Source organism: Nomascus leucogenys, chromosome 5 (assembly GCF_006542625.1).
Source record: "Nomascus leucogenys isolate Asia chromosome 5, Asia_NLE_v1, whole genome shotgun sequence".
Taxonomy (NCBI): Eukaryota; Metazoa; Chordata; class Mammalia; order Primates; family Hylobatidae; genus Nomascus; species Nomascus leucogenys.
In genome coordinates, this window is record NC_044385.1 from 1182197 (window position 1) to 1244486 (window position 62290).

At 41.2% G+C, this 62290-nt stretch overlaps 1 protein-coding gene across 1 annotated transcript; it reads left to right on the top strand.

Annotated features, from left to right (window-relative positions):
* Nucleotides 1-7782: 7782 nt before the first annotated feature.
* ZNF670 (zinc finger protein 670) lies at nt 7783-53513 on the top strand. The gene is made up of 4 exons (XM_030812558.1): nt 7783-8001; nt 50643-50769; nt 51304-51364; nt 51747-53513. Exons 1-4 carry the CDS (start codon nt 7999-8001, stop codon nt 52723-52725), a joined length of 1170 nt encoding a protein of 389 aa, XP_030668418.1. The 5' UTR covers nt 7783-7998; the 3' UTR covers nt 52726-53513.
* Nucleotides 53514-62290: the final 8777 nt, after the last annotated feature.

Here is a 62290-nt window from a genome sequence, read left to right on the forward strand (position 1 = left end):
AATGCAGGAACAGAAAACCAAACACTGCATGATCTCACTTATAAATTGGGGCTGAATGATGAAAACACATGGATATAGGGAGGGGAACAGCACACACTGGGGGCTGTCAGGAGGCAAGATTCAGGGAAGGAGAGCATTAGGGAAAAGAGCTAATGCATGCTGGGCTTAATACCTAGGTGAAGAGCTGATAGGTGCAGCAAACCACCAAGGCACACATTGACCCATGTAACAAACCTACACATCCTGCACGTGTATCCTGGAACTTAAAAATTTTTAAAGTGTCTGTTCATGTCCTTTGCCAACTTTTTAATGGGGTTGTTTGTTTTTTTCTTGTAAATTTGCTTAAATTCTTTATTTAAATTTGCTAAAATTCTTTATTCCTTAGATCTTTGTCAGATGCATAGCTTGCAAAAATTTTCTCCCATTCCGTAGGTTGTCTGTTAATAGTTTCTTTCATTGTGCAGAAGCTCTTTAGTTTAATTAGATACCATTTGTCAATTTTTGCTTCTGTTGCAATTGCTTTTGGCATCTTTATCATGAAATCTTAGCCCGTGCCTATGTCCTGAATGGTATTGCCTAGGTTGTCTTCTAGGATTTTTATAGTTTTGGTTTTTACATTTAAGTCTTTAAACTACCTTGAGTTAATTTTTGTATATGGTGTAAGGAAGGGGTCCAGTTTCAATTTTCTGTGTATGGCTAGACAGTTATTCCAGGTGTTTGTTTGTTTGTTTTGAGATGAAGTCTAGCTCTGTTGCCCACGCTGGAGTGCAGTGGCACAATCTCAGCTCACCGCAACCTCTGCCTCCCAGGTTCAAGTGATTCTCCTGCCTCAGCCTCCTGAATAGCTGGGATTACATGTGCCTGCCACCATACCTGGCTAATTTTTGTATTTTTCGTAGAGATGGGGGTTCCACCATGTTGGCCAGGCTGGTCTTGAGCTCCTTACCTCAAGTGATCTGCCCACCTCGGCCTCCCAAAGTGCTGGGATTACAGGCGTGAGCCACCGCACCCAGCCCATTGCTGATTTTTGTCAGGTTTGTGGAAGATCGGATAGTTGTAGGCATGCGATCTTATTTCTGGGCCTTCTATTTGTTCCATTTGTCTATGTGTCTGTTCTTGTACTAGTACCATGCTGTTTTGGTTACTGTAGCCCTGTAGTATAGTTTGAAGTCAGGTTCCACAAGGCCTCTAGCTTTGTTCTTTTTGCTTAGGATTGTCTTGGCTATTTGGGCTCTTTTTTTTTGGTTCCATATAAATTTTAATACCAAGTCCTGGCAGAGATACAACAAAAAAAGAAAATTTGAGGCCAATATCCTTGATGAACATCCATGCAAAAATCTTCAACAAAATACTGGCAAACTGAATCTAGCAGCACATCAAAAATTTTATTCACCGCGATCAAGTAGGCTTCATCCCTAGCATGCAAGGTTGTTTCAATGTACACGAGTCAATAAATGTGATTCATTGCATAAACAGAACTAAAGAGAAAAAAACACATGATCATCTCAATAGATGCAGAAAAGGCTTTTGATAAAATTCAACATCCCTTCATGTTAAGAACTCTCAATAAATTAGGTATTGAAGGAACATACCTCAAAATAATAAGAGCCATATATGACAAACCCACAGAAAACATCATAGTGAATGAACAAAAGTTGGAAGCATTCCTCTTTAAAATTGGCAGAAGACAAGGATGCTCTCTCTCATCACTCCTATTTAACATAGTTATTGGAAGTTCTGGTCAGGACAATCAGGCAAATGAGAGAAATAAAGGTTATTCAAATAGGAAGAGAAGTCATACTATCCCTGTTTGCAGATAACATGATTCTGTATCTAGAAAACCCCATGGTCTCAGCCCAAAAGCTTCTTAAGCTGATAAGCAACTTCAGCAACATCTCAGGATACAAAATCAATGGCAAAAATGTTTAGCATTTCTATACACCAACAACAAACCGAGAGCAAAATCATAAATGAACTCCCATTCACAATTGCCACAAAAAGAATAAAACACCTAGGAATACAGCTTACTAGGGAGGTGAAAGATCTGTACAAGGAGAACTACAAACCACTGCTAAAGAAACCAGAGATGACACAAACAAATGGAAAAACATTCCACGCTCATGAATAAGAAGAATCAGTATCATTAAAATGGCCACACTGCCCAAAGCAATTTTTGGATTCAATGCTATTCCCATTAAACATTCTTCACAGAACTGTCTCTGTCCTGATTTTTTATTTTTCTTACCATAGGTTTACTTTGCCTGAAATCACGCAAAAGATATTATGTCCAGCTGTCTCACTCAGCACATTCATGAGGCTCATCTAGGGCATGCTCTTCAGTTGTTTTTGTTCCTTTGTATCGCTGAGTAGTGTTCTGTTGTAATGTTAGACTTGGAACCAACCCAAATGCCCATCAATGATAGAGTGGATAAAGAAAATGTGGTACATATACACCATGGAATACCATGCAGCCATAAAAAAGGATGAGTTCATGTTCTTTGCAGAGACATGGATGAAGCTGGAAACCATCATTCTTAGCAAACTAACATAAGAACAGAAAACCAAAGACCGCATGTTCTCGCTCATAAGTGGGAGTTGAACAGTGAGAACACATGGATGCAGGGAGGGGAACATTACACACTGGGGCCTGTTGGGGGATGGGGAGCTAGGGGAGGGATAGCATTGGAAAAATAAATACCTAATGTAGATGATGGGTTGATGGGTGCAGCAAACCACCATGGCACGTGTTTACCTATGTAACAAAACTGCATGTTCTGCACATGTACCCCAGAACTTAAAGTATAATTAAAAATGCAAAAAAAAGAAGCAAGTGTTTCTTTTATATATTGGTGATCACACATATACCACATCCATGTGGATTGCCCATTGCCATAAAGCAAATGGAAAAACACATAACCTGACTGCAGACATTTCAAAAGTGATTGTGCCCATAAGGGAGATCCAAATTACAACTTATGTTACAGCTATAGAACTTACATTTAAAATGATTTTCAATACAATGAGGGAAATAGAAAAAATATAATAATGTGCAAAGAACAGGAAACTCTCAGCTTGACAAGCCATATTTGTAAAAGAACTAAATACGAAGTAAATAATTGAAAATGTAATTAATATGCTTAATATACAACATATGGGTTAAATGTTAAGTTATTCTGAGCTGATGAGAACATTACTTAACTGGTATATTGAACAAAATAAATATAGTAGAAGGAGAAAAAATATAAAATACCAATATAATTAAACATAGAAGTGAAATGAGAGGGAATAAAACAAATCTACTTGTTTTTCTAGACTATATTAAAATAATTCAAGTAAGTACTCAAAGAGTTGGTGATTTATAAGTTTTTAAAATTGAACATCAGACATAAATCCTTGAATTCAGAAATGCAATGTGTCAAAAAAAAGAAAAATAAAAAATTACTTAAAAGAAATAATAGTCAAGGTGCATAACACCAAAGAGAAGGAAAACACTAAAAATCAGAGGAAAAAAAAGAGATAATTTACGAAGATGAGAGCAAAATTTCCACAGCTTGAGTAGAGCCAAAAATAATGAAATAAATATTAATGGACCTGGCAGAAATTGTCATGTAAGCAAAAAGTGAATACTTACCTATCTAACATGCCTTTAACAAAAAAGGGTGAATTAATATTGTTTCAAATAAGAAAACACTGAATAATTTGGTTACCAACAGGAACTTCTTAAGAGTACTTCAAGAAGAAAGGTGTGTGTGTGTGTGTGTGTGTGTGTATAAGCTGAAAAATGAAAGAGTAAGAGGCATGATTTGGGAGTATCAAATCTTGGTGGGCATTGAACTCAAGAAACTATGTAGGGCAGGTGCAGTGGCTCACACCTGTAATCCCAGCACTTTGGGAGGCCAAGGCAGACAGATCACTTGAGTCCAGGAGTTTGAGACCAGCCTGGGCAAAATGGCGAAACCTTGTCTCTACAAAAAGTACAAAAATTAGCCATACGTGGTGACATGTGCCTGTTGTCTCAGCCACTTGGAAGGCTGAGATGGGAAGATCAGCTGATCCCAGGGAGGTCGAAGCTACAGTGAGCTGTGATCATACCACTGCCCAACAGCCTGGGTGACAAAGTGAGACCCTGTCTCAAAAATAAAAATAAATAAAAGATAAAGAAGGTGACATGAATAAACTAAGAAAAATGAAGAAGACTGCATCAGTGGATGTAGAAGATTGAATATGCGATCATAAATTTATATTAAAATCATTAAAGGATAATTAGTACAACTTAATGCACATTGATTTGGAAAGCAAAATGATATGGAAATTTTCTGGAGAAAAACATATATGGTTCTTCCCAATATAGACCTCTGTTTAGAAGTCTAAACAGAATAACATCCACAGGAGTAGAGAAGTTTATAAAAGAAGTGCTCACAAATGAAGTTCCGGGATCAAGTAGTTTAACAGGGAGATTCTACAGTCTTTTCAAATAACACATAAATCAATGCTTCTAACTCAATTTAAGAATATTACAATGGAAGTACTAGCTCCAAATAGGTTATGAAGATCAAATGGAACATTGGTACCAAAAATTTCCAGATGTTGTACAAAATAGAATATTACAGAAAAATCTCATTTCTGCCTTCACATAGAAATATGTAAGCTAAAATAGTAGCAAATTCTAATTTATTACTAAAAACAACATATAATGACAAAATGCAATCTATACCTGGAATTCTAGAGTGATTAAATATTTGGAAGTCAACTGATAAAATTCATCATTTTTATAGAGATAAACAGAAGAGTCCCTTGATCACGTCTGCATATGCAAAAATGTCTAGCAGAATTTAACATGTGTTACTGTTAATTTAAAACCTTCTACAATAGTAATTGATAGATTTTTTTTCAAAGACAGCAAAGTCTTTTTCATACTCATGGAAAACATACTAGAGGCTATTTATTTTTAAGCTAACTTCAACATTGTATTGGATTCTATCATTTTTTAAAGCTAGGAACAATTTTGCAAAGTGTATATGAAAGAGCAAACATATAAGAGTAGCCAAAACCCCCCAAAAGAAACACATTGAAGGTTTCTGGTTCTGCAAAACATTAAAACACATTATGATCTTAATTATAGCAGTGTGATGTTGATGCAAAAATAGATGAACAGACCAGGACAGTAGAAAAATCAGAAATACACCAAAATGCATAAGAGATGTTATGCAATAAAAACCACAGAGCCTTTATTAATATTTTGTGTTTGGGAATTGAACATGCCCATAAAAAAGATGAAAATGAATTCATTCTTCACAAGCTATAGTAAGATAAAGGATAAATGAAGGAGAAATCTAAATGGTGAAAAAAATGGGCCAGGTGTGGTGGCTCACACCTGTTATCCCAGCACTTTGGGAGGCAGAGGGGGGCGTATCACGAGGTCAGGAGATCGAGACCATCCTGGGTAACACGGTGAAACCCCGTCTCCACTAAAAATACCAAAAATTAGCCGGGTGTGGTGGCGGGTGCCTGTAGTCCCAGCTACTCGGTAGGCTGGGGCAGGAGAATGGCGTGAACCCAGGAGGCGGAGCTTGCAGTGAGCCGAGACCCGGCCACTGCACTCCAGCGTGGGCCACAGAGCGAGACTCTGTCTCAAAAAAAAAAAAAAAAAAGAAAACATAAAAATAGAAGAAAACATTGATAAATACTTCTACAAGCTGTGAGGATAAACCGGGCCTATGACTAAAACCAAGAAATACTAAATTAAAAAATTGATAAAGATACAATATAAAACCAGAATATTGTGCATGTTAGGAAACGCCATAAGCCAAGTAAAAAGGAAAATGCCAGATGGGCATCTTTTTGCAACTTATATAACAGAAAAAGGGAAGCACACAATTTCTGTCTGCTCCAGAAAATAAGAAAGCTGTCAAAACATATGGTACAAGGACAAAGGAGGCAATGTATAGAGTCCCTCACTTAGGATGGGACAATTTGGCCCGGCGCGGTGGCTCACGCCTGTAATCCCAGCACTTTCGGAGGCCGAGGTGGGTGGATCACCTGAGGTCAGGAGTTCAAGACCAGCCCGGCCAACATGGTGAAACCCTGTCTATACTAAAAATACAAAAATTAGCCAGGCGTCGTGGTGGGTGCCTGTAATCCCAGCTACTCAGGAGGCTGAGGCATGACAATCGCTTGAATCCGGGGGGCAGAGGTTGCAGTGAGCTGAGATCATGCCACTGCACTCCAGCCTGGGCAACAGAGTGAGACTTGGTCTCAAAAAAAAAAAAAAAAAAAGGATAATTTAAGCTCAAAAAATAGATATAGACTGCAGTGTGTGGAATCTCAGTAAATACACAAAAAATAAGGTTAGAAAAAATATCACTCACATTTTTTTGTTTGCTGAGGCCACGCCATCATTATTATGACATTGATAAAAGGGAGAATCAAGCTTTTATTCTTCCTTTCCTAATAGGCTAGTTTTTAATGTAATGGAGAGAGTTCATGAGAAAACGCAATTTTTAATAGAAGAATGAGAACTAATACCTGTAGAGAAAATAATTAGAAAACCACTATTTGGCAACTCTCACTGAGATAAGTGAAATTAAGAAATAATAATCAATAAATAATGAACAGTTACATGAAAGGAACAGGCAGACATTCCCGGACCCATCGAAAAACCTTAAAGTGGTAAAACCAGACACGTGTATCCAAATGTGCAGTCTGAATTGAAACATGCTGGAAGCTTAATATATAGACTGATTTTGAAGGATTTAGCACCCACCCAAATACTTCATTAATAATATTATATCGATTGTAAGGTCCTCTGAGCAGGCCGCGCCATGGTCAAGCCATTGTGACCCCTGTGACCCACACGTATACATCCAGAAGCTCTCCTGGAGCCAGAAAGTCTGGGACAACAGGAAAACCACGAAGGAAGAGAAACGGCTAGTTTCTGTCTTGACTGATTAGCCAACTTTGCAGCGTTCTACCATTGTGACGTGCACTACCCTAACTAATCAATCAGCCTAGTGACACTGTGACCCCTCCCTCTTGTGACAGTGTACCTTGCGACATTCTTCCTCTGCCGGTAATAAACGGTCCCTGACTGTAACTGTCCACTGCTTACCCCTCACCTCTAAAACTAACTCCAATCCCACGGCCCTCCGCTGACCCTCTTTTCGGACCCAGCCCGCTCGCACCCGAGTGAATAAACTAGCCTTGTTGCTCACACTTAACCTTTTTGGGTAGTCTCTTCAATTAGGCGCGAGCTTAACATCGATCGTATATTGAAACACTATTTTTGCATATATTTGGTTAAATAAATCATTGTAATCAATTTCACGTGTTTTTTTCTTTTCTAATGCTACTAGAACGCACGTGGCTCACATTTTATTTCTATTGGGCATTGCTACCTGAGAGGACATTCCCTTTTCAAAATTCAGGCTGCCTCTAATCCCATTAGAAGCAAGAAAAAAAAAATTCAGGCTGCCTCCCCAAAAGACCAGAGGCCAGGAAGGTTGAGAAATCTGAAATTTTAGAATAATTGTCCTCATAGTGTTTCCAATTGTAAATGTCACAAATATTACTCACAAATGGACATAATCTTGTGTATAAGGTTGAATGGGAAAGTCCCCCAGGGGGCGCCAGGTCTCAGCACAGGGCAGAATCCATGCCTTAGAAAAGGACTGCAGGGAAAGAACCTGGCCTCACTCAGCGCCGTGTCTGACTGCATCTCCCGTCACTCAGGACAGAAGGGGCGGGGCCTAAAGCCCTGTCCAATCGGGCGCTGGGAAGGGGACTGTACTCTCAAGCGCGCCGCGAAAGGAGGGAGCAGCTTCCGGGACCTGGCGGGGCTTTTGTGTTGGGCAGCGCGAATCTGGCGAGCTCGGTGCGTCTCCGCTGCTCCTTCCCCTTATCCCTGGGAGGTCCAAGTGGTCCCGCGGCAGCTTCTGTTGCTCTGGGACCTGAGGTCCCGGAAGGTCCTTAGGGAGGACCCCAGACACCGGAGGCTGGGAAATGGTGAGTGTGCCGGCCAGGTGTCTCGTGAAGGGGAAGCGGGAACCGGCAGGACGCGGTTGTGGCGAACCCGGACCTCCCCGCGGGGCCGACCCGAGTTTCCGCTGGCGCCTCGCGGCCTTGGTGGCACAGGATGGGGGGCTGGATCCGCAGCCAGACCCCGGGCCGCCTGGCTTGTCCCTGCCCCGCCGCTTCGGCCAGGCCCGGAACCCTTTCTGGGCAGCTCTGCCCCTGCAGACCCGCATCTCCCTCGGATTGTGCGGGGCCGACGGGAGGGTCCTCAGGGGAGAGTCTCGACTTGGGGTTCGGGGTTCCTGCGTGAGAGGAGCTGTGGTCCGTGAAGTCTCCAAAACCTCCTTTCTCCTGTTAGAAAACTGAGGCGCCGTTAAAATATTCAGGAGTGTATTTGAGCAGAGAGTCGTGAGTTAGGAAGCCACCAGCGTGGTTTGTGGTTTGGGGAAGGAAAGGCTTTTCTAAGGAACCGGAGGAAGCAAACCCAATTAAATGATTGATTGTGTTATGTAGTCACCCCATATAGACTGTGCAGCCAGGTATCTCCTGGTTATGTAACCGAGGTTAATTGGTGGGTTCGTGGTTGTTTAAGGCTGTTTTGTTTCCCTTTAAGTTATTAATTTGCAAGACAAGCGTGAGTTACGTTTTGGTTGGTTGTTTATTCATTCGTGTGTGTGTGCATGTGTATGATGGAGTCTCGGACTCGGGCTCAAGCGATCCTCCCACCTCAGTCTCCCTAGGACCTGTGTTTAATTATTTTAACCCTCCACATTTCTAAGTGTATGGCAACAGGATCTCACATCGACGACCCTGTTCCCACAGCCTAACTCTTCTGGAGCTTGTAGTAAAATCCTAAATTTCCAATTCTTTTCCTACATTCAAATGCAACATTATCAAGTATTTGTCTTTTATTGTACATTTCGTACACATGCAGTGTGGTTTTTTTTTTCAGAGTAGTGAGTCGTTCTGAAAATATTTGTTTTCACTCTTAAAATATTTCTGAACGTTACACATGAGTGGAAAGCAGAAAATAATCACCTGACAGTTAATTGTAAAAAAAAGAAAAAAAAGTCTTTGTGCATCTCCTAATTTTATCTTTTTTGAGTGTGCACATCCTACCAGAGTATCTTTGGGGTGAAGTTCCCCTTTGGAAACTTTAGAGGGTGATGTGTCCTCAGCCACCCTCATATCTTTTCTTGGTCCTCTGTTTAGCAGCCAGATCTCTTGGAGTGTCTAATGAATACCTTCTCCTGGGTCATCTCCTCCCAGAGGACAGTTGAAAATATGGGAGTAGAGCCTCTCCAGGCAGCATATGGGTGCCCTGGAGTTGAGAGACGTCTCCTAGTATACTCCGTTTAAAAAACAAATCCCTGGTGCGTTAGGATTTTCTTCCTCCGACCCCAGTATTCATCATTACTTGGAGACACGTTGGTGGCAGCCAATCAGATGCTGGTATTAAGGGAAAAAGCTAGAAATGATTCCTGAGCTCTGGATTTTCTCAGACTTGGGGAAGGAGAAAAACTATCTCAAAGAACAAGGAATACCCACCCCAGTGAGGTGGTACAAGAACCAGAAAAGTACCATCATCAGAATTATGTAAGAAGAGAGTTGGCTGGGCGTGGTGGCCCACGCCTGTAATCTCAGCATTTTGGGAGGCCAAGGGGGGCAGATCACTTGAGGTCAGGAGTTTGAGACCAACCTTGCCAGTATGGCAAAACACTGTCTCTACTAAAAATACAAAAATTAGCCCAGTCTGGTGATGCATGCCTGTAATCCCAGCTACTCGGGAGGCTGAGGCAGGAGAATCGCTTGAGGCCAGGAGGTGGAGGTTGCAGTGAGCTGAGATGGTGCCACTGCACTCCAGCCTGGGTGACAGAGGGAGACTCAGTCTCAAAAAAAAAAAAAAAAAAAAAAAAGAGAGTTTATTCTAAAGTATTGCAATGGGGAAAAACACCAGGTATAAGAGCTGCAAGCATGTTAAAGTTTAGGCAGAAAAGGGCTTCGAAATTCAGGCACACAGGCCAGGTGCGATGGCTCACACCTGTAATCCCAGCACTTTGGGAGGCCGAGGCAGGCAGATCACGAGGTCAGGAGATCTAGATCATCCTGGCTAACGCAGTGAAACCCCATCTCTACTAAAAATACAAAAAATTAGCCGGGCGTGGTGGCGGGCCCCTGTAGTCCCAGCTACTCAGGAGGCTGAGGCAGGAGAATGGCGTGAACCCAGGAGGCAGAGCTTGCAGTGAGCTGAGATCACGCCACTGCACTCCAGCCTGGGCGACAGAGTGAGACTCCGTCTCAAAAAAAAAAAAAGCAAAAGAAAAAAAAAAGAATAAAACTGTGAAAGGAAATACAAATATTTAGGAATAGGTATTTTACTCAGTTTATAAATGAGTTCTTACATTTTAAGGAAAATTCAAAAGATAACTCAAATTTAAAAAATAACAGAGTATAAATAACAGAGTATAAAAGATTTCATATTACTTTAAGGCATGTGATTTATTACCTTCATATTCAGACCTTCATCATTCACCAGTTTCTTTTTTTTCTTATTCAACTTTTATTTTAGGTTTAGAGTCTACATGTGTGGGATTGTTACATGGGTCAAATATCACTGGTGGGGTTTGGTGTACAAATGATTTTATCACCCAAATGGTGAACATAGTAACTAATAGGTAGTTTTTTGACCCTCACCCTATTTTCACCATTCATCTTCAAGTATGACCAGTGTTTATTTAACTCTGTGTCTATGTGTACTCATCATTTGGCTCCCACTTACAAGTGAGAACATGCAGTATTTGGTTTTCTGCCACTGTGTTAATTTGATTAGGATAATGGCCTCCAACTACATCCATGTTGCTGCAGAGGGCGTGATTTTGCTCTTTTCTATGGCTGCGTAATATTCCCTGGGTGTATGTGTACCACATATTCTTTATCCATTTTACTGTTGCTGGGCATTTAGGTTATTTCTATGACTTTGCTATTGCGAATAGTGCTGCAGTGAATATACACATGCATGTGTCTTTTTGGTAGAATGATTTATATTCCCTTGGATATATACCCAGTAATAGGATTGCTGGGTTGAATGGTAGTTCTGTTTTAAGGTCTTTGAGAAATCTCCAAAATGCTTTCCACAGTGGCTGAACTAATTTACATCCCCTCCAGCAGTGTGTAAGCATTCCCTTTTCTCTGCAACCTCACAAACATCTGTTATTTTCTGACTTTTTTGTAATAGTTATTCTGACTGGATGGTTTTGATTTGCATTTCTCTAATGATTAGAGATGTTGAGCATAATTTTTCACACACTTCTTGACCATGTGTATGTCTTCTTTGGAGAAGTGTCTGTTCATATTCTTTCCCCTTTTTTATGGAGTTGTTTGCCATTTTTCCTTGTTGATTTGTTCAAGTTTCTTGTAGATTCTGGATATTAAACCTTTGTCAGATACATAGATAGCAAATATTTTCTCGTATCCTGTAGATCGTCTGTTTACTCTGTTGACAGTTTATCTTACTGTGTAGAGGCTCTTTAGTTTGATTAGGTCCCACTTATTTATTTTTGTTTTTGTTGCGATTGCTTTTGGAGACTTTGTCATGAAATATTTACCAAGGATTATGTCCATAATGGTATGTCCTAGGTTTTCCTCTAGAGTTTTTATAGTTACAGGTTTTACATTTAAGTCTTTTTGTTTGTTTGTTTTGAGACAGAGTCTCGCTCTGTCACCCAGGCTGGAGTGCAGTGGTGCAATCTTGGCTCACTGCAAGCTCCGCCTCCTGGGTTCGTGCCATTCTCCTGCCTCAGTCTCCCAAGTAGCTGGGACTACAGGTGCCCACCACCATGCCTGGCTAGTTTTTTGTTTTTTTAGTAGAGACGAGGTTTCACCGTGTTAGCCAGGATGGTCTTGATCTCCTGACCTCGTGATCTGCCCGCCTCGGCCTCCCAAAGTGCTGGGACTACAGGCGTGAGCTACCGTGCCCAGCCACATTTAAGTCTTTAATCAATGTTTTTTTTCTTAATTTTTTTATTTTTAATTTTTGTGGGTACATACCAGGTATGTATATTTACGGGGTGCAGAAGATATTTTGATACAGGGATGCAATTTGTAATAATTACATCATGGAGAATGGGGTGTCCATCCCCTGAGGCATTTACCCTTTGTATTACAAATGATCCAGTTATACTTAGTTATTTTAAAGTGTACAATTAAATTATTACTGACTGTAATCGTCCTGTTGTGCTGTCACATGCTAGGTCTTACTTATTTTTTCTGTTTTTTAAATATGCATTAACCATCCCCACCTCTTCCCCAATCCCCCTGACTACACTTCCCAACCTCTGGTAACCATCCTTTGACTCATATCCATTAGTTCAGTTGTTTTGATTTTTAGATTCCACAAATAAGTAAGAACGTGCTGTTTGTCTTTTTGTGCCTGGCTTATTTCACTCAGCTTAATGACTTCTAGTTCCACCCATGTTATTGCAGATGACAGGCTCTCATGCTTTTTTATGGCTGAATAGTACTCTGCTGTGTATATGTACACCGTCTTTATGCATTCATCTGTTGATGGACACTTAGGTTGTTTCCAAATTTTGGCTTTTGTAAACAGTGCTACAACAAACATGAGAGTGCGGATATCTCTTTGACATACTGGTTTCCTTTCTTTTGGCTATATACCTAGCAGGGGGATTGCTGGATCATATGGCAGGTCTCTTTTTAGTTTTTTTTGAAAGACCTTCAAACTGTTCTCCATAGTAGTTGTACTAGTTCACATTCCCACCAGCTGTGTACAAGGATTCTCTTTTTTTCCATATCCTTGCCAGCATTTGTTATTACCTTTTTTTGTCTCTTAACTTTCTTGGGCACATAAAAGGTGTATATATCTATGGATTACATGAGATGTTTTGATACAGGCATGCAGTGTGAAATAAGCACCTCATGGAGAATGGGGTATCAGGCATTTATCCTTTGAGTTACAATCAAATTACACTCTTTAAGTTATCTTAAAACATACAGTTAAGTTATCGTTAACTATAGACACCTTTTTGTGCTATCAAATAGTATGTCTTATTTATTCTTTCTAAGTATTTTTTTTGTTAGCCATTAACTATCTCCACCTCTCCTCCAGCTCTCCACTACTTTTCCCCACCTCTGGTAACCATCCTTCGACTCTCTATGCCCATGAGTTCAGTTGTTTTGATTTTTATATCCCACAAATAAGTGAGAACATGCGGTATTTGTTCTTCTGTGCCTGGCTTATTTTACTTAACATCATGATCTCCAGTTCCATCTGTGTTGTTGCTGCAAACGACTGGATCTCATTCTTTTTTTTTTTTTTTTTTTGGCAAAATAGTACCGCACTGTGTATGTATTACCACATTTTCTTTATGCATTCATTTGCTGATGGACACTTAGGTTGCTTCCACATCTTAGTTATTGTAAGCAGCACTGCAACAAACATGGGAGTGCAGATATCTCTTTGATATACCGGTTTCCTTTCTTTCGGGTACATACCCAGCAGTGAGATTGCAGGATCATATGGCGGCTCAATTTTTAGTTCTTTGAGGAATCTCTGAAGTTTTCTCTATAGTAGTTGCACTAATTTACATTCCCACCAACAGTGTACAAGGGTTCCTTTTTCTCCATATTCTTGCCAGAATTTGCTATTGCCTGTCTTTTGGATTTAAGCCATTTTAACTGGGGTGAGATGATATCCTATGGTAGTTTTGATTTGCATTTCTCTGATGATCAGTGATGTTAAGCATCTTTTCATATGCCTGTTTTCCATTTGTATGTCTTCTTTCTTTTGAGAACTGTCTATTCATATCTTTTGCCCATCTTTTTTTTTTTTTTTTTTTGGAGATGGAATCTTACTCTCACCCAGGCTGGAGTGCAGTGGTGTGATCTTGGCTCACTGCAACCTCTGCCTCTTGGGTTCAAGCGATTCTCCTACCTCAGCCACCTGAGTAGCTGGGATTACAGGTGTACACCACCACACCTGGCCAATTTTTGTATCTTTAGTAGAGATGGGGTTTCACCATGTTGGCCAGGCTGGTCTCAAACTCCTGAGCTCAAGTGATCTACTGCCTTGGCCTGTCAAAGTGCTGGGATTACAGGCGTGAGCCACTGCGCCCAGCCTTGCCCATCTTTTGATCAGATTATTAGATTTTTTTCCTATAGAGTTGTTTGAGCTTCTTATATATTGTGGTTATTAATCCTAGTTCAGATGCGTAGTTTGAAAATATTTTCTCCCACTTAAGTGGGTTGTCTCTTCACTTTGTTGATTGTATCCTTTGCTGTGCTGGAGCTTTTTAACTTGATGTGATCCCATTTGTCCATTTCTGCTTTGGTTGCCTGTGCTTGTGGGGAACTACTTGTGAACTCAATGTATCTGAGACATGTCTTTTTTTTTTTTTTTTTTTTTGAGACGGGGTCTTGCTCTCACACCCAGGCTGGAGTGCAATGGCACGATCTTGGTTTACTGGAACCTCTGCCTCCCAGGTTCAAGCCATTCTCCTGTGTCAGCCTCTTGAGTAGGTGGGATTACAGGCACCCGCCACCATGCCCGGCTGATTTTTGTATTTTTAGTAGAGGCGGGGTTTCACCATGTTGGCCAGGCTGGTCTTGAACTCCTGACCTCAGGTGACCGACCTACCCACCTCGGCCTCCCAACTTGCTAGGATTACAGGCATGAGCCACCGCGCCTGGCTGAGACAAGTCTTAATCAATTTAGGAAGTTTATTTTGCCAAGGTTACAGGATGTAACCATGACATAGCCTCAGGAGGTCCTTGATGACATGTACCTGTGGTAGTTGGGGGTACAGCCTGCTTTTATACATTTTAGGGAGACATAATAATGTCTATCAATACATGTAAGATTTACATTGGTTTGATTTGGATGGTGGGACAACTCAGAGTGGGGGCTTCCAGGTCATAGGTAGATTTAAAAATTTTCTGATTGGCCATTGGTTGAAAGAGTTATCAATAGAAACGAATGTCTGGGTAACAAGAAGAAGTTGTGGAAACTAAGGTTTTATCATGTAGATGAAATCCCCAGATAGCAGGCTTCAGAGAGAATAGATTGTAAATGTTTATTATCAGAACTTAAGGTCTGTGTTGATGTTAATGCTGGCTGGCTTTTCCCGAATTCCAAAAGTGAGGAGGGTATAAAGGAGCTTGTCCGACTCCCTCTTCCCATCATGGCGTGAAGTAGTTTTCCAGGTTAACTTTGGAATACCCTTATCTGAAATGAGGGGTCCATTCCGATGGCTGAGGGGCCTTAGAATGTTATTTGTGGTTTATATTCTCAAGAAACTTTTGCCTTGGAGGACTATGGCAAGCTTTGGGGAATGGGCATCCATGACCATGCTCCACTGCAGCCCATACTGCACCAAACCTCTGGGCTCTGTGCAGCTAAGAATTCTGTCTTTGTCAACTTTCTGAGCAGTTCTCTTTTCCAGCTCAGGTGTCCATGGGGGCTGTAGGGTCTCCTGCAGCTAGGATCCTGGAGGACCATGGCAAGAGTGGGCCTCTCCATGCCTATCTTACTCATCCCTTCTGTGGGAAGCACTCGGGGCCAGAAATGAGTCCTGGTCCTCAGCAATCCTGGGTGGGATTCCCACCTTTGTCCCCTTTCAGCCTGCATCCTTTCTTGGTCCACTGTCAGTGCCTGCTTTCCAAACATCTGTTTATCGTGTGCTGTTCTACTCGATGGTCTGCTCTGTGGGCAAAAGGTCTTCCTGGCTGTGTCTGCTTGGCCGTCTTGACTCTCCTCTTTTTTTGTGATTTCTTGCCTCAGTCTGTTGCACACAGAGTACTGTCTAAGGCGGTGGGTGCCCCTGTTCACCCATTATACTGCTATGGGACTTGAGCTGTTACACGTTTATTTTTTGATGTTGACAGTGTCCTTGCTTTTGTCCCAAGTGGCAATGCTTCATACATTTATTACGCATTGAGAAAAACGAAGTGCTGGGTTTTTAAATTACAGATAAATTCACATTTACTAGAAAATGCCAATGGAATGTATGGATAAACTGACCCTTCATAAATATGTGTTTATTCCTTACAAATACTTAGCCTTATTTGTTTCTTTATTTCCATGTGACTGTATATACTTTTCACTGATTATCATTGGTTTTGAGCATTTTTCCTGTGTGGTAATTTTCTGTGAAATAGGTTTCAATCATTTTCTATGAAATAGTTTTCAAATAGTTCTCAATCATTTATTTGTATGTTTATTGCTTTTACCCCCCCTTTAAACATACTCTGCACACTATTCCACTTTATTTGTAAAGACTGCGAATATTAATATTTTTTCCCAAGGTAATTTTTTCTTGTCACTCTAGTCTATCATTTGATGGACTCTTCTTAATTTTAGTAGAATTGAACTTGTCAGTCTTCGGGGGCTTTATTTTTTCACATAAGAAAACTTGGAAGACAGAAGGGCATGTTGTGCTCACAGAGTTAACTCCTTAGGTTTTCTTTCCTCATCACTAGGGACTCATCACTTCTGGGGCTGCATTTCAGCAGAGTCTGGCTCTCAAACTTCCATGTTTAACCTTCTCAAGGAGGTTTCATTTTGAACTGTAGGTGAAACAGGCTCCTTATCTGAGCTATAGCAAATGTTTGCTTTTCTTCCCTTGTAACTTCTTTATGCAATATTGCTGCCATATAACTCCAGTGTTTTTATGCATTTAGTAATTCTAGTTTCTTGTTGGCATCTTTTTATTTTCTTGGTTGAACATGCATAGACCGGCCAGGCATGGTGGCTCATGCCCGTAATCTCAGCGCTTTGGGAGGCCGAGGCAGGTGGATCACTTGAGCTCAGGAGTTCAAGACGAGCTGGGCAACATGGTAAAACCCTGTCTCTACAAAAAATACAAAAATTAGCCGGGCATGGTGATGCACACCTGTGGTCCCAGCTACTTGAGAGGCTGAGGGAGGCAGGAGGATCGTTTGAGCCCAGGAGATGGAGATTGCAGTGAGCCAAGATTGTGCTACTGCACTCCAGCATGGGTGACAGGGTGAGACCCCGTCAAAAAAAAAAAAAAAAAAAAAAAAAGGAAGGAACGAGAAAAGAAAGAAAGAAAGAAAATGCATAGACTGAGAGAATGTGAGGCAGCTTTCATCCTGGGGCCAACAGCCTCATCCCAAATTACAGAGGTCCGGCTCCCTCTTGTTCCACTGTTGCCTGACCTGGGCCCCATTTTTCCTTGAGGCCGAGGATGGCTCCATTAGACAATGAGTCTGAAATTTCCTGTCCATGCTGTGCCCTGTGTCCAGGAGGAAAAAGCAGGAAGGCCCTATGGAGTGCAGGAAGACAACAGTGGAACTCTTCAAAGGCAGTACGAAGTTCTGCTGAAATCCAAATGCCTCCTAGGTAAGGTCAGGTCCCAACACAGGAAGGAAGCCAAGAACCTGTCATTCTGGCCTCATTGGGCCCCACATCTGATCACATTTCTTGTCACTTAGGGAAGGAGCAGAGGCATGTGAAGCCCTATCCAGTCAGAAGCTCAGTAGCAAGCCAGAAAGGAGCAGGTAGCATTCTGCAATTCAGTAGAGCCTTTGTCTTAAGAGCCACTGGCAGAGCTCAGGGTCTTGTCTCCACTGCTCCATGTCCTCTGATCAAGGAGGCTCCCGATGACTCTGCTGCATCTTCTGTTGCTCCGTGACCTGCCTGCGGGTACTGCGACATTCTAGAAAAGATGCAGGGACACTTGTGACGTTCTGGAAAAGACGCAGGGACACTCTAGAAGTTGGGAAATGGTGAGTGTGCAGGATGGGCATCCCAAGACGGGGAGGGGCTGATTGGAACTAGGCAGAATTGGCTGAGACCAGACCCAGCCCTCCGTGTGGTCAGCTACAGAGTCTGTGACCCGAGTGTCCGTGGTGCAGCACAGCCCTCAGTGCCCTCTAGTGCAGGGTGAGGCTGTGCCAGCCGCTGGGATCCCAGGCATCCTGTCACTGCTCCAGCAAATTTGCCCTGGCCCAAGGCCCTCTGGGAAGCTCTGTGCCCGCAGCCCCATGTCTCCCTCAGATTGTGTGGCTGTGACGGGAGAGTCATCGGAGGAGAGTTTTCACTTAGTGTGCAGGGTTTGTGTGGAGGGGCAGGGCAGTTGTGGTCCCTGGGGTCACCGGTTCTCCTTTCTCCCCAGGTGTCACCTGTTTTCCTCTGAATCTTCAAAATGTATGAAAAACAGAGTCTCAGATCCACCATCTTGTCCTCCCCAGCCTAGCTCCTCCTAAGGCTGGCAATAAATTCCCCAGATTCCAGTTTCCCTTTTTTTTTTTTTTGGAGTCTCGCTCTGTCCCCCAGGCTGGAGTGCAGTGGCATGATCTTGGCTCACTGCAAGCTCCGCCTCCTGGGTTCACACTATTCTCCTGCCTCAGCCTCCTGAGTAGCTGGGACTACAAGGCGTGTGCCACCACGCCTGGCTAATTTTTTGTATTTTTAGTAGAGACGGGGTTTCACCATGTTAGCCAGGATGGTCTCGGCTAGTCTTGGTCTCCTGACCTTGTGATCCGCCTGCCTCAGCCCCCTAAAGTGCTGGGATTACAGGCGTGAGCCACCGCACCCAGCCTCCAGTTTCCTTTTCACACTCCAAAATGCCACTTTCCCTCTCTAGTTCACAATATTATCAACTATTTGTTTCCTGTGATACATTTTGAATGGATACTATTTTGTCATTTGTTTCAATGAGTAATGGATGGCACCTTTTTTTTTTTTTTTTTGAGACGGAGTCTCGCTCTGTCGCCCAGGCTGGAGTGCAGTGGCGCGATCTCGGCTCACTGCAAGCTCCGTGGATGGCAACTTTTAAAACATTCGATTTGTTTCTGAACACTTTACAAAAAAGGAAAGCAAAGAATAATCACCTGACCGCTGTATAAAATCTTCATGCCTCTTCTCCTTTTATTTTACCTAAGCACAGACATTTCATCAGAATGTCTTTGGGTTGAGATTCCCCTATGGAAATAAAGAGTGATGTATCCTCAGCCACCCTCCTGCCTTTTCCTGGTCCTGGGTTTCAGAACTGTCTGGCATAACCCAACATGCCCACAGGAGCCATATCTTGGAGTGTCTGATGAATATCTGACCTGGGTCATCTTCTTCCAGAGGACAGACTGAGGTATGGGAGTGTAGCTTCTCAGTGGAGCAGCTGGTTCTGTGCTGAGGGGAGCCTTCCGATGCACCCATCATCTAAAATGCTAACCTTTTGGGATATTAACAGGGAAGGGAAACCCACCCCAGTGACGTGGTGGAAGAACCTGCAAAGCAAAATAAGCACTTTGGACACACAGGGGGCACCGTACGCTTGGGGGAGCAGTCACTGAGCATTTTAGTGAGCAGGGTGAGGGTTGGAGGACAGTCCACATGTCAGGATGGCCTGACGACGTTTCAGCATAACTGTGTTCCAGTCAGTACCACGCCTCCCTGTTGTCACCGTGAAAAGATTTGTGTAAGCCTCAGTCCTTTATTAAATGTAAAGTGTATTTCATCAGTAGAGATAAAAAGGTAAAATATTTTCAAGGAGGCCACAAGGAAGTGGATTTCAAAAATTTAAATATTTAGTTTTATATTTTGTTTGTTAAAAATTCCTGTTTACCTTTTTATTTCCCCTAAACATGTAGAATAAGTTTCTGCTCTTTTGAGTAATTTCAGATGGAATTCTAGGACCTTTACTCAATCCTACCAGGGAAAATAAATAAGGGAAATGTCTCTTCCATGATGGCTGCAGAAAATGAATACATTTCCACCAAGGAAAAAAAAACTGTCGTAAATTAAATGAATACATTTCCACCAAGGAAAAAAAAACTGTCGTAAATTGGTGAATTACAAAGATTCACCAAAACATCACTTTCTCATTTTCGCATGTTGGAGAATTTGTGAAGTGTATAAGCCTGTTCTGTTTCTGTTATCTGTACTTGGCTGATTGTTGCTACATCCTGTGGGACAACCATCGGCAACCCCTAGAATATTCAAATATGATCACAGTTTATTATCGTGGAAATAATAGTTAAATGATAGCTCTGTAGTCTGAAAGGGATAGAAAAATGCCTCTTTTCCTGAAGATACTAATCCCCATTCTTAGATCACCCTTATCATTTTGTTTAATCCTAATTATCTCCCAGAGATGCCACCTCCTAATATTGGCACATTGTGGTTAGGATTTTCACATAGGAATTCTGGGGGGATAAACATTCAGTGTATAATACTCCACGACAGTGTTGAAGTAGTTTTTCTTAAGTTCACTAACAAAGCAAACCTGGTTGTGGATTTCATGGAAGTTAAAACGCTGTAACTATTTGGAAGAGCCTACGTTATGGGGACGCTCAGTCTCCTTTCTAAGGACATACGCCATCTTGCCATTTATTTTATCATACTTTGATGTGTAATATATTTATATCATTGTATACTTTTTTCTAAGTATTTTATATAATTTATTAGACTTATTTCATGACAACAAAAATTAGTTTTAATAGCTTGTGTTATTTTTTAAAAGTTCGCCTGTAATCCCAGCACTTCGGGAGGCCGAGGCGGGTGGATCACAAGGTCAGAAGTTGAAGACCAGCCTGGCCAAGATGGTGAAACCCCGTCTCTACTAAAAATACAAAAAGATTAGCCAGGCGTGGTGGCAGGCGCCTGCAATCCCAGCTACTTGGGAGGCTGAGGCAGAGAATTGCCTGAACCCAAGAGGCGGAGGTTGCAGTGAGCCAAGATCGTGCCTCTGCACTCCAGCCTGGGCAACAGAGCGAGACTCCGTCTCAAAAAAAAAAAAAAAAAATTTTACTTTCAACAGTTTGACAGTGTTTCTGTTGACTGTGCAATTGTTTTATGTATTTTCTGCAAATGTAACATTTGAAGCGAGTTTCCAAAATGCAAACTCAGTGCACAAATCTCAGTGCTTTTTGAATTGTGTCGCACTGAGATTTGTGCATTGTTTGGATTTTGGAAACTTCCTACAAATGTCACATAGCAGGAAATACATAAAACAAATGCATGGACCGTACAGGAAATGTCCACGTAATGACAACCAGATGAATACTGGGAAGAAACCTTCACACTGCACGCCTTACTTAAAACGATTTCTCAAGGCCAAAGTATCCCATTTCTCTCCAGATGGAGCCAGTATTATGAATTATAAGATGATTTCTTAAGCCGGGCGTGGTGGTTCATGCCTGTAATCCTGGCACTTTGGGAGGCCGAGATGGGTGGATCACGAGGTCAGGAGATCGAGACCATCCTGGCTAACACAGTGAAACCCCATCTCTACTAAAAATACAAAAAAATTAGCCAGGTGTGGTGGTGGGTGCCTGTAGTCCCAGCTACTCGGGAGGCTGAGGCAGGAGAATTGCTTGAACCCGGGAGGCAGAGCTTGCAATGAGCCGAGACTGCGCCACTGCACTCCAGCCTGGGGGAGAGAGCGAGACTCTCTCAAAAAAAAAAAAAAAGATAATTTCTTTTCCTTTCTTCATAGCTTTATAACCTGTGTTATACTTTATTTTTACATGTTTTTATGAAAATTTTATTCTGTGTGTAATTTTTTTGCATGGTTATAAATCTTCTATGGAATGGTTGTTTATTTACTTTTTATTTAATCGACTTTATTTTTCAGTGCACATTTAGATTTGCAGAAAAATTGGGCAGATAGTACAGAGTTCTCATATTTACCTGTTTTCTCATTCATGGATTATGTTTTCCATGTTGCAGCTGAATCCTCACTGCCAAACCAAAGATTACCCTCAGTTTCTCCTGTGTCATCTTCCAGAAGTTCTAAATTTTCTGTTTCACATTTCAGTTTATAATCTGTGTTGAGTTTATTCTGTGACTGTTGCAAGGTGTCTGTCTTATTTATTTCCTTGCATATGGATGTCCAGGTGTTCAACATTTGCTTTAGAGACCAGACCTTTTCTGTTGAATTCCCTTTGGGCTTTTGTGAAAGTTCAGCTGATTATATTTGTCAGGGTTTATTTCTGGGTTTTCTGCCCTGTTTTGTTTATCTTCTTTTCTTTCCCAAATATTGCACCGTCTTGATTATTATAGCTTTACATTAAGTCTTAGTGTCAGGTGGTATCAATTCTGTGAATGATTCTTCAATATTGTATTGACCATCTGGGTCTTTTGGCTTTTCATATAGGTGCTAGAATAAATTTTCTTTTTTTAAAATAACATGACTTGTTAGGATTTTTATTGTGATTGTACTGAATTTGTTATTCAAATTGGGGAGAACTGATATCTTAGCAATATTAAGGCTGCCTATCCATGGACATGGAATATCTCTCCATTTATTCAGATCTTGTTTTCTTTCATTAGAAATGTATAGTTTTGTCATATAGGTCTTTCTTTTTACTGGGTGCTGTATAAGTGCTGTTGTGTTTTTAAATTTAAATCCAATTGCTCATTGCTAATATACAGAAAAATAATTGGCTTTTGTATATTAACCTCACATTGTACCACTTTGCTATAATCTCATTAGTTGAGGGAGATTTTTGTTGGTTCTGTTGGATTTTGTACATAGACAGTCATGTTATCGACAAATAACAATCTGCAAAAAGGCAATTTTATTTATCCTTTCTCAATGTCAATGGCTTCCTCTGCTCTGCCTTATTTCTTAACCTTATGGTTTTCCAGCAACTATTGATATGATTATATACTTTTTGTTGTTTATCTTGTTGATGTGATAAAGTAAATTGATTTTTGCTTTTTGAATCAGCCATGATTATCTGTCATAATTCCTAGTTTGGTGGGGTGTATATTTTTTATTTTTATTTATTTATTTATTTTATTATTATTATTTTTTGAGTTGGAGTCTCGCTCTGTCTCCCAGGCTGGAGTGCAGTGGTGCAATCTCAGCTCACTGCAAACTCAGCCTCCCAGGTTCACGCCATTCTCCTCCCTCAGCCTCTGGAGTAGCTGGGACTACAGGCGCCCGCCATCAAGCCCGGCTAATTTTTTTTTTTTTGTATTTTTAGTAGAGACAGGGTTTCACCACGTTAGCCAGGATGGTCTCAATCTCCTGACCTCGTGATCCGCCCACCTCGGCCTCCCACAGTGCTGGGATTACAGGCGTGAGCCACTGCGCCCAGCCTGGGATGTATTTTTTTAAATACATTTTTAGATTGAAAATTTTTGCACCTCTGATTATGAGATTTTTTTTTTCTGTTGTTTTCTTTTGTAATGTACTCCTGTAGTTTTGGCAGTTAGGGCAGTGTTGTCCACGTAGCATGAATTAGGAAGTGCGTACTCTGCTTCTGTTTTCTGGAAGAGCGTATAGAGAATCTGTGTCAGTTCTTCAAATGTTTGGTGGAATTCCCTAGTGTGATCATCTGGGTCTTCAGCCTTGTCCTTCCTTTTTTGGACAGTTATTACTTTATTGATCCAATTTTAAAAATACGTATAGACCAATTCATGTTTGCTTATCTCTCCTTGTGTGAGTTTTTGGAGGTTTTTTCAAAGGATTGGTTCATTTTATCTAACTTATCAGTCTAGTGGTCATGGAGTTGTTCGTAATGGTCATTATGTTTTTTTTTTTTTTTAACCGTCTATAGGATTAGTAGTAATGATGAAACCTCTTTTATTTCTGATGAACATTTTGGTCTTTTGTCTTTCTCCATTTTTTGGTCTCGCTACAGGTTTATCAATTATACTGATGTTTATGAAGAACCAGATTTTGTTATTGTTGATTTTCTGTATTGATTTCTTGTTTGCAGCTTTCCTGATGTTTTCTATCATTGTTGTTGTCTGAGCTTGACTTAGGTTTACCTTCCTGACTTTTTTCTAGTTTCTTAAAGTGGAAGGTTGAATTACTGGTTTTAGATCTTTCTTTTCTAGCACATGCCCTCCATGCTTTAAATTTCTTCCAAGCACCACTTGTACTGCATTTCACAAAGTATCTGAAGATGTACTTTATTTAATTTCCTTCGAAGTGTTTAAATTTTCCTTGAGACTTGTCTTTGACCTATTATTTAGAATTTTGCAGTTTAATCCCCAATTATGTGGATGTTTTTCAAGTATATTTCTGTTATTGATTTCTAGTTTAATTCCAATTATGTTCTTAGGGCATATTTTGTATGTTCACTAGTTTTATTTTGTTTTAATTTTTAATTTTTGTGGGTACATACTAGGTGTATATATTTATGAGTTACATGAGATATTTTGATACAAGCATGCAATGCATAATAATTGTACCAGGGTAAATGGGGTATCCGTAACTTCAAACATTTATCTTTTGTGTTACGAACTATTTATAACCTTTTACTTATTTTAAAATGTACAATTAAGTTATATTTGTAATCATCCTGTTGTGCTAGCAAATACAAGGTCTTGTTTATCTTTTCTAACGATTTTTTTGGTACCCATTCAACATTCCCACATCCCCTCCACCTGCTCCGCTATTGTTCCCACCCTTTGGTAACCATCCTTCTACTTTCTATCTCCATAAGTTCAGTCATTTTAATTGTTAGCTCTCACAAGTAAGTGAGAACATGTGAAGTTTGTCTCTTCCTGGCTTATTTCATTTAACACAATGACTTCCAGTTTCATCCATGTTGTTGCAAATTAATGGCTCTCACTCTTTTTTTATGGCTAAATAGTGTATCATTCTGTACATGTGCTACATTTTCTTCATCCATTCTTCTGTTGGTGGACACTTTGGTTGCTTCCAAATCTTGGCTATTGTGTGCTGCAGTAAACATGGGAGTTCAGATGTGTTTTCAATATACTGATTTCCTGTTCTTTGGATATATACCTAGGAGTGGGATTGCCGATCGTGTGGTAGCTCAATTTTTACTTTTCGAGGAACCTTGAAACTGTTCTCAAGAGTGATTGTACTAATTTACATTTCCATCACCACTATACCAGTGTTCTCTTTTCTCTACATCCTCTCCAGCACTTGTTGCCTGGATAAAAGCCGTTTCAACGGGAATAAGATATCTCATTGTGATTTTGATTTGCATTTCTCTGATGATCAGTGATACTGAGCATCTTTTCATATACCTGTTTACCATTTGTATGTCTTCTTTTGAGACATTTTTGAATTGGATTATTTGCCCATTTTTGGATCAGATTATTAGAATTTTTTTCCTGTATTTGTTTGAAATCCTTACGTATTCTCTTTATTAATCTCGTCAGATGAGTAGTTTGCAAATATTTTCTTGCATTCTGTAGGTTGTCTCTTCACTTAGTTGATTGTTTCCTTTGCCGTGCAGAAGCTTTTTAACTTGATGTGGATCTCATTTGTCCATGTTTGGTTTGGTCTCCTGTGCTCATGGGGTATTACTCAAGAAATCTTTGCCCAGTTCAATGTCCTGAAGAGTTTCCCCAGTGCTTTCTTGTAGTAGTTTCATAGTTTGAGGACTTATATTTAAGTTTTTAATCCATTTTGATTTTGTTTTTATATGGTGAGAGATAGTGGTCTAGTTTTATTCTTCTACATGTGGATATCCAGTTTTTCCAGTACCATTTATTGAAGAGATTGTTCTTTCTCCAGTGTGTGTTCTTGGTACCTTTGTCAAAACTGAGTTCACTGGCCTCGAACTCCTCACCTGATGATCCGTCTGCCTCAGCCTCCCAAAGTGCTGGGATTACAGGCATGAGCCACTGTGCCCAACCTCTTTTCTAGTTTTTTAAGATGCATTATTAGGTGGTTTGTTTGAAATTACTCTTTTTTGATGTAGGTATTTACAGCTGTAAACTTCCCTCTTAGTATTGCTTTCACTTTATCCCACAGGTTTTGGTATGTTGTATTTCCATTATCATTTGTTTTTAGAAGTTTTTCAATTTCCTTTTAAATTTCTTCATTGACTCGTTCAGGAGCATATTAATTTCCGGGGATCTGTAGAGTTTACAAAAGTTGTCTTGTTATTGATTCCTAGTTTTAATCCTTTGCGGTCAGGGAAGATGCTTGATACTATTTCAATTTTTTCTGGTGAATGTTTTAAGACTTTTTTGTGACCTACCATATGGTCTATCCTTGAGAATGATTCATGTTCTGATGAAAAGAATGTGTATTCTGAAGCTGTTGGACAAAATGTTCTGTAAGTATCTATTAGGGCCATTTGGTCTACAGTGCAGAGTAATTCCAGTGTTTTCATTATTGATTTTTTTTTTGGGGGGGGTCTGGAAGATTGCCTAATGCTAAAAGTAGGGTGTTGAAGTCTATAGCTGTTATTGTTTTGGGGTCTCTCTCCCTTTAGCTCTATTAATATTTGCTTTATATATCTGAGTGCTTCAGTACTGGGTGCATATATATTTAAAATGGTTATATCCTCTTGCTGAATTGACCCCTTATCATTATGTAGTGACTTCTTTGTCTCTTTTTGTAGTTTTTATTTGAAATTTATTTCATCTAATATAAGTATAGCTATTCTTTTTTTGGTTTCTGTAGATATGGAATATCTTTTTTTATCCCTTTATTTTCAGGGATATCTTGATAGGTGTATCTTGATAGGTGAAGTATGTTAGGCAGCCAGTCAGTGGGTCTTGTTTTTTTATATTCATTGTAGCACTCAGCATCTTTTGATTGGAGAATTTAGTTCCATTGAATTCAGTGTTATTCAGTGAAGGTGATTTTTTCTGGTGGTATTGTTACAGTCTCACCAATGCACCACAATGTAGCAGCCTCTAGTTGTGCAGTATCACTGGAAGTTGTTTGTCTCATGACCAAGAATATTAAGGAGCATGTATAGAAAGGATGAGGTTGTAGTGAAAGTTTAATAAGTGAAAGAAGAAAGCTCTCCACAGCAGAGAACGGGGTCTGAATGGGTTGCCAGATTTGAGGCTGGCTCCAGGATTTTTATGGACTGGGAAGGGAAGGAATGTGCTGACTGGTCTTGAAGAAAGTGCTACTCTGCTTGGCCTGGGAACAATCAGGAGCTGAAGTGAAAGCTTGGCCTGGGACCTTGGCCTGGGGCCAATCAGAGGCTGAAGTGATGACTCACAGAGGCTTGGCTCACAGAAAGCATGTCCAAAAAAGGAAAGGGAAGTGCCCACCAGAGCCCACCATGTGCATGCCCACAAAGGAAGAGACTGTTTCCTGGAAGCCCGCTGGTTACACAAAGGACAAAGATGTTTCTAGATCGGGTCTTGTTCCCTTCTCAGTGTAGCTGGAGGTATGTCTTAGGCACAAAGGACAAAGGTGTTGTTATGTTGGGCCTTGTTCCTTTATCTGATTGGGCTGGAGGTTTGTGCAAGTTTCCTTATCTGTGCCTGCAGCCTGATTTTTTTCAGGCAGTTTCTTTAAAGGAGTTTTACCAAAGACTAGTTTTTAGCTGTCTGCCCAACTAATTTTCCTTTTTTCCTCCCTCAGTCTGATTTACTTTCTTTCTTGTTGTATTTTATGTATCCATTGTATGTTTTTAAATTTGAGGTTACCAGAAGGCTTGCAAATACTGTCTTATAACTCACTATTATTATTATTTGAGACAAGTATAGCTCAAAGTTTCCTTTACTTTTTACCCTGCTTTTCTCAAACAGGAGTCTGTCACTGTTGTCACCACAACTGGGAATGTTCTGCGTCTCACCTGAAGCCAGCACATCTCAGAATGTCACCGAAGGCCCATGATATACATGGCTTACTACCTGTATATCAGCTGTGGTTATTCAGGGCCCAGTGTACCTTACATTAGCTAGTAATGGGTCCTCCCAGGACTAGGTTCCTTCTTTCAAGGTATTTGGTTCCCTTCTGGCCCAGCATATGCCTGGAAATGTCCTCCAGGAACTAGGGCCTAAAATGTGGGCCTCACAACCCTGCCCAGTGCCCTATCGTACTGGAGCTGAGCTCTTATCAAAGTTTCAAGATGAAGTCCTCTTTACTCTTCCCTTGCATCTCCTCAGGTGGAAGGGAGTTCCCTTTTGGAGCCATGAGCTGTGCTGTTTGAGGTTGAAGGAGGGATGGTATAAGCCCTTAGCCATGCCAGCTGGCATCTCAGTAGATTGTGTGCCTTTTAAGTCCTCTGCCTCTGAGCCCAGATCAACACCAGGAGTTGCCGTTCTTGTGGCTTAGACTGCCTTTCAAGTGTATTTAGGGCCACAGAGCACTTTAGCCCCTGTTGTTGAGGCCTGCTAGAACTCAAATTCCAACCACTGGGATAGGCAAGTCCCCTCTGGTTAGGACTGGTCTAAATGTTTCCTCTGCTGAAGTTAGCTGAGTTCTGCCTGGTGTTGGCAGCACTACATTCCAATGCAAAGTGGCACAATTGCTGTACTCTACCTTTCCCAGTCACACAGATTCTCTATGCTATGCGGCTGCTGCCAGGTAATGGAGGAAGGGTGGTGTTGGCAATTCAGGACTCTTGCCTAATCTTTTCAGTGCCTTTTTCAGTGGTAAGAAGTTAAAAGCAGGTATGCTTACCTGAGTTTTTGTTCTTATGAATGTTCTTTTTTGGCATAGATAGCTGTTACATTTGTTGTGCCTATGGGCATGGATGACAGATGGAGCCTTCTATTTGGCCATCTTCCTCTTCTCTCCTGTTACTAGATTTTTTTGTTTGTTTGTTTGGTTTTTAAATTTTTCAACGTCTGTTTTATTTCTCAGAAGTGACCCAACTTGGTAAAGAGACCATGTGATCCTGCCTTTTTTTTTTTTTTTTTTTTTGAGACGGAGTCTCACTCTGTCGCCCAGGCTGGAGTGCAGTGGCGCGATCTCGGTTCACTGCAAGCTCTGCCTCCCGGGTTCATGCTATTCTCCTGCCTCAGCCTCCCGAGTAGCTGGGAGTACAGGCGCCTCCCACCATGCCTGGCTAATTTTTTGTATTTTTTTAGTAGAGACAGGGTTTCACCATGTTAGCCAGGATGGTCTCGATCTCCTGACCTGATGATCCACCCGCCTCGGCCTCCCAAAGTACTGGGATTACAGGTGTGAGCCACCACGCTGGCCTGAACTTTATAATAATTTCAACTGAGCATGAACTTTCCTGGGCAAAATCTGGGGGTCGTTGAAAGGGAAGTGCAGATAGGGGGACAGAAGTCACAGCAGATGGGATGGAGTGGGGCCTAAAAGCCCTACTTGCATTCTCAGTGGGGAGGCTTGTAGCCTGGGGTAAGATCTCAGCCCTGCTCACTGGCTTCCTGCATATAAGCTCAGGTGCTGGTGGTGAGACATGGTGAGAGTGAGACTGGCTTTTCTGGCTGCAAGGGAACTGGGTGAGGCCTGTCACTGCTGGCTTTCTCCCACTTCCCTGGCAGCCTGTATGATACAGCAGAGGCAGCCATAGTACCCCTGGAAACAACTCCATTGGCCTGAATACCACACCACCACTTCCCACAGTGGCCTCAGCAAGCTTCTCCCAAGGAGAGTCTGAGCTCAGACACAACTAACCTTGCCCCATCCTGATGGTTCTTCTCTACCCACCTTGGTAGCCAAAGACAAAAGACATGTTTTTTTTGGGAACTCTATGACCCCACCCATTACCTGAGAAACCTGAATACTTATTCAGGTGACCTTAGGGCAAGCTGGTATCCCCCTATATTACCGCAGCTGATGCTCTCTTGAAAGTGCCACCTCCTGGCTGGTGGCCAACCAATGCAAGCCATTACAGCAACTCATAACAGAATGACCCTGCTCCAAGAAAGCAGCAAACAACTGCTAATTCCACCACCTGTAACATCCTGGCTAACCAGAGGTTCTGAGTCTGTCCACATGAGAAGTTCATTGCTAGCATAATTAGCATTCAAGAAAAACAATGCACCAAAAAACAACAAAAAAAAAACTACAACCAAGGACCCTCAGAGAGTCCACCTGACTCCCCTGCTACATCCAATGAAGCAGGTATTGGTATCCAGGCCAAGAGACCTGAAGAGATCACATCACAGGACTCTTTGCAGACACTCCCCCGTACCAGCCCAGAGTCCAGCACCTCCAGTGGGTGGCTTTACCTAGAAGAGCCATAACAGTCACTGCCTTCTGGGTCTCAGGAAGCCCATCCCTAGGGAAAGGGGGAGGGCACCACATCAAGGCATCACCCTGTGAGACAGCAGAATCTGAACCACAGCCCTTGAGCCTCAGATCTTTCCTCTGGAATAGTCTACCCAAATGAGAAGGAACCAGAAAAACAATTCAGGTAATATGACAAAATAAAGTTATTTAACACCCTCAAAAATCACACAAGCTCCCCAGCAGTGGATGCAAACTAAGAAGAAATCTGAATTGCCAGGAAAAGAATTTAGAAGGTTGATTATTAAGCTACTTGTGGAGGCACCAGAGAAAGGTGGAAACCAATTTAAGGGAATTACAAAAAAAAAAAAATACAGGATATAGACGAAAAAATCTCCAAACATGTATCATCAATAAAAAAAATCACAACTTCTGGAAATGAATGAGACACTTAGAGAACTGTGAAGTACACTGGAAAGTTTCAACAATAGAAGTGAACATGTGTAAGAAAGAACTTCAGAGCTTGAAGACAAGGCTTTCAGATTAACTCGATTTGCAGCAAAACAAAAAAAAAAAAAATGAAAAAAGAACAAAGCCTCTGAACCTAGCAATAATTGGTGTTTCTCAGGAAGAAGAGTACTAAAATTTTGGAATTCTTATTTGAGGAAATAATTGAGGAAAACTTCTCTGGCCTTGCTAGAAATCTAGACATCCAAATACAAGAAGCTCAAAGAACACCTGGAAAATGTATCACAAAAAGATAATCACCTAGATGCCTATTCATCAGGTTATCTAAAATCAAGAAGAAGGAAAGAATCTGAAGACCTGTGAGGCAAAAGCATCAGGTAACCTAGGAAGGAAAACCTATCAGATTACAGCAGATTTTTCAGCAGAAACCCAACAAGCTAAAAGAGATTGGGGTTCTATCTTTAGCCTCCTTCAGCAAAATAATTGTCAGCCAAGAATTTTGTATCCAGTGAAACTAAGCTTCATAAATGAAGGAAAGATAAAATTATTTTCAGACAAGCAAATACTGAGAATTCACCACTACCAAACCAGCACTACAACTGCTAAAAGGAGTTTTTTTTGTTTTTTTTTTTTTTTTTTTTTTAAGATGGAGTGTCGCCCTGTCTCCCAGGCTGGAGTCTCCTGCCTCAGCCTCCCAAGTAGCTGGGACTACAGGCGCCCGCCACCACGGCCAGCTAATTTTTTGTATTTTTAGTAGAGATGGGGTTTCACTGTGTTAGCCAGGATGGTCTCAATCTCCTGACCTCGTGATCCACCCGCCTCGGCCTCCCAAACTGCTGGGATTACAGGCGTGAGCCACCGTGCCCTGCCTAAAGGAGTTCTAAATCATGAAACAAAACCTCAAAAAATACACCAAAATAGAACCTCCTTAAAGTATAAACCTCACAGGACCTATAAAACAATAACACAATGAAAAAAAAAAAACCAAGGTATTCAGGCAGCAACTAGTAGCATGATTAGTAGAAGAGTCTACATCTCAATGCTAACGTTGAATGTAAATGACCTAAATGTCTTCACTTAAAAGATACAGAATGGCAGAATGGATAAGAATTCACCACTGGCCACGGTGGCGCATGCCTGTAATCCCAACACTTTGGGAGGCCGAAGCGGGCAGATCACGAGGTCAGGAGTTCAACACCAGCCTGGCCAATATGGTGAAACCTCATCTCTGCTCAAAATACAAAAATTAGTTGGGCATGGTGGTGCGTGCCTATAGTCCCAGCTATTAGGGCGGCTGAGGCAGGAGGATCGCTTGAACCTGGGAGATGGAGGTTGCAGTGAGCTGAGATGGCACCACTGCACTCCAGCCTGGGTGACAGAGTGAGACTCTGTCTCAAAAAAAAAAAAAAAGAAAAAGAAAAAGAAAAAAGAAAAGAATTCACCAACCAAGTATCAGCTGTCTTCAAGAGACTCACCTGACACATAAGGACTCACATAAATCTAAGGTAAAGAGGTGGAAAAAGATACTCCATGCAAATGGACACCAAAAGGGAGCCGCGGTAGCTATTCTTCTACCAGACAAAACAAACTTTAAAGCAACAGCAATTAAAAGAGAGAAAGAGGAGCATTATGTAATGATAAAAAGACTAGTCCAACAAGAAAATATCACAGTCTTAAGTCTATATGCATCTAACACTGGAGCTCCCAAATTTATAGAACAATTACTACTAGACCTAAAAATGAGATAGATGGCAACACAATAACAGTGGGGGACTTCGATACTCCACTGACAGCACTAGACAGGTCAAGACAGAAAGCCAACAAAAAAAACAATGGTCTTGACTATATCATAGAACAAATGGACTTAACAGATATTTACAGAATATTCTACTCAACAATTGCAGTGTATACATGCTGTTCATCAGCACATGGAACATTCTTGAAGATATACCATGTGATAGGCTACAAAACAAGTCTCAATAAATTTAAGAAAAAATCATATCAAGTACCCTCTTAGACCACAGTGGAGTATGATTGGAAATCAACTCCAAAAGGAACACTCAAAACCATGCAAATACATGGAAATTAAATAATCTGCTCCTGAATGACTGATTGTTGGGTCAACAGTGAAATCAAGATAGAAATTTAAACACTTTTTGAACAGAATGATAGTAGTGACACAACCTATCAAAACCTCTGAGATACAGCAAAGGTGGTGCTAAGACAAAAGTTTGTATCATTAAATGCCTACATTAAAAAGTCTGAACAAGGCCGGGCGCAGCGGCTCAAGCCTGTAATCCCAGCACTTTGGGAGGCCGAGGTGGGCAGATCACGAGGTCAGGAGATCGAGACCATCCTGGCTAACACGGTGAAACCCCGTCTCTACTAAAAATACAAAAAATTAGCCGGGCGTGTTGGCAGGCACCTGTAGTCCCAGCTACTTCGGAGGCTGAGGCAGGAGAATGGCGTGGACCCAGGAGGTGGAGGTTGCGGTGAGCCGAGATCGCGCCACTGCAATCCAGCCTGGGGGACAGAGAAAGACTCCGTCTCAAAAAAAAAAAAAAGTCTGAACGAGTACGAATAGACCATCTAAGGTCACAGCTGAAAGAACTAGAGAAACAATAACAAACCAAATCCAAACCCAGCAGAATAAAAGAAGTAACAAAGATCGGAGCAAAACTAAATGAAATTGAAACAAACAAAAAATACAAAAGATAAATGAAACAAAAAGCTGGTTATTTGAAAAGATAAACAAAATTTATATATTATTAGTGAGATTAACCAAGAAAAGAAGAGAGAAAATCTAAATAAGCTCAATTAGAAATGAAACAGGAGGGCCGGACATGGTGCCTCGTGCCTGTAATCCCAGCACTTTGGGAAGCCGAGGTGGGCAAGTCGTGAGGTCAGGAGTTCAAGACCAGCTAAAAATACAAAAATTAGCTGGGCATGGTGACACATTCCTGTAATTCCAGGTACTCAAAAGGCTGAGGCAGGGGAATCACTTAACCTGGGAGGTGGAGGTTGCAGTGAGCTGAGATCGCGCCACTGCACTGCAACCTGGGTGATAGAGTGAGACTCCATCTCAAAAAAAAAAAAAGAAAAAAGGGAAATGAAACAGGAGATATTGCGCACAATACAACAGAAATACAAAAGATAGACTAAGGCTACTTTCAACAGCTTCATGTGCCCAAACTAGAAAACCTAGAGGAGATTTATGAATTCCTGGAATTATGAAACTCTCCTAGATTAAATAAGAAATAAATAGAAACCCTAAACAGACCAATAGTAAGGGGCAGCATTGAGATGGTGATATGATTTGACTGTGTCCCCACCCAATATCTCACCTTGAATTGAGAGACCAGGTGGAAGTAATTGTTCTCACGAAACCTGATGGTTTGATGAGTGTTTGGCAAGTTTCTCCTTCAGTCATTCTTTTTCCTACCACCATGTGAAGAAGGTGCCTTGCTTCCCCTTCCCCTTCGCCTTCTGCCATGATTGTATTTCCTGAGGCCTCCCCAGCCATGTGGAACTGTCAGTCAATTAAATCTCTTTCCCTTACAAATTACTCAGTCTCAGGTATTTTCTTATAGCAATGTCAGAATGGACTAATACAGTAAATTGATACTGTAGAGAGTGGGGTGGTGTTGCCAGGCATGGTGGCTCACGCCTGTAATCCCAGCACTTTGGGAGGCCAAGGCAGGCGGATCATGGGGTCAGGAGATCGAGACCATCCTGGTTAACACGATGAAACCCCGTCTCTACTAAAAATACAAAAAAATTAGCCAGGCGTGATGGTGGGCGCCTGTAGTCCCAGCTACTCAGGAGGCTGAGGCAGGAGAATGGCGTGAACCCGGGAGGCGGAGCTTGCAGTGAGCCGAGATCACACCACGGCACTCCAGCCTGGGTGACAGAGCGAGACTCTGTCTCAAAAAAAAAAAAAAAAAAGAGAGTGGGGTGGCGCTATAAAGATACCTGAATATGTGGAAGTTACTTTGGAACTGGATAACAGACAGAGGTTGGAACGGTTTGGTGGGCTCAGAAGGAGACAGGAAGATGTGGGTAAGTTTGGAACTTTCTAGAGACTTGTTAAATGGCTTTGACCAAAATGCTGATAGTGATATGGACAGTTAATCCAGGCTGAGGTGGTTTCAGATGGAAATGAGGATTTTCTTTGGAACTGAAGCAAAGGTGACTCTTGCTATACTTTAGCAAAGAGACTGGCAGCATTTTGCCCCTGCCCTAGAGATCTGCAGAACTTTGAAACTGAGAGAGATGATTTAGGGTATCTGGGAGAGGAAATTTCTAAGGAGCAAAGCATTCAAGAGGTGACTTGGGTGCTCTTAAAAGCATTCAGTTTTATGCATTCAAAAAAAGGTGGTTTGGAATTGAAACTTATGTTTAAAAGGGAAGCAGAGCATAAAAGTTTGGAAAATTTTCAGCCTGACGATGCAATAGAAAAGAAAACCCATTTTCTGAGGAAAAATTTAAGCCAGCTGCAGAAATTAACACGATGAAACCCCGTCTCTACTAAAAATACAAAAAAATTAGCTGGGCGTGATGGTGGGCGCCTGTAGTCCCAGCTACTCGGGAGGCTGAGGCAGGAGAATGGTGTGAACCCGGGAGGTGGAGCTTGCAGTGAGCCGAGATCACACCACGGCAGTGGTGAGGAGCCAAATGTTAATTGCCAAGACAATGGGGAAAATGTCTTTAGGACATGTCAGAGATCTTTGCGGCAGTCCCTCCCATCACAGGCTTGGAGGCATAGGAGAAAAAAATGGTTTCATGATCCGGGCCCCAGGGCCTTGCTGCTTTTTGTAGTCTTGGGACATGGTGCTGTGTCCTAGCTGTGGCTAAAAGATACCAATGTACAGCTCAGGCCATTGCTTCAGAGGGTTCAAGCCCCAACTCTTGGCAGCTTTCACTTGGTGTTGGGCCTGTGGGTACAGAAAAATTAAAAATTAAGGTTTGGGAACCTTCGCCATGATTTCAGAGGATGTGTGGAAATGCCCGGACATCTAGGCAGAAGTTTGCTGCAGTGGCCTAGCCCACATGGAGAACCTATGCTAAGGCAGTGTGGAAGGGAGATGTGGGATTGGAATCCCCACACAAAGCCAAGTTAAGAATCGAGGTTTGGGAGCCTCTGCCACAATTTCAGAGGATGTATGGAAATACACGGACGTCTAGGCAGAAGTTTGCTGCAGTGGTGTAGCCCACATAGAGAATCTATGCTAAGGCAGCATGGAAGGGAAATGTAGGGTTGGAATTCCCACACAAAGCTCCCATTGTGGCACTGCCTAGTGGAGCTGTGAAAGAGCCCACCTGCAGACCAGCATGGCAATCATGACAGCTACAGTGTTACTGAAAGTCACAGACAATGCCACGTTGTGAAAGCAGCCAGGAATGGGGCTGTACCCTGCAAAGCCATAGGGGTGGAGCTACCCAAGGCCATGGGAGCCCACTTGTTGCATCAGCATGACCTGGACGCAAGACATGGAGTCAAAGGAGATCATTTTGGAGCATTAAGATTTTATTGCCCCACTGGATTTTGGACTTGCATGGGGCCTGTAGCCCCTTTGTTTTGGCTCATTTCTCCCATTTGGAACAGGTATATTTACCCAATGCCTCTACCCCCATTTTATATAGGTAGTACCTAACTTCCTTTTGATTTGACAGGCTCATAGATGGAAGGAACTTGCCTTCAGTTAGATGAGATTTTGGACTAGGACTTAAGGATTAATGCTGGAATGAGTTAAGATTGGAGGTTTGTTAGAAAGTCATGATGGAAGTAAAACTGTCACTGTTCGTTGGTGATAATCATATACCTCGAAAATCCTAGAGACTCACCTAGAAAGCTCCTATATCTGATAAATAAATTCATTAAAGTTTCAGGATACAAAATCAATGTACACAAATTGTAGCACTGCTATACACCAACAGTGACCATGCTGAGAATCAAATCAAGAATTCAACCTTTTTTGGCCGGGTGTGGTGGCTCATGCCTGTAATCCCAGCACTTTTGGAGGCCAAGGCAGGTGGATCACAAGGTCAGGAGATGGAGAGCATCCTGGCTAACATGGTGAAACCCCGTCTCTACTAAAAATACAAAAAACAAAATTAGCTGGGTGTGGTGGTGGGTGCCTGTAGTCCCAGCTACTCAGGAGACTGAGGCAGGAGAATGGTGTGAACCTGGGAGGCGGAGCTTGCGGTGAGCCGAGATCATGCCACTGCACTCCAGCCTGGGCGACAGAGCAAGACTCTGTCTCAAAAAAAAAAAAGAACTCAGCCTTTTTGACAGCTGAAAGATCAAAACAAAACAAAAACCGTGGGGATATAATACCTAACCAAGGAAGTGAAAGACCTCTACAAGAAAAACTACAAAACATGGCTGAAAGAAATTACAGGTGACACAAACAAATGGAAACGCATCCCATGATCATGGATGGGTATAATCGGTATTGTGAAAATGTCCATACTGCCAAAAGCAGTCTACACATTCAATGCAATTTCCATCAAAATAGCATTAGCATTCTTCACAGAAGTAGAAAAAACAATTCTAAAATTCATATGGAACCAAAAAAGAGGTCACATAGCCAAAGCAAGATGAAGTGAAAAGAACAAATCTGGAGGCCTCACATTACCCAACTTCAAACTGTACTACAAAGCTGTAGTCACAACGGCGTGGTACTTTTATAAAAGTAGGCACATAGACTGATGGAACAGAATAGAAGACTCAGAAATGAAGCCAAATACTTAGAGCCAACTGGTTTTCTACAAACCAAACAAAAACATAAAGTGGGGAAAGGACACCCTATTCAACAAATGATAGGCCAGGCACGGTGGCTCATGCCTGTAATCCCAGCACTTTGGGAGGCCAAGGCGGGTGGATCACCTGAGGTCAGGAGTTTGAGACCAGCCTGACCAACATGGAGAAACCCTGTCTGTACTAAAAATACAAAATTAGCTGGGTGTGGTGGCGGGTGCCTGTAATCCCAGCTACTTGGGAAGCTGAAGCAGGAGAATTGCTTGAACCTGGGAGGTGGAGGTTGCAGTGAGACAAGATCATCCCATTGCACTCCAGCCTGGCAACAAAAGCAAAACTCTGCCTCAAAAAAAAAAAAAAATGGTGCTGGGATAATTGGCAACCCACATGTAGAAGAATGGGACTGCATCTTCTTCTTTCACCTTAAAAATCAACTCAAGATGGATTAAACACTTAAATTTATGATATAGAAATATCAAAATTCTAGAAGATAGCATCAGAAAAACTTTTCTAGACCTTGGCTTGGGCAGAGTTCATTACCAAGAATCCCAAAACAAATGCAACAAAACAAAGATAGATGGGACTTAATTAAACTAAAAAGCTTCTGCACAGCAAAAGAAATAATCAGCAGAGTAAACAGACAACCCACAGAGTGGGAGAAAATCTTCACAATCTGTGCATCCGGTAAGGTACTGATACCCAGAATCTACAAGAAACTCTAATCAGCAAGAAAAAAAAACAAATAATCTTACCAAAGTAGGCAAAGGATATGAATAGACAATTAGATATACAGATGGCCGACAAGCGTATTAAAAAATACTCAACATCACTAATTATCAAGGAAATGCAGATCAAAACCACAGTGCAATACCATTTTACTCCAGCAAGAATTTGCCAAAATTAAGAAATAAAAAAATAATAGATGTTGGTGTGGACATGGTTAAAAAAGGAACACTTCTACACTGCTGGTGGGAATGTAAACTAGTACAGCCACTATGGAAAACTGTGGCGATTCCTTACAAAACTAAAAGTAGGTGTATCATTTGATCCAGCAATCCCACCAGGGGGTATCTACCCAGAGGAAAAGAAATTATATGAAAAAGACACTTCTACACACACGTTTATAGCAGCACAATTCTCAATTGCAAAAATATGGAGCCAGCCCAGATGCCCATCAGTCATTGAGTGGAGACACACACACACACACACACACACACACACACACACACCACTCCATGGAATACTAAGCCATAGAAGGAACAAATAATGGCATTTGCAGCAACCTGGGTGGAATTGGGGACCATTATTCTACGTGAAGTAACTCAGGAATGGAAAACCAAACATTGTATGTTCTCATTTGTAAGTGAGAGCTAAGCTACGAGGATGCAAAGGCATAAGAATGATGTAATGGGCCAGGCGCGGTGGCTCACACCTGTAATCCCAGCACTTTCGGAGGCCAAGGCGGGCGGATCACGAGGTCAGGAGATCGAGACCATCCTGGCTGACACGGTGAAACCCCGTCTCTACTAAAAATACAAAAAACTAGCCAGGCGTCGTGGTAGGCACCTGTAGTCCCAGCTACTCGGGAGGCTGAGGCAGGAGAATGGCGTGAACCTGGGAGGTGGAGCTTGCAGTGAGCCAAGATCATGCCACTGCACTCCAGCCTGGGTGACAGAGCAAGACTCCATCTCAAAAAAAAAAAAAAAAAAAGAATGATGTAATGGACTTTGGGATCTCAGGGGAAAGAATGGGTGGGGGTTAGGGATAGAAGACTGCATACTGGGTACAGTGGTTACAGTGTACGCTGCTTGGGTGATGGGCACACCAAAATGTCAGAAATTACCACAAAAGAACTTATCCATGTAACCAAACACCACCTGCTCCCCAAAAACCTACTGAAGTTAAAAACAGCACAAAAGAAAAGATCATCTAGTGCTAAAAATAAGGGTTTTCTCAGGTCTTTTCTAAAAATTATGTGTTTTTCTGGGCAGGCACACAGTTTTCTGAATTCCCTAGTACACCTGTGCTTTTTAGTACTCTAATATATGAAAGAAATTTTTACTCCAGCTTTTTCCTGGGTTGTAGGTTGGTCTATTTTCAGGCACAATCTGTTGTTTCAGGTGGCGGCAGATTTTTTGTTTACTTAACGTTTTCAAGTAATTCTTTCCAATTTTTCACATAGATTGCTTTCTGCCTTACTTGGAATGGAGAAGAGAGTCTTGTTTTAGAGATTTGGCAGCCTCCAGCCAAATTGTATCATAACCATGCAGTAATTTGTATATTTGATCTCTACTTCCTGTAAAACCAATGACCAAGGTTCCACACTGCAAACTTGTGATTTTGTCTTCAAGACTGGTACTAAGTTGGATTGGAGCAAGGAAAAGTAAAATCTTGATCAGGCTTTTCTGCTTTTGGCATTGTGGTTTTTTGTTTTTTGTTTTTGTTTTTTATTCTGTATTTGCATGTTTGCTACAAAGCCTTTGATGGCTTTTAAAAGTTTTGAGAAATATGTTGTTAACAGTTCTGCCTGTTTAAATATTTTGGGGAGGGACAGGTGTTTGGCAAGGCTTACTGTGTCATTTTGCTGCCTTCTTTCTTACTAGACTCCCTGTTGTATTTCATTGATTTATATGATTTTCTTTGTGCCATTACAACAGTCTATCTAGTGTAGTGTTACTTTGAAGCAGTTTTGAAATTGTAAAGTGTGAGTTGTCATACTTTGCTTTTTTGCAAGATTGTCGTGGTGTTCTGAGTCCTTTGCAATTCTATGTGAACTTGAGCATCAAGTTTTTGATTTTTACAAAGTAGTTCCCTGGAGCTCTGACAGGGATTATATTAAATACATAGAGTGTTCTGGGGAGTATAACCATCTTAATAATATTAAGCCTATTGAGCTGTGAACATGGGATGAGTTTCCGTTCATTTAGATTGTCAACTTTTTTCAACAAGGTTTGTCGTTTTTAGAGTAGAAGTTTTGTACTACTTCTCTTAAGTGTATTTCTTTGTATTCTTTATGTGCTATTGTAAATGAATTGTTTCCTTTACTCGAATTTTCATATATTTCAAGTATATAGAAGTGGAATTTGGTTTGTGTATGTTTTACCTTTGACTTTGGTGAACACATCATCTTGGTTGTTGCCAACTTTTGAAAATTACACATAATGGTGCCATAAACGTCCTTGTGCAGGTTTTTATGTGGAGATATATATATATATATTTTTTTTTTGAGATGGAATCTCGCCCTGGTGCCCAGGCTGGAGTGCAATGGCATAATCTTGGCTCACTGCAACCTCTGCCTCCTGCGTTCAAGCGATTCTACTGCCTCGGCCTCCTGAGTAGCTGGAATTACAGGCGTGCACCACCACGCCTGGCTGATTTTTTGTATCTTCTTTAGTAGAGACAAGGTTTCACCATGTATGGACTTATATTTTTAACTCATTTGAGTAAACCTTTTGGAATTGGTTTGGCTGCTAGGAGATATCTTCTCTATGACATGAATGGAGTTGAGAACAATTCACTTTGTGACACTCAAGTGAGAGTGAGCTGATTCTAAGGTCTTTGTAAAAGCAGTGTGTATGTGTATTTGTATGTTTGAGAGCCATGATTTGTCAAGTATTAATGTCTTGCTGTGTAACAGACCTTTTAGTAAGTGTGACAGTGAATCAAACGGAACCAACATCCCTGTCCACTTGAGGCTGACATTCTAGGAAACGAGAGGAAAGATACAAGTAACATGCAAAATAATTCAGTTGTGGTCTTGCTAAAAAGAGAGGGAAAGGTGGTGAAGAGATCAGAGGCCTGAGCTGGTTGTGTCTCTCTTAGAATCCATTGGTATCTTTGGGCCATTATCTCTGAGGGTTAGTGAGCCTGTGTGTCTGTGTGTGGGTGTCCCCACCTGTATGTGCAGTTGCGGTGTGTGTCTGGGTGCTGTCTATATCCGCTTTGTAAACTCTGGAATATTTTTTTCTAACTGATTTCCTGGAGCACCTTCTTTACCATGTTAAATAGAAGTGGTAAGAGGAGGATGGAATTGGGTATTTCTACCCAATGTTTAGCTCTGGTAAAATTTCATTTGGTTAGGCCTTTGAGAAATGGTTTATTTCGCATGCAGAAATATTAAGAAGATAATTCTTTGGGCCTGAATAAAAATGTCTACTTTCTTTCTCTTCCTTCTGGAAGCTAAAACTGATTTTTCTGTGATCTTCACTGGTGTATTAGTTTGTTTTGCATTACTATAAAGGAATACCTGAGACTGGGTAGTTTATAAAGAAAAGAGGTTTATTTGACTCACAGTTCTGCAGACTGTACATGCATGGCACCAGCATCTGCTTGGTTAGTAGTGAGGCCTCAGGAAGCTTTTACTTATGGCCAAAAGCAGAGAGGAGCATGTATGTCACATGAGAAGGAGATTCCAGGCAATTTTAAACAACCAGCTCCCATGTGAACTAAAAGAGTGAGAATTCACTCAGTACCATGAAAACAGCATCAAGCCATTCATGAAGGTTCAACCCCCATGACCCAAACACCTCCCCCAGGCCCTCCTCCAACACTGAAGGTTACATTTCAAGTGAGACTTCATGGACACATGCATCTAAACCTAATTTCACCCCAGGCACCCCAAATCTTATGTCTTCTCACATTGCAAAACTCATCCCTTTTTAATAGTTCCTCAAAGTCTTTTTTTTTTTTTTTTTTTTTTTTTTTTTTTTTTTTTTGAGACGGAGTCTCACTCTGTCACCCAGGCTGGAGTGCAGTGGCGCAATCTCGGCTCACTGCAAGCTCCGCCTCCTGGGTTCACACCATTCTCCTGCCTCAGCCTCTCCAAGTAGCTGGGACTACAGGCGCCCGCCACCATGCCCAGCTAATTTTTTGTATTTTTAGTAGAGACGGGGTTTCACCATGGTCTCGATCTCCTGACCTCGTGATCCGCCCGCCTCAGCCTCCCAAAGTGCTGGGATTACAAGCGTGAGCCACCCGCCCGGCCTTTTTTTCTTTTTTTTTTTGAGACGAGTTTTGCTCTTGTCACCCAGGTTGGAGTGCAATGGTGTGATCTTGGCTCACTGCAACCTCCGCCTCCTGGGTTCAAGTAATTCTCCTGCCTCAGCCTCCCGAGTAGCTAGGATTACAGGCATGCACCACCACACCTGGCTAATTTTTTGCATTTTTAGTAGAGACAGGGTTTCGCCATGTTGGCCAAGCTGGTCTCGAACTCCTGACCTCAGGCGATCCTCCCGCCTCAGCCTCCCAAAGTGCTGGGATTACAGGCGTAAGCCACTGCACCCAGCCTGTTCCCCAAAGTCTTAACTTTTGCCAGCATCAATTCAAAAGTTCAAATTCTCATCTGAGACTCAAGGAAAGTTTCTTTCACCAATGAGCCTGTAAGATTAAAAAGAAAAAAGTTATTTACTTCCAAGATACAGTGGTGGCACAGGTATTGGCTAAATATTCCCATTCTAAAAGGGAGAGATTTGCTAAAAGAAAGGGTAACAGGCTCTGAAACCCAGCCGGGCAGACATTAACCCTTAAAGCTCCAAAAAAAATCTCCCTTGACTCCATGTTGCACATCCTGGGCACATAGATGCAAGGATTGAGCTCCCAAAGCCTTGGGCAGCCTCACTCTCCTGTGGCTTTGCTGGGTGCAGCCCATGTGACTTCTGACATATTAGAGTCAAATGCTTGCAATGTTTCCAGGCTCAGGGTGCATGCTGCTTGTGGCTGTACCATTCTGGGATCTGGAAGGCAGCAGCCCTGTTTCCACAGCTTCACTAGGCAGTGCCACTGTGGGGACTCTGTGTGGGGGCTTCATCCTCACATTTCTCGTGGCACTGCCCTAGTAGAGGCTGCCTGTGTGGTTCCACCCCTGTGTCAGGCTTCTTTCTGGGCACCTACATTCCTGATACATCTGAAATTTAGGTGGAAGCTACCAAGCCTCCTTAACTCTTGCATTCTATGCACCTACAGGCTTAACACTAAGTGGAAGCCACCAAGGCTTATGGCTTGTGCCCTCTGGAGCTGTGGCCTAAATGGTATATGGGGCCTTTTTGGCCAAAGCTGGAACTGGAGCTACTGGAATGCAAGGAGCAGTGTCCTAAGGCTGCACAGGGCAGTGATGCCTTCAACCTGGTATCCCAAACTTTTTCCTTTGAAGCCCCTGGGCCTGTGGTGAGAGGGGCTGCCACAATTTTCTGAAATGCATTACAGGTCTTTTTCTTAGCCTCGTGGCTGTTGGCACCTGGCTCCCCTTTAGTTGTGCAACTCTCTCTTACACGTCATTGCTTCATAGGCTGCTTGGATTCCGTCTTTACCACAGGGCCAAGTTGCACATTTCCCAAACTTTTATGCTCTGCTTCTCATTTAATCACGTTTCAACTTTAAATCACTTCTGATTGTGGGGGGCAAAGAAGCGACCATACCACCTCTTGAATCTTTTGCTGCTTAGAAATGTCTGCCTCTGGAGACTCTTAAGTTATTACTCCTAAATTAAACCTCCTACAAATCCTTAGGGCATGGACACAATGCAGCCAAGACTTTGCTAGGGTGTAACATGGGTGACCTTTGCTCAAGCTCCCCAAAACTTCGTCATTTCCATCTAACACCTCTTTGGCCTGGCTTTCACTGTCCATATTTCTGTCAACATTTTGGTTTCAATCATTTAACCACTCTAAAAACTTCTAACTTGCCTCATCTCCCTGTCTTTTTCTGAGCCCTTGAAAGTCTTCCAGCTTCTGCCTGTTACCCAGTTCCAAAGCTGCTTTCACATTTTCAGGTATCTTTATAGCAACACCCCACTCCTCAGTGCCAATTTTCTGTATTTTTCCATTTTTCCATTGGTATAAAGTAATACCTAAGACTGGGTAGTTTATAAATAAAGTAGGTTTATTTGACTCACGGTTCTGCAGGCTGTACAAGCATGGCACCGGCAGCTGCTTGGCTTCTGGTGATGCCTCAGATGGAAGGTGGAGGGGGAATAGGCAAGCCACGTGGTGAGAGAGGGAGTCAGAGAGAGGAGGAGGAAGGTCCAGCCTCTTTTAAATACCCAGCTCTCCTGTGAACCAACAGAGAACTCATTACTTCAAGGACAGCACTGAGTCATTTATGAGATGCCTGCCTCCATGACCCAGATGCCTTCCCCTAGGCCTACCTCCAACATTGGAGGTCACATTTAAACATGAGATTTAGAGGAAACACACAGCCAAACCGTATCAACTGGTAATGTTTGTGAATGTAAAACTCATAAATTACTGGGGATCCCTAAGCCTGGGCACCCAGGAGATGTTCTCAAACTTGAGCAGCTCACCAGTTTCAGTTTGGTTTTTCCTATACACATAGTGCTACTCACAGAGGATTCTTAGGGTTTTCTCATCAAGTGAGTTACGATTCTCTGGATGTGCCTCTGTCTCTAATTTGGTTTGGTAGTTTTTACTGGGAACTCAGTTCTTTAATGGTTAATCTTAGAATTGTTTAATTAAATTTATTTGCCTTTTATTGTGAATGTGAATGTTGCTTTTCTTTTAACTTTTGTGTTCTGGGGGTACATATGCAGATTTGTTACATGAGTAAATTTCATGTTTCTGTGTTTTGCTGCACGAATGATTTTGTCACACAGATAGTGAGCATACTGCCTGATAGGTAGTTTTTTCACTCTCACTTTCCTCCCATTCTCCCCCTCAGGTAGGCCCCAGTGTCTATTGCTCCCATCTTTGTGTCCATGTATACTCAACAGTTAGCTTCCATTTATAAATGAGAACATGTGGTATTTGGTTTTCTGTTAATGCATTAATTTGCTTATGATAATGGCCTCCAGCTGTAGCCATGTTTATGCAAAGGACATGATTTAATTTCTTATAGCTGGATAGTATTCCATGGTGTATATGTACCACTTTCTTTTAAATCCAGTCCACTATCGATGGGCATTTAGATTGATTCTGTGTCTTTGATATTGTGAATAGTGCTGTGATGAACATACAGGGGCATGCGTCTTCTTGGTAGAACAACTTAAATTCCTTTGGATATATATCCAGTAATGGGATTGCTGGGTCAAAAGGTAGTTCTGTTTTAAGTTTTTTGAGAAATCTTCAAACTGCTTTTCACAATGGCTGAACTAATTTACATTCCCACCAGCAGTGTATAAGTGCTCTATTTTCTGTGCTACTTTGCCACTATCTGTTAAAGACTCTTTAATAATAGCCTGAATGTTGCCTTTGGTTTTTTGGGGTTTTTTTTCCAATTATTTCTCCTTTTATTGCTCTGTCCTTTGGTGGTCTCAAGAAATCTTCTCAACATAAATTATTTTTCAAGCAAAGGAAAATTTACTTTGAGCATTAAGACACATACATAGTTCTGCTGTATTTGTTAAATGGCTCTTGGAGCATTTGATCCTTGGTTGAAGGCAGAAGATACCCACATTGGTTTGAGGAGCATTGTCTTCTGAAATCTTTTTGTAAATCACTCTTCTTAAGAAGTTCTCTTTTTTGGTGTTTACCCAGGTTTTCAAGAAGTTGTTCAAAAACTTTCACATAAGGTGCTAGACTGGTCTTATAATCTCTGGTTCTATGTTTAATATCAGATTGAGCTTAATTTTCCTTTTTTCCTCTTCATTAGTGGAAATGGCATCCAGTTCATGGCAGATGAGGCTTATGGTTGGAACAGTAAATGGATCAAACCGATCCACTTTCTGCAAATCAGTAGGCAGAGAAATGCAACCTGTTTTAGGATGAACACTAAAAGGGCTCTTCGGTAAATGATTGATTTCTTTGTTGACATTGATACCCCGTCATGGAAACAGTCCTGGAGCATAATCTCCCACTGCAGCCAGGGTCCACATTTTCATTTTTGATGTTATTCTGACATCTGCTGGTGCTCCCAATGCTGAAGTGAATTGTGAGACTTTTGGAACCTTTGTTGAAGTTCATCCTGAATTGTTTCAGGAACAAGGGCTAAAATATTATCCCAGCTTTTGTTATTTTTGAGAATATCTTGATTAACCAAGGCATATTCTTCAAAGTTTTTTATTATGTTTATAGATTTTCTGACAAAAGGGTGAATTTTTTTCAGTTAGGTGAACTTTCTTTTTAACATCTTGACTATGCTTTACAAGGCTCAAATACTCAACTATCCCAGAATATACCACCGAAGACAGTTTTCTAAGTGATTTATCACAGACCGAAAAATGTACACCCCTCCTTCCAGAATATACCCGGAGACGAGGCTTAAATCCAAAGTCCTCCTTCAGTGTAGTGTTGGTGTTGCGTATGGCCCTTGTCATGAGGCTCCAGCACTTAGAACATGTATCTGCAGAACTACAGCATCTCCTCACATTGTCATAGTCTGTCATGTCAGTGTCCAACACCAGTTCTTTTTCCTGAGCCTGGAAAGCTCCCAGCGTCACTGTATTGTGTTGATTGGGTCTGTGGGAATATACTGCACCTGTATCAATCTTGTATGGATTCATTTTCTGCATCTCCTTTTCCAGATCACTCTGGTTGTTGAAGGATTGGTATCGGATGTAATGTCATCTTTCAATGTGAATGAAAATTCACAGTGTTGGGCGTAATTCTTTATCACTCTGCTGTAGTTGAGCCAGTTACAGTACAGAGAATAGGGAAGGAGTCTCTGGTAATAACATTTGAATAGCTCAGACAGCTTGGTGGGGTCAGACCTTTTCGTGGAACTCAGAACTCAACCCAGGAAGCTTGACCGTTGCCTTTTATGCCTACTTGCTCGACTGGAAATCAGAAGTGTCTGTCTCCATTTTTTTCTTTTAATTGACTGCTGTCACCTTTTAATCCTAAACTTTCTTTCTTCTACTTCTGACCTCACATCAGGATATGGTGAAAACAAGCCTGGGTGCTCTCTCTGGGTTTTGGCAGCAGATTGAAACCATGTAAATCTTTTCCCTTGAAACTGAATTCTCACCCTAGCTTTCCACCTACCCTCAACAGAAAACACAGGCCTGGCTCCTTTTCTTCCTCATTCAAACCATATCAAACCACCTTAAGGCCAGGCGTAGTGGCTCAAGCCTGTAATCCCAGCACTTTGGGAGGCCGAGGCGGGCGGATCACGAGGTCAGGAGATCGAGACCATCCTGGCTAACACGGTGAAACCCCGTCTCTACTAAAAATACAAAAATTTAGCCGGGCGTGTTGGCGGGCGCCTGTAGTCCCAGCTACTTGGGAGGCTGAGGCAGGAGAATGGCGTGAACCCGGGAGGCGGAGCTTGCAGTGAGCCGAGATTGCGCCACTGCACTCCAACCTGGGGGACAGAGAAAGACTCCGTCTCAAAAAAAAAACAAAAACAAAAAAAAACACCCTAAAAGTCCTGACCTAATGGATCCACAAGTGTCAATTTTCTGAGTAATAATTTCCTGCCCTCTCCAAACACATCTCTCTGCCCATGACCATCGCACTTAGTGCCACTAGCAGAATGTTCAGACGTTGCCCACCACCGTGTGGTTCTGTCTTCTCTTGCAATGACTTGCTAATCGGTTCTTCTGCCTGGTATCCGGTGTGTACTTCAGCTGCTTGCTGAGCACCTAGCACTGTGAGCTGTGCTGCTCGATTTACTTATTTCTGTGAAATCTGTAAATCACGACTCAGATCACGTTATAAGGCAAAGAAACATAAAAATTGTTTTCTTTTACATTTTAATTAATTTTTAAATTTTCTATTATGAAATACAGTAAGAATGAGTAAAACATTTGTCAAGAGTTTTAGTAATAATAGTTGAAGCAACGTGGAAATTATAATTAAAATTCTTAACTGGGCCTCGTACAGTCATTAAGAGTTTTCTGATGGTTCCCACCTAGACTTATCTCTTAATTGACTACTGTTGTGATTCTTTGGCTACTTTTTTGCATTTTTATCATCTGTAATTTTTCAGTTCCATTTTGCTTTACTTGAACTTTCTATAAATGAGTATGAATGGAATTAAAGCAAAAAGGTTTATTGGTGATTTCCTTGTGTCAGTATGTTTCACACATGCTAGTGCCTGAGGCTGTGGACCATTTAATTCAGCCATCCATTCTAATGATTCTGATGTTAGGGCTTTTTCAAGTGTATTTTTTTGCTTTTTGGAAAAATAATGCTTCTATAATTTTATGCCACATCTCCAAGTGCAAATGCACAGTAAATTCTCTGAACATTTTAGAAAAATTAATGGGCTACACATTGTGGTAAGTTCACATTAGAGCATTGGAGAGTATCAGTTGACTCCTTCCTTCGTGAGTAACCCGTTTGCCATGGCCGTCATCACCTGGATTGATTTTTTTTCTTCTAGTCAATTTCAAATGTCATGTACCTATTTTCTGTTTTCTCATTACCAAGGAAGTTGACTATTTAAAAAAAAGAGATGGTCTTTCATCTTCTTTTAAGTATGCTTTGCTTATTTTCTCACTTTTAAATCGTGTTCATTTTTACACTTCATACTAATTCTTTTATATTGCATGTATTACAGTTTTTTTCCCACTGCTTTTTGCCTTTTAATTTCCTGAATATTAATATATGTGAATTTGTCAGTTCCTTTGTTTTTTTCTATTTAAATGAATTCTGCCCATTTTTCTGTCCAAAAATACCCCTATTTTCCTTCGAAGTCTGAACATATTTTAGTTTTGTCTTTCACATTTGAAATAAAGAACTTGATTATTGTTCATGGAATAGAGGGGAATGCAGTGTACTTTTTCAGTTAGTACCAGTTTGCTCTACTGTATGTTTTAAGGTGCTTTTGATTTTTTCCACTATTCTGGAATGCTCTGTCATTAATGAACTTTACATGTAAAATTCCTGCTTACAGGCCAGGCAGTGGCCCATGCCTGTAATCCCAGCACTTTGGGAGGCCGAGGCGGGCGGATTATCTGAGGTCAGGAGTTCAAGATCAGCCTAGGCAACACGGTGAAACCCCATCTCTACTAAAAATACAAAATTAGCCAGGTGTAGTGACACATGCCTGTAATCCCAGCTACTCGGGAGGCTGAGGCAGGAGAATCGCTTGAACCTGGGAGGCCACGGAGGATGTGGTGAGCCGAGATCACGCCATTGCACTCCAGCCTGGGCAATAAGAATAAATCTCCGTCTCACCAAAAATAAATAAATAAATAAAATTTTAAAAAATAAAAAAATTCCTGCTTATTTAAAACTTTTTTCCCTTTTGGACTATTTGTTTATCTCCATGTTAATACTGTCCTGAATATTATAGTTTGAAAATTTCTGATACATGGTAAGGAAGCCACTGCCCTATTGTTTGGAAGACTTTGACAATTCTTAGACATTTTTTTTTTATTAGGTTTGGAAAAGTAGTTTTCAGTTGCTAATAAAGTGTCTGCTTTGGGGATTGATGGCATTTTTTAAGGCTATTTCAAAGAGGTGATATCTTGATGACATTGAGTTTCTTAGCACATGTACTGTCTTTCCACTTACTCCATTGCACTTTGTTTTTATCCAATAGAAATTTTAAAATTATTTTGTTTGTGTTATTAAAGATAAATTATCAGTCTTATTTACAACTGGATTTAATTTGGTCTGGAGTAAACTACTTGCAAGCTTCCAAATATTTTCTTATTATAATCACGTTGATGCCTCATTTCTCCAGTTAACAAGTTGTAACAGCATATGAGAAATATTGTTTACCAAGAATGCTCATTAGAGACTTAATACTCAGAGTGTTTTTCAGAGCTGATCCCCTAGGTACCACTGCAAGAATGGAGTAAAGTAGTAGGCTTTCAGAAACAAAACAAAACTGGAGTTCAGCGAATAATATATTGTTTGCATAAGATTGTTTACATATTGTGAACCACTCACTTAGGGTGATGAGATCCATCAAAAAAATCTATTTTCTCACTCCAAAAGGTCAGGCTTTGTGAGCAGGTATTTCTAAGGATATGTAGTCTTAAGACTTAATACTAACTGTTATACACAACAGATAGCATGATTTTGTTATGAGAGGCCCTCAAGATAAAATCTACGCATAGAAATTAGGGGTGACCTCATTTCTTACAGCACAGTTTATTCCCTGCACCTGCCAGTGAGACAGGTGTTCCTACTCTGCTGTTGACTTTCTGAATAGTTTCTTTTTTTTTTTGAGACCGAGTCTCACTCTGTTTCCCAGGCTGGAGTGCAGTGGCGCAATCTCGGCTCACTGCAAGCTCCGCCTCCCGGGTTCACACCATTCTCCTGCCTCACCCTCTCCGAGTAGCTGGAACTACAGGCGCCCGCCACCACGCCCGGCTAATTTTTTTGTGTTTTTAGTAGAGACGGGGTTTCACCGTGGTCTCGATCTCCTGACCTTGTGATCTGCCCGCCTCGGCCTCCCAAAGTGCTGGGATTACAAGCGTGAGCCACCGCGCCCGGCCCAATAGTTTCATTTTAGCATGAAGAATGTTGAGTGGGAAGCAGTAAGTGCAGACAGAGAGTAAAGTTCTGATGACCAGGTCATGGAAGAAATGTTTGAACTCTGCAGAATTATGTTACAATTTTATGAGATGAGTATAGATTCTTAGTACTGTCTGTCTAAGCCATCCTCCTCTCCACATATGTGCGATATTCTAGGATTCAGTGTCATTTGAAGATGTGGCTGTGGCCTTTACCCAGGAGGAGTGGGCTTTGCTGGATCATTCTCAAAAGAATCTCTATAGAGATGTGATGCAAGAAATCTTCAGGAACCTGGCTTCCGTAGGTAAGAATAACAACACTTTTTCATGTAGTTGATTAGAAAACAAGTGTTTTGGCTGGGCGCGGTGGCTCACACCTGTAATCCCAGCACTTTGGGAGGCCGAGGCGGGTGAATCGCCTGAGGTCAGGAGTTCAAGACCAGCCTGGCCAACATGGTGAAACCCCATCTCTGCTAAAAAAATACAAAAATTAGCCAGGCATGATAGCAAGCGCCTGTAATCCCAGCTACTTGGGAGGCTGAGACAGGTTAATTGCTGGAACCTGGGAAGTGGAGGTTGCAGTGAGCCGAGATTGAGCCACTGCACTCCAGCCTGGGCAACAAAGAAACAATCTGTCTCAAAAAAAAAAAAAAGAAAGAAAAAAGAGAAGAAAAAGAAAACAAGCGTTTCTTGGTTATGAATGTTTCCTGATTTGGTGTGTGGAAAGGGAGTACTTTGGTGAAAAAAATTAGACATGGTCACAGTGTATAGTGAAACTTGAATCTAGCAATTTTTAAAGTTTCTAATCATTTGAATAATCTTATGGTTGTACATTTTAGGAAACAAATCAGAAGACCAGAATATCCAAGATGACTTCAAAAATCCTGGGAGAAATCTAAGGTAATTTGCATTCACAAGAGCAAAAAATGCCCCTTGAGGGAATCTTAGCATGTCGTAAGTTTTTAAACAGACAAAACAAATAAGAACCACTAGAAATTTTTTTTTTCCAGAAAAGCCTTAGCAAAAAATACACCTGAATGTAACATCAATGTTCAATATTTTCAGAATATTTTACTTGGAAACACCACTAAGATACTGTACATGTGACTTATCACAGTTATAATAATGATAATAGTTATGGGGGACCCATATCTTATAGTAATTAGTTTATTTACTTTAAAACAATTTAGACATGGCAAGAAACTGGCATTTTCCATGGTATTAGTAGCAATGTAAACCATGAATAAATGTACCATTAATGATGTGTTTATCATTTTTACAGCAGTCATGTGGTAGAGAGACTGTTTGAAATTAAAGAAGGCAGTCAATATGGAGAAACCTTCAGCCAGGATTCAAATTTGAGTCTGAATAAGAAAGTTTCTACTGGAGTAAAGCAGTGTGAATGCAGTGTGTGTGGAAAAGTCTTCATATGTCATTCAGCCCTTCATAGGCACATCCTATCTCACACTGGAAACAAGCTATTTGAGTGTGAGGAATGTCCAGAGAAGTTATATCATTGCAAACAATGTGGGAAAGCCTTTATCTCTCTCACCAGTGTTGACAGACACATGGTAGTACACAGTAGTAATGGGCCTTACAAGGGTCCAGTGTATGAGAAGCCTTTTGATTTTCCTAGTGTATTTCAAATGCCTCAGAGCACTTACACTGGAGAGAAAACATATAAATGTAAACATTGTGATAAAGCCTTCAGTTATTCAAGTTATCTTCATGAACATGAAAGAACTCATACTGGAGAGAAACCCTATGCATGTAAGACATGTGGTAAATCATTCACTTTTTCCAGTTCTCTTCGCCAACATGAAAGATCTCATACTGGAGAGAAACCCTATGAATGTAAGGAATGTGGCAAAGCCTTCAGTCGTTCTACTTACTTGGGAATACATGAAAGAATGCATACTGGAGAAAAACCCTATGAATGTATAAAATGTGGCAAAGCCTTTAGATGTTCCAGAGTCCTCAGAGTCCATGAAAGGACTCACAGTGGAGAAAAGCCCTATGAATGTAAACAATGTGGTAAAGCCTTCAGATATTCCAGTAACCTATGCGAGCATGAAAGAACTCACACTGGAGTGAAACCTTATGGATGTAAGGAATGTGGTAAGTCATTTACTTCTTCCAGTGCCCTTCGAAGCCATGAAAGGACTCATACTGGAGAAAAACCCTATGAGTGTAAGAAATGTGGTAAAGCCTTCAGTTGTTCCAGTTCCCTTCGAAAGCATGAAAGAGCTTATATGTGGTAAAAAACAACAACAACAACAAAACACCTCTGTGAATGTAAGAAGTGTGTTAAAGCTTTCAGTTATTCTAGTTTCATTAGAACACGTGAAAAAATTAAAAACTCACACTAGAGAGAAACCTAACACATGTAAGGAAGATTAGAATATATGCAATTTTCCTAGTTCCCTTCTAAAACTTAGAAGAACCCGTCCTGGGAAAGAATGTCATAAAATATGAAAAATGTGTTAAAACACTTTATTTTCCCAGTCGCTTTCAAATATATTTTTATCAGTGGTTCATTGTTAAAGAAGGTGTCTATACTTTAGATTTTCAATTTTTTGCAAGGAATCATGGAGCTGAGAATTTCATAGATACTTTATAAGCCATAGTACATGAGCTTAATAGGCTGTGTTTTGTTTCTCATCAGTTAACATAATTTTTGTCTATTCATTTAAAAATTTGTTGGATCCCTAGACTAAGATGAAATGTATTTCTAATAGTAGGCAATTTTAATTTTCATGTAGTTGTTTAATTGTTCTCTAATTAATGGACCATTGAAAAATGAGTTCTTGTTAATTGTTGGAAATTTCTTACTGATCTTATGTGGGACGTTTTGGTTATTCCTCCCCCATTTTATACGTATGTGTGTGTATATGTATATATATTTATTCTACCTTTTTATGGGAAAACTGCTTTTTTGTTGTAAAGATTTTCTTCATTTTCTTTGCTAATAAAGAGTTGTTATTAATTTGCATGTATGTGAATTTTATATAGTCTAATGTACATTATTATTTTCATTTTCTTTCCTTTATTCTTTGTCATTATTTTTGGCTGTTATTTGCATAGTTCACTTTTTTAAAAACTGTTATGTTTTTAGAGAGGGTCTCACTCTGTCAGCTAGGCTGAAGTGTAATGGTATAGTCATAGCTCACTGCAGCCTCAAACTCCTGGGTTCAAGTGATTCTCCCACCTTAGCCTCCTATGTAGCTGGAGCTACAGACACATGCCGCCATGCTCAACTAATTATATAATTGAAAAAAATTTTTATAGAGATGGGATCTCGCTATATTGTCTAGGCTGGTCTTGAATTCCTGGCCTCAAGCTATCCTCCTGCCTCAGCCTCTCTACATGTTGGGGTTACTGACATGAGCTACCACACCTGGCCCACTTTTTACTTTGAATTAAGAAGAGAGAACTGTGATTGGACAGTATGCTTGTCTAATCTGAGTGTGAAAGCATTCAGTCTCACCATCAAGTATATTGCAGATTTTTCATAAATATTCCCAAACAGACTCAGGAAGTTTTCTTGTGTTTTTTATGTATTGTTTCATGGTAAAGGAGTGTTGAACTCTTATGACATGTTTTTTTCTGCATCTATTGAGATGATTTGTGGTTTTTGGCATTCTACTGATAGTCTATTACAATAACTGGCTTTCAGATTTAAATATATTATGGTTATCTGGGTGAAATTTGCCTTCATCATGGAATATAAGTATTTTATCTACAGGTTGAACATCTGTAAACCCCAGATTCCAATACCACATCTGAAATGCTCTGAAGTCAAAAACCGTTTGAGCACCAGTCTTATGCTCAACAGAAATGCTCATTAGAGGATTTTTGATTTTTGGATTAGGGATGCTCACCCAGTAAGTTTTCTGCAAATATTCCAAAAATGTTAAAAGTCTGAAATCCAAAGCACTTCTGTTCCCCAGTATTTCAGATAAGAAACACTCAACCCATACTGATAATGTTCAATTTTCCAGTGTATTGTTGGGGCCTTTTGCATTTATAGTCGAATTGGTGTGCCCTAGTATACCATATAGTATAGCATTATCTAGTATATATAGCATATCTACGTGTATACTTACATGTGTATAAGTAGCTCTATAATATGTAGTACAGTACAGTTTTGTAAGTTAGTATGAATTATGCATAGTTTATATTATGTGTAATTAGCACTGCAATAAATTGTATATTACAGGATTATGGCATTGTAACATACTACTTTGATCTTATCCGTCTGTAGTCTAACATATTTCAGTTGCCTACCATTCCACAGATGCATTTAAACAAACCAGTTGCATCCTTGTGAGAACCAAAGAGCATCTCACGTTCTTGATACTACAAAGCCTTCCCCTTACACCCTGTTTGTTCTATCTGCTTCCTAGTGCAAGTCTTGTGTGGACCAGCCTCATTTACAGTGCCCTCCCTCTTCTGTCTATGAGTGTAACTAATAACTGCTCTCAGTCTTATCTGTACAGTCATGGGTGTCACCTGTTTTCCCAGTAGTCTTAGGGTCCTAATTTTTCCTGTCACCAATGAGACTGTGAAAACAATTGGCATTACCAACAGAATGAACCAACCATGACTGATGATATCTTTTCAGCTTTAACTACCTGCTTTTGTCTAACTGGTTCCATAATATAACAGAAGTCACCTGAATTAGAACCAGCAATTGATGGACTTTCACTTTGGTCTACACAGCGCTTTGTGTTATCAGCTGTTGCCACCTTGTCCCACAGTAAAACTCTCAACTCCTAGACATGATTGGTTAACTGGCCATTCCCCAGGAGGATGTATGTTCCACCTTGACCTGTGTTTGGCAGGCAGTTTCCAAGGTACCTCACATTGAGGCAGTGACCCAGCACCTTCACCACTGGGTTCTTTATTCCTGATTATCAAAAGTCAGACTACTGCTCCGTGGTAACTGCATCTCGTTTGGTTACCATCACTGGATGCTTGGAGTAGCCGTGCGAACATTATTACTGTACACACTTGGGACAGCTCCAGGGATTTTGTGTGTGTGAAGTTGCAGAAAGGAAGAATGTCCCCATGCTGGGGAGAATTAAGCATGTCACCTAATTGTCTAACAAGATGACTTGTGCAAGACTAGTGGCCTTGAGTGTTTTCTTGTGCTACTGCTTTTATGTGCATTCTTCTGATGAGGTGCAGATCCATGGTGCCTCATGGTCCAGGCACTGATGAGTCAAAAGGGGAAGAAGCATTTGGCATTAGCCTCTTTCATTGCAGAACCTCTATCTAGTATATGGGCTTCTTTTAGCACTACTGATCAGCATGCCAAAGGCCTAACCTTGCAACCTAGATGGCCTTAGTCAAAATGACCTTACTGTGTGTTGCTAACACTAGCAAGATTGAATGGCACTCACTGGAGGATTAGGTGGTCTTCAGTGTGGGTTGATGGACTCCTGAACTGTTTTCTTTAACCACACAGATTGCCCACACTACCGATAAATCAAATGCTGCTACTTTGCATGAGAAGAATTAAAAGATAGCCGGAAGCAGCTTTTATAGAAAGAAGAGAAAAGCAGTCATGTGTCATGCTGTGGTCCAGAAACCTAATAGCAGATGGGCCACTAGGACACTGAAATTTCTGTACTGCTACTGCCTATGTTTCTATCACAACAAATATCCTGATCCCTCACTGTTAAGGATTGAGAACTGTCCTCCGAGTTGTATTGGACTGGTCCAGTTCTACCCTCTTTCTTACTTGTAGTTCTCAAGAATAAGTGTGGAATGTTCTGGGAATGCAGCATCCTGAAATCAGGAGAGAATGGTAGAACAGCCCAGACTTAACAGTCTTCACAAGAAATACAATGTCTCAACACTTTTGGTCAGCAAGTCAGGTGATCCTGGGCTATAAAACCTGGGCTGGGCTATTTTCTGGAGTCCTTAACTGTGTTGCAAGTGGGGCACATGCAGTCAAAATTCCATCCTTCCAGGCAACTTCTCTGAACCTCAGGGGACCACATCACACTGGATTTTAGACTTCTCATCTTCTTTGATGCCTTTATAAGTAATAAATCAACTTATGTAATAGGTGCATGAATGTGTTCTCCCTCATCATCCTTAGACAAGCTGATAACAGTACACAGTGAACCTGCTTTGGGGATAAACAACTATGGCACCCATATGACACAGCAAAGGAGTTAATTCAAACATAAACCCAGAATTCTTTTTTTTCCTCCAAGACGGAGTCTCACTCTGTCGCCCAGGCTGGAGTGCAGTGGCGCGATCTCGGCTCACTGCAAGCTCCACCTCCCGGGTTCATGCCATTCTTGCGTCTTGCCTCCTGAGTAGCTGGGACTACAGGTGCCCGCCACCACGCCCGGCTAATTTTTTGTATTTTTTGTAGAGAAGGGGTTTCACCGTGTTAGCCAGGATGGTCTCGATCTCCTAACCTCGTGATCTGCCCGCCTCACCTCCCAAAGTCCTGGGATTACAGGCATGAGCCACTGTGCCCAGCCAAACCCCTACAACACAACTATTACCTTGTAGGGGACATGCAACAATGACAATGTTGGTTTTAGCTTTTCTGGAGGAATACATTTATAAATATGGATAGGGTACACAGGCATTCACCCACTGGCCTCAAAGGAGCTCCTACCCAAGAGAAAAAGTTTTACAGTTTGACCCGATTGGGAATCTGAAGTTTACTAAATAGTATATACAACTAGATAATTGGGTGCTGATTGGGTTTTATGCTTCTTCAAAATGGCCTGTGAATTAATTTAAAAATCTGTTGAAATGCATCAATTGGGAAAACTTCCCATGTCCTTAATCAATACAGGTTACAAAAGAATTATACCTGGTGATGCCACAAAAGTTAACTATGGTTCCCCTGTGATCTTAGAGGGAATTACTGTATGTAAAACAGGTATGCTATCTTTTAATCAAAAAACAAGTATCATGTAGCCTAAATTATCCATAGTCATAGCACCCATTGTGCTGTAATAGACCATAGTTGACATGGATCCCCTGATCCAATGAGTAATACAGTTGTTTGCTACTTCTACATGTTCTTGACAAAGTGGGAGCCCCTGAACCCCACTAGTTAGAATAAGTTAACGTGGTTGAACATAAGTTTTTCTGAAGGTTACTAGGTAGATACTGATTCCATTTCACTAATAGATACAGTATTATCTCCTTTTGTGGGTTTTGGTGGATTGTGCCAGAAGGAATTGGTTCCATTATTCTGGGTTATCATATTCATGAGAATAGAGCTGTCTATAGTATTCTTTTTTTTTTTTTTTTTTTTTTTGAGATGGAGTCTCGCTTTTTCACCCAGGCTGAAGTGCAGTGGCATGATCTTGGCTCACTGCAAGCTCCGCCTCCCGGGTTCATGCCATTCTCCTGCCTCAGTCTCCCGAGTAGCTGGGACTACAGGCACCCACCACCACGCCTGGCTAATTTTTTTGTATTTTTAGTAGAGACGGGGTTTCACCATGGTCTCGATCTCCTGAGCTCGTGATCTGCCCACTTCAGCCTCCCAAAGTGCTGGGATTACAGGCATGAGCCAACGTGCCTGGAAGTATTTTTTTTTTTAATCCTATTAATGCCCATGGGGTCAGCAATGCTGGTCTGTCATTCATTTTTTATATTCATCTTATTTTAAATCTTTTTTTCTTGGTTATCCTGACAATATTTATTAATTTTATTAATCTTTTCAAACAACCAGTTTTCGTTCTATTTATTTTCCTCTGTTGGTTTTCTATTTTCAATCTCATTTATTTGCAGTGCAATTGTTTAGATTTTTCTTTTGACTAATTTAGGTTTATTTTGCTCTTCCTTTAGTGTCTTAAAGTGGAATATTATTGATTTTATTTTTTAAATATTTGCATTCAGTGCTATAAATTTCAAAGCACTGCTTTCACCACATCCCAGAAATTTTGGCAAGGTCTTTCACTTTCAATACATTTAAAATACTTAACTAAATTTTAAAAGAACATATTTTTACTATGGATCTTAACATGAGTTATAATTCTGTTTTGGTAGCAAAAGATTAGAAACCATTTTTAAGTGTCTTTCTAAATAGTTGCATAGCCTGATCATTACACGCAGCTATATAAAAATGAGCAGCAGTGCCAAGACCAGCTCAGTCGGGGAGACCCTAACCCAGCAGCGCTAGAGGAATTAAAGACACACACAGAAATATAGAGGTGTGAAGTGGGAAATCAGGGGTCTCAGAGCCTTTAGAGCTGAGAGCCCCAAACAGAGACTTACCCACATATTTATTAACAGCAAGCCAGTCATTAGCATTGTTTTTATAGATATTAAATTAACTTCCCTTATGGGAAACGAAGGGATGGGCTGAATTAAAGGAATAGGTTGGGCTAGTTAACTGCAGCAGGAGCACATCCTTAAGGCACAGATAACTCATGCTATTGTTTGTGGCTTAAGAACGCCTTTAAGTGGTTTTCCGCCCTGGGCGGGCCAGGTGTTCCTTGCCCTTATTCCTGTAAATCCACAACCTTCCAGCACGGGCATTAGGGCCATTATGAACATGTCACAGTGCTGCAGAGATTCCGTTGATGGCCAGTTTTGGGGCCAGTTTATGGCCAACTGGGTGTGTTGGCACATGCCTGTAGTCCCAGCTACTCAGGAGAGTGAAGTGGGAGGTTCAGTTGAGCCCAGGAGGTTGAGGCTGCAGTGAGCCAAGATTGTACTACTTCACTCCAGCCTGGGTGAAACAGTAAGACCCTGCTTAAATAAATAAATAAGCAAAGCAAATCTACCAGGTTTCCTTTGCTAACACCCATTAAATGGCCATTATCAAGCAAATAAAGAACCCACAAATGTTCTCTAGGATGTGGAGAAACTGAGACCCCTGTGCACTGCTGGTAGGGAAATATTGATCCAGCTACTATAAAAAATAGTACGGAAGTTTCTCTTTTTTTTTTTTAGAGACAGAGTTTTGCTCTGTTGCCCAGGCTGGAGTGCAATGGTGCGATCTTGGCTCACTGCAACCTCTGCGTCCGATGTTCAAGTGATTCTCCTGCCTCAGACTCCCTATAGATGGGATTACAGGCACATGCCACCACACCCGGCTAATTTTTGTATTTTTAGTAGAGATGGGGTTTCACCATGTTGGCCAGGCTGGTCTTGAACTCCTGACCTCAGGTGATCTGCCCGCCTCAGCCTCCCAAAGTGCTGGGATTACAGGCGTGAGCCACCGCACCCGGCCATATGGAGGTTTCTCAAACGGAATTATTATATGATACAGCGATTCCACTTCTGGGTATTTATCCAAAATATGCAAAGCAGGACGTGAAAAACTTATCTGCACACCCATGTTTATTGCAGGAATATTCATGAAAGCAGAAAGGTGGAAGCAACCCAAGTGTTCTTTGATGAATGAATGCATAAAGAAAATGTGGCATATGGCCAGGCGCGGTGGCTCTCGCCTGTAATCTCAGCACTTTGAGAGGCTGAGGGGCAGAAACTCATGCAATTCAAAGCAAACCATTAATGAAGATGATGATAATAATAGCAACAACCTGACCAGGCTCAGTGGCTCACGCCTGTAATCCCAGCACTTTGGGAGGCCAAGGCAGGCCGATCGCGAGGTCAGGAGATCAAGACCATCCTGGCTAACATGGTGAAACCCTGTCTCTACTAAAAATGCAAAAAAATTATCTGGGCATGGTGGCATGCGCCTGTAGTCCCATCTACTCGGGAGGCTGAGGCAGGAGAATCGCTTGAACCCAGAAGGTGGAGGTTGCAGTGAGCTGAGATCACGCCACTGCACTCCAGCCTGGGTGACAGAGCAAGACTCCATATCAAAAAAGAAAATAGTAACAACCCATTCAAAAATATGAAAAAGATTGAGTATTTTTCCCAAAGAAGACATACAAATGGCCAACAGGTATAGAAAAAGGTACTCAACATCACCAATCATCCCACTAAAAACACACGTCAGTCAAATTCTAAAAAGGAATTACATTAAATATAACAAGTATTTGTACAAGAATATTTATAGATCTTTTGTCCATAAAAATCCAAAATAGGAAACAACCCAAATGTCCATCAACAGAAAAATGGTTCAGCAAACTGTAGAGCGGATATTCATGCAACAGAATACTACCCAGAGTACAATGACACAAGCCACTGAAGGACACGCCCTGACTGCATCTCACAAGCTGGGTATATGAGACAGTGGAATAAAATGCGTATTGTATGGTTTCAGGCAAAAATGAACCTAGAGTGAAAATAAATCAACACAGCCTCTGAAAGTAGAAAAAAACTGCCTGGGAAGAAATATGAGGAAATTTTCTGAGAATGATGAAAATTATTCCATTCTTAAAAGGGGTGAAGCTTATATGGGTATGTTTTATTTTTTAAAAACTGTACATTTAAGATTTGTGTCTTTCAACGTGTGTACATCTGACCTCATGCAAAAAAAAAAAAAAAAAACTAAAAAAATACAGCAGTGGGTGCAGAATGGGTTGAAGTATAGATGAAACAAAAATGGCACAAGATGAGTAGTTCTTGAATCAGGGTGACAGGTCTATTATACTATTTCGTTTATTTTGTATATGGCTAAAATTTTCTGTGATAAAACGCTTGTATAAAAAGGCAAAAGTGATGTACAATGTTAGCTCTTAAGATCTTTAAATGAGCCAGGTGTGGTGGTTGTGTGCCCGTAGTCCCAACTACTCAGTTGGCTGAGGTAGGAGGATTGCTAGAGCACCTTCAGCCTGGGTGACAGGGTTACACTCTGTCTCAAAAAAAGAAAAAAAAATTGGCCGGGTGCAGTGGCTCACGCCTGTAATCCCAACACTTTGGGAGGCCAAGGCGGGTGGATCACCTCAGGTCAGGAGTTCGAGACCAGCCTGGCCAATATGGTAAAGCCCTGTCTCTACTAAAAATACAAAAATTAGCCGGGTGTGGTGGCAGGCGCCTGTAATTCCAGCTACTTGGGAGGCTGAGGCAGCAGAATCGCTCGAACCCGGGAGGTGGAGGTTGCAGTGAGCCAAGATCGTGCCATTGCACTCCAGCCAGGGGGACAAGAGCGAGACTTCGTCTCAAAAAAAAAAAAATAATAATAATAATAATCATCTTAGTTACCACTGGGGAGGTAGATAAGGGAGGGAGTTAGTAATTGTTGGGATATGAGTGATGCTGGTTCTATTTCTTGGTTATACAACTGTATTTGCTTTGTAATAACTCACAGAGCTTTACATGAATGCTTTGTATTTTTTTGTATGTGTGTTGTATATCAAAAAATTATTATATATTTTTACATAAATCCTAACTTAGAATCTCAGAATAACAGTAGTGTTTTATTTTGTTTGAAGTGAGACACACTCACCCATGATACCATCAAATGGCTTTGAATATTCTGAGCTATTTGTTCATGTTGTAACCCTTGGGTAACCCCCTAGGTCTTTTCAGTTTTACTCCAATCTGGAAAGTGGAATGGTTTCAATCTGGGGGGATGCAACTTTTTCCCAGCAAAGTCCTCTCCCCACAGTGATGTTCGCCAAGGCCAGGACAGCTAGTACAGTGCCCTGTGCATAGCAGGGCAGTTGTAGAACTGGGCTGAATCCGAAACAAAATTAGTAGCAACCACTGGTTCAAAGGAAGAGATGCATTAACTGTGCATGAATTCCATATGTGTTGTGAGGGTTTGCCCCATGGCCAGTCTAGGGTTTAGGTCTTAGAAAATAGCTTTACCCTGTTAAAAACCAAAGAATGACTTCAAGACATACCCAGCTGTTTGGCTAAATTTCTGCAGGAGGAAATGTCTTCACAGCTGATTTTTTTTTTTTTTTTTTTTTTTTTTTTTTT

Bases quoted from the DNA above. Each gene is read 5' to 3' on its own strand.
- ZNF670 (XM_030812558.1), top strand. The intron at 50,770-51,303 runs GTAAGAATAACA...TGTACATTTTAG, and splicing joins CAGGAACCTGGCTTCCGTAG to GAAACAAATCAGAAGACCAG. The intron at 51,365-51,746 runs GTAATTTGCATT...TCATTTTTACAG, and splicing joins AATCCTGGGAGAAATCTAAG to CAGTCATGTGGTAGAGAGAC.